The 72,089-nt window shown below is 36.2% G+C and overlaps 1 long non-coding RNA gene and 1 pseudogene across 1 annotated transcript; both read right to left on the minus strand.

Moving 5' to 3' along the window:
* Positions 1–17,958: 17,958 nt before the first annotated feature.
* Positions 17,959–35,948, minus strand: LOC141500973 (uncharacterized). Its single transcript, XR_012472097.1, has 4 exons — positions 35,864–35,948; positions 35,305–35,449; positions 25,779–25,896; positions 17,959–18,042 (listed from the first exon to the last, which is right to left on the minus strand). It is a non-coding gene; the product is annotated as an uncharacterized LOC141500973 (long non-coding RNA).
* A 20,798-nt stretch (positions 35,949–56,746) lies between these two features.
* Positions 56,747–67,132, minus strand: LOC141498472 (WD repeat-containing protein 82 pseudogene; annotated as a pseudogene).
* Between the last annotated feature and the right edge of the window lie 4,957 nt (positions 67,133–72,089).

Consider the following 72,089-nt stretch of genomic DNA (forward strand, 5'->3'; position numbering starts at 1 on the left):
ACTGTGGAGACTAACACATGTTAGCCTAATTTGTTTTGTTCCTTACTAGGAAAAATTCTGAAGGTTAGCACATGTAGTTGAATTCTTTATTAAGGCCAAACCCGTGAAGGTCATCTATATAGCTATATATCTATATCTATATATCTAAATATAGGTATGTATATATTATATATGTACATACCTACATATATATTTCCACATACATATATTATAAATTTATAAGCTATCTTTGCCTTTTTCCTCCTAAGACAATAATTTATTGCCTGGGAACAAAGAAGACCAGAGATGCTCTTCAAATCAGCAAAGATTTATTAAGTACCTACTAAGTGCCAGAGTTCATGGTAAAATAGAAAACAAAAATCTTGCCCTCAAAAAGCATACTCTTGGGGTGGCTAGACTGTGCAGTGGATAGAACACTGGCCCTGGAGTCAGTAGGATCCGAGTTCAAATCTGACCTCAGACACTTAATAATTACCTAGCTGTGTGGCCTTGGGCAAGTCACTTAACACTATTGCCTAGCAAAAACTAAAAAAAAAAAAACTAAAATAAGCATACTCTTTACTTATCATTAGCATCCTATTTTTCTGGAGTTGAAAAAAAAATGAAAACCCTCAAAAAGTACCTGTAGCCATTCTGATTTCCATTAACATTCAATACCATACTTAGCTCCAATCCCCAAAGTACTCCATAGTCCAAAAGCCAACAAACCTTTAGCTATGCTTCTATTCCCCCCTTTTCTGTTGTCACTTATGGACAGCTCAGTCCTTCCCCCCAACTTCACCTGACTTGTCCTGGCAAAACAGAGATGGATTAAGGTTTCTGTTCCCCCATCTCTCAAACCACCAAAGTAGGAACTTCTTACTTGGGCAGGGAAGGTGAATAAACCTTTCAACATTTCACATAAAGCAGCATTTTAAAACTTCCATTTCTTTCCTTCTTTCCTGAATAGCTATCTTATCTAAGCAGGGCAAAACGGAAACTTTCTTTTCAGAATGAAAACGGATCTAAGACAATGGCTGCTCTCAGTAGTGAGTTCTCCCCTATGTATGTTCTCAGAAGGATGCACAATTTTCCATTAGAACAATCATTGCATCTTCATTTGAGAATTCTAACAGGATTGTGTTGGTAACTGTGTTTTGAAGTGAAAAGAACTGGACTTAAGAAAGTCAGTGGTCAGTTGAGGCACTTTGAGGAAAATGCATCTGGGTAAGGAACAGGATTATAAAGATTTTTTTTTTGGAGGAAGTGAGTCTATGAAGGGTTTGTTCAAAGAAATAGGTAAGGTTAGCCTTGACAACAGAAGACTTAGGAAGGTTATCACAGACATTTTGAAGTATTGAAAGAGATATCATGGTGGAAAGACTTACTGTCTTTAACATTTGATGGAGAACCAGGAGCATTGGATAGAAGATACAAAAAGACAGATTTACACTGTTGTTGCTAAGTCATGTCTGACTCTGTGGTCCCATTTGGGGATTTCTTGTCCGTTACTAGAATGACTTGCTACATCCTTCTCTAGTTCATTTTGCATATGAAAAAACTGAGACAAACAGGGTGAAATGACTTGGTCACAGTCAAAGAGCTAGGAAGTTGAGGTTGGATTTAAACTTCATGAGGATCAATTATCTTGATCCCAAGCTCAGTACTCCATTCACTGTACCATCTAGCTTCCTGATGTTGGGGAAAAAAATCTTCCTACCAATTAGAGCTATCCAAAAGTGGAATGAGCTGCCTAGAGAAGGTGATAGGTTCCCTTTTCTTAGAAATTTTCACAAGGGCTAAATGATCACAGGTTGGAGATGATACTTATGGGAATCTTGGTTTTCTCTTTCTCTTTTTTACATTTTCTTCAGGGGTGGCAACTGAGTGTAGGATTGGAATGGACAACAGATGTGAGGCAGAGGAGAGAATTAGGAGACTATTGCAGTAATCCAGATAAGAGGTGATGAGGGCCTGGTCATCAGGGTGGTGACTATGTGAGTAGAGAGAAGGGGATATTTATGAGAGTTACTATGAAAGAATTAAGATTTGTGTCCACATACATGTATGTAGACTCATACATACACGCCAAAAAGTACTACAAAATCAGTTTTAAGACTGGTAATAAGCTTCAATTTAACTGTTTATACTCTGGGCTAATTGTCCAATGTACAAAAGATGAACATTTTACTGGTAGAGCTGAATCATATCAATTTTAATTTTCTTGCTATAAACAAAACTCAAATAAAAGAAATTTCAGCTAAATGGAAGAAGAGTTCACCCATACTCCTGAGAGGCAGACAAATGGAACAGGAAGACTGGATTTTACCATATACACCAAGATGCTAAGAAACACTATTTCACAGAATATTTAATCATTATTTATCCGTCATAATGATAGAGATATACAAACAACAACAATCCACCATGAAAATCCTTTTACCTTCTGTTCAACATTGTTTGCTGAGGAAGTGGTAGAAAACTTTTACAAAGTCCCAGATAAGAACCCTAAATTAAATTAATGTGTTGTTAGATAGGTAGTGAATTCAATGCAAAGGCAGAAAAAGGCTTGGATATGACCACATGTTTATTACATTACAGTTCAGGAAAAAAAGGAATTAGAGAGGCCAAGAACTGATAAATAATGTAGAATCCTCCCATCTCTATAGCTTTAGCACTTCCTCTGAGAAAAGTAATGCTAGACAGTGGGTGAGCACCCAATAACAAGACAAAGAATAAAATAGATTATATTTTAGCAAACAGAAAAAGATGTTATTGATGGGGCAGTTGTCTCTGAGTCAGCTATCCTTATGAAAAGTAGAGCATCAATTCATCACACCTAAGATCAGAATCAGTAAAATTAAATAAATAAATAAACAAGAAAAAGGAATAATAATGCAAAAAAAGATATGACTTTATATTGAATCAATTTAATGCTGAACTTTAAATCAGTAACTGAAAATAAAAATGAGGAAACAGACAGCATAAGTGCGTTTTATCCAGAAATTTAATCAATGTAAATTAATTGTTACAAGAAGACAAAAACACACTTAACTCAGCTAAAATATGAGTTAGTCAAACATGATAAAATAATTTTCTTTTTTTTTCTTTTTTTTAGGTTTTAACTAGGCAAATGGAGTTAAGTGACTTGCCCAAGGCCACACAGCTAGGTAATTATGAAGTGTCTGAGGCTGGATTTGAAATCAGGTACTCCTGACTCCAAGGCCAGTGCTCTATCCACTATGCCACCTAGCTACCCCCGATAAAATAATGTTGAAAGGCAATCCAGAGACAAAATAAATATTTTCTAAGGGATCATGCATGCTTATGAGCAATATTGTCTCATAAAGCATGAAAAAGCTATGAAGGGTAAAACCAGTATAAAGAAAATTTGGCAAGAGTGGCCACTCAGTGAAGTCATCCTTTGGTCATTTGATGAAGAAAATGGAAGAAGGACAAGAAATACAAGAAAAATATAAAACGATTTGCAATTATCATTGTTAATACACCAGATGCCCCTATTTGCTGATGACACAGAGCTGATTGCATCAAGTCTCTGAGGAAGGAAGAGTCTCTCAGAAGGAACTGTAATCACTTAAAGGAAATTGGCATGTCTATACACACAAGAAATAGCAAGTGAATGAAGATTTAAACATGTATTTGTACATTGACCCCACAGAGTATGTTCATCCTTATGTGTTTCTGGGAAAAATAATGTAGATGAACAGTAAGTTCGGCCCAGGACTGAATAGGAAAAGTGAACTGAATTATCCTCAAGTAACTTCAAAGCTCTTGGATTAACTTCTGATGAAAGCTGAGACCCATATTTTCAATATTAATATCATGTTAGTACCTCTATAAATTCAATGAAAGATGGAATCTGCCTCCAATTAGTAAAAATGAGTATGAAATAGAAGGTAATGGAGAAATGCATAGTGGATATGAGCAGGTTACAACACATAACCAATAGAAACTTAGAAGAATAGGAGTAAGAGATGCCTCTAAGAAATTGTATAATAAAAAATAAATTGCTTTAATACAAGGCAAGAAGAAGAAATAGCAATAGATAGCTAGAAGGCTTCACCATCAAGAAATGATAAGAAAGGCTTTTAGTATCTTGAATAGACTCCCTACAGCAACACTTGGAGAGATGATTGTCAAGCATTACACATCATACGCAGGCATGGGTATAGATCTGTTTTGTTGCAGGGAGCTCCAAAGTCAATGATAAGGGATACCTTTGAGTATGTGTTTGTATGTAACATGAGAAGTTCTTCCCCAAATAACCTCCCTCCCCCAATATAATCACAGATAATGAGGCACTAAATTAAGTATCAAGTTTTATACACACACACAGCACACACATTTCCAGGTTGTCAAGCATCTCTATTTGCTAAATTTTGAGTTCCTAATGAAGACTCTATGGGTGACTGTGCTATTTTTGTAGAATTAATTCCTGTTAACAGAATCCGAACTCCCTTTAGTCAGAAAATAGCTGTAGGAGAGTGCTTTGAAGTTGATAAAGATGGGCATGATCTGTGTCTTTGAGGCCTACATTTTGAAGAAATCAGATTCTAATTTATACTTAAGCAATATTCTTCCTCCAGAGACTCAAGGAAACATTCTTGATCCTTCAAACCTTGCTTCTCAAAACAGAATCTTTAATTAAAGAGATAGCTGCCTAGAATGTTCTGTGACTGGCCTAGATAGACTGAAGTCCAACATAGAGGCCCTGTTGCAAAGCATACCTTAGTTTCCCATGGAGAAGGCACTCTTAGCCCATTAGTCAATCTTGCTTTTCAATTCTATTCTAAAGACTGAGAGAAATGAAAATTGTAAAACATGACAAGGAAGAAATACCAATATAACCCAGTATTATGTCCAATGGGACATGACAGACATGGGAATTGTGACTTCACAGGAACTGTCAGAAAAACCGAATTGTGGAAAGAAAAAGGGTTACACATGAATAGGCAGAATATGATTCCTATATGGTATCATTATTTCTATATTTAGAGATATGAATTTTCACATTTTCTGTGAAAATCTTATCCCATGGTTATATCCTGCAAGATTTTGTACATTTGTTTCTCTCCCCTTCATATATTTACTTCCTGGTATTATTTTCTCATAAATTTAGATAGCACAGATGCTACAGACAATTGAAATATCTAAAAATAGAGCTCACAACCATTGTAAATTTGGACGGGAATTCACACATGACTTAAGATTTTAATTTCAGTTATTTATGTAGGTTGCTGACATTCACTTTAATCAATGGTTTTATTTGGACAGGGGATTATACAATGTGATATGCATTTATTTTCCAACTCCCTTTTATTATTCTATAATTTTGTTACTGTTTTTCAGTGTCTTTTAAATAATTGAAGGAATCAGTTTAGTAAATTGGTTAGTTTGAAAAAATTAAGTGATTATTACAATGCAAACATTTCAGTGTGTAATTCATATCTTTTTGATACTAGAAAAATTATACACTCACAGCTATTTAGTATTTGCTTATCTAGATAACCATAATCTGAATAATAGATAAATAAAACTCAGTTTGACTCAGTAAAAGCAATTAGGTTCCTTTTAAAATGTGATTGTATATAAATGTTATATGATCATAATACCATAGTTTATAATGGCCTCAACAATTAAAAACAGACTCTTTTAAAGATTTGGATATTTAAACATTTGGATGTTTAAACATTTCAACAGTACACATCCACTTGAATCAGAATTTTCTCTCTTATATACTTACAGCTTAATTTCCCTTACTCAGGGAACATTGATGCCCATTACACACAAGTCATAGCAACCACATTGTTTGCTCTGTCATTACCATTTTCATTAATAGCATTTGGGGTTACACGCAAGAATACTAAATCTATAAATGGTACATTTTCCCAATTGTTTAAGATTTGAAAAAAACTTTAAAAATGAATTTTTTCCTATTATTCAAGAAATGAGAATATTATAGTAACAAAGATCTTCTTATCTGTGTAACAATGGCACATATGAAAAGAATGGAAGTGCAAATAGGCCATCATAATGGATTCAGAAGTCAAACCAACCATCCCTAGATTTTTCCCATTATAGTGATTTCAGAGAATAGAATTTAAGGGAGAATAAACAAGATTTATCTGTTGTTCTAGAAAAGAGAATTAGACCAGGAGGAAGAATTTTTTTTTTTGCATTTTAATCCTGGTCCTTCCCTCAGGGAGTTTATATTCTAGGAGTAATACATATGGAAGAACAACAACATAGTAGGTGAAAGTAAATTATGAGAAGTAAATGGTGGGCGAAAGATAGAAATATCATTGCTTGCTGAACCACAAGTACACAAAAGGTTTTAAGGAATATGAAGCTTCAGCAATCCATGATCTCTTATGCATAAAGACTGCGTGGTCCAATCTAAATAATTGGAAAAATGTTAATAGCTCATGGTTAGGTCGATCTAATATAATAAAAATGAAAATTCTATCTAAATTAAATTATTCGGTGCCATACTAATCAACTATTTAACCAAGCTAGAAAAAATAGCAATAAGATTCATCTGAAGCAACAAAAGGTCAAGAATAGCAAGGGAACTGATGGAAAAAGTCTAAAGGAAAGAGGCCTAGCTCTACCAGATCTAAAACTATACTAAAAAAGGACAGTCATCAAAACTGTCTGGTACTGGCTAAGAAATAGAGTAATGGATCAGCGGATTAGAAAGAAACAGTAGCAAATGACTATAGTACTCTACTGTAGCTTCTGGGATATGAACTCACTATTTGACAAACATTGCTGGGAAAACTGGAAACAGTTTGGTAAAAATTAGGCATAGACCTACATCTCACACCCTATACCAAAACAAGGTCAAAATGGGTACAGGATTTAGACTTTAAGGGTGAAATCATGAAAACATAAATAGACCAAGAAATACTCTTGTCTGTCAGATTTATGGAAAAAGGACAAATTTTTGACCAAACAAGAAAGAGTACATTATAAACTGCAAAATGAATGATTTTTACTATATTAAATTAATAGGTTTTTGCTCTAATGAAATCAATGCTGCCAAAATCAGAAGGAAAGTTGTTAAACAATCTTTACAACTAGAAGTTCTGATAAAGGTCTTGTTTCTAAAATATATAGAGGATTTCATCAAATTTATAAGGTTACAAGTCATTCCCCAATTGGTAAATGGTCAAAGGGTATGAATTGATGGTTTTCAAATGAAGAAATTAAAGCTATATAAAATCATATGAAAAATGCTCTAAATCATTATTGATTAGAGAAATGCAAATTAAAACAACTCTGAGGTATCACCTCACACATATCAGACTGGCTAAGATGACAAAAAGGGAAAATGATCCATGTTGCAGAGGTTCTGGGAGGATTAGGACATTGATGCATTGCTGGTGGAATTGTGAATAGATCTAACCATTCTGGAGAGCAATATGGAACTATGCCCAAAGAGCAATAAAACTGTTCTTTCCCTTTGACTCAGTATTCTAATTCTATGCCTAAATAGAAGAAATCATAAAAAGTGGGAAAAGTCTTATATGTTCCAAAATATTCATAGCAGCTCTTTTTGTATTGACAAAGAGTTGGAAATTGAGGGGATGCCCATCAACTGGGAAATGGCTAAACAAGTTATTGGTATATGAATACTATGTAATATTATTTTTTTCTATAAGAAATCATAAATGATCAGACTCTAGAGAAGCATGGAATGAGTTAAAGGATCTGATGCTGAGTGAAGGGAGCAGAACCAAGAGAACAAAGTCCATATTAACAACAACATTGTGAGATGATCAGCCTTGATGGAAGCAGATCTCCTCAGAAATTCAGAGATAGGACAACAATATTAGACCAGCTATAGACAGTGCTATCCCCAGCCAAAGGAAGAAAAACAAAACACACACACAAAAAAAAAACAAGAAGACCTTTCAGAAACTGATGACCCCTTTATAAAAATATCTCTTGTGTATCTCATTCCCTTAATCCTAATTCCTCATGCCAAAAATGACTAATCTGTAAGCTAGTTTATCACAAACATATATATATATATATATATATATATATATATATATATATGAGAAATTTTGTAACTTAAAAATGTACATATGCATGTGGAAGAAAAAATGCATGGTCCATGGGGACCAAGACCATGCCATTTAATTACTTAATAAATGTTTGTTGAACTGGATATAGTGTCATATGTGTAATCTTTGCTTCCGTGAAGGTTGTATCCTGAACTGCAATGAGTTTATTTTATCAGGTGCCTACACTCATTCAGTTACCAATATGGTAAACTTCTGGATTGGGAGCCTACAATGTGCCAGATTGGGAGAACTAGTTTGCTGAAACACTTTATTTATAGATTGTTAGTTGAGCTGCACCTCAAAAGGTAAAAAAGATAAGGTAGCAACAATATCATAGGAATACAAGTGCAGAATTATTGATATTTTTCAGTCATCAGTATAAATGTAAATAAAAGCAAAACAGATTTGGCATTATAGCTATTCTGGAGATCTATTTTTTTTATAAATTGTAAAAGGAAAATGGCTTTTTTCTAGTAATTTTTTTCTTAAAGGTCAAGAATACAAACTTATTATACTATTTCAGAAAATGATGTTTTGGTTCTGTACTTCTCAAAAGCATGATTATTTTTTTTTAAATAGCTAGTTCTAATTTGTATTTCTCTAATTAATAGTTATTTAAAGCATTTTTATCACTATAGGTAACTTTGATTTCTTCTGAACAATACCTGTTCCCATCCTTTGACCATTTATCTATTGGGGAATAGTTCTTATTTTTATAAATCTGGCCTGTTTCTATACTTAGTATATTTCCATAAATGAGACCTTTAGCAAAGAAACTTGCTGTAAAATCTTTTAATATCATTGCATTTTCTATGACATCTTTTTTTTATCAAAATGTAGTTTTTCTCATTATCACTTTTAATTAAATTTATTTTTACTTTTTTCTTTGTCTGAGGTCATGACTGCGATCCATGACTTTTTACTTCAGCTAAATATTAGATTCTGCTCAGGGTCTTATTTTAATTCTATGTGTCTTTCTGTTATAAGTGTGTTCCTTATAAACAACAAATTTTTAGATTCTGGTTTCTAATCCATTCTGTTATTTGCCTCTGTTTATGAGTAAGCTCATACCATTCAAAGTCACAATTATAATTAATAACTTTTTATTTGCCTCCATCCTATTATCTTGTTTGTTTTTCTCCCCCTTTTTCTCCTGTCCTTCCTCAAAAGTCTATTATACTTTTAACCAATGACTGCCCTAATCCATACTCCCTTCTATCATGCTCTCTTCCTTTCTCTAATCTCCTTTCCCTTATATTACCCTATTGGGAAAGATAGATTTTTATACACAATTAAGAATATATATATATATATATATAATATATATATATATATATATATATATATATATATATATATATATATATATATATATATACATTCTTCTCTTTGAACCAATTCCTAGGAGACTCAGATTCAGGCTGTTTCTTCCCCCCTTTCCCTTTCATTATGTAAGTTTTTACTTGCATGCCTTTTCTATGTGAGATAAATTTCCCCATTCTAACTCCCCCTTTAACCTACTTCCAGTGCATCCCACTTTCTCATACCTTCATTTTATTTATTTTTGAATTTTACAGTTTTTTAACTAATCTCACTTCCCCCCGCCCCGAGAAGGCAGTGTGATAGTCTTTACATTGCTTCCATTCTATATATTGATCTAAATTGAATATGTTGAGAAATCATATCCTTAAGGAAAAAAATAAAATATAAGAGATAGCAAAATTGCATAATTAGATAATGGGCTTTTTAAATTAAAGGTAATAGTCTTTGGTCTTTGTTCAAACTCCACAGTTCTTTATCTGGATACAGATGGCATTCTCCATCACAGATACCCCAAAGTTGTCCCTGATTGTTGCACTGATGGAATGAGCAAGTTCATTAAGATTGATCATCGACCCCATGTTGCTATTATTCATCCCTTCATTTTTAAAAGTTCCTTCCAATATTACCAACTTACACCTGTGTCCTCTTTCTATGTAAACTCTTTTTAACTGTCCTAATACTGATAAAGTTCTTAGATTACAAGTATCATCTTCCCATATATAAATAAAAATATTTTTTCTTCTTTTTCTTTCATGTTTACCTTTTTATGCTTCTTTTCAATCTGTCAAATTTTCTATTCAGTTCTGATATTTTCATCAAGAAAACTTGAAAATCCTCTATTCTACCTACAAAGGAACCTTGTACCTCTGCAGCCGCAAATGCGGGTGCTCCTCTTGGCCCTGAAACAGTGACCAGTTCTGCTCTCTCTTGGTGGAAAACTTCTTTCTGCCTTGGAAATGAGGTCAGGGAATCTACTCTCTTGTGAGAAACCAGAAGCAATCTTCTCCATTCTGAAATGATGATTAGGGCCCCTGCTCCTCTGTGGTCTACAGTGCTAGTGCCCTTCTTTGCCTTGAAAATAAGACCCAGAACTGCATATGAACAATGCCACAGGATCCTATACCCAATGCAAACAAAAGGGCCCTGAAATCTCTTTCCAACCAGTTGTGTGACCCCAACCTCACTGTCTGTAAGTTGAGAGCTCCCAAGCATTTGCTTCCAAGGTCTGATGTTGGTGTTATGGTAGGGCCTCCATGCACTCCAAGCCCAAACCCCCTGGGGTACCATAGTTTTTCTGTGAACCTCTCAAGTTGTCTTGGGCAAGAAGACTGTTTCACCCCAACATTTGTTGGCTCTACCACTCCAGAATTCAATTTGAGGCTTTATTTTAAAGATTTTGGGGACAGGATTTAGAGAAAGTTCAGGTGAGTTCATGCCTCTACCATCTTAGCTCTGCCCTCAGCCTTCTGTGTGAGAAACATAAAATAATTCATCAACAATACCTTGCAAACCTTAAAGTAGATGATGTGAACCATTATTAATAATAATAAATGTAAACTACACTGAATGATATATATGAAATATTATTGATTCTATTTTTAATTAGGTTTGTGTACCAAGCATTTAATAGAGTTGTGAACTGGTGATGTACCACATATGGTACTATAACTTTCATCACAGAGGCCTCCAACCACCTTCTTAACTGGAGTCACTTCTGTCTGAGCTGCTAAAGAATAAAGCAAGGAGTAAGTATTACTTTCGGGGCTTTTGTGTGATGGCTATTTGAATCAGTAGAATGTGAAATGAAAGTTTAGCTTCATCTACCTAACAATGACTGATTTTAGGGGACTTAAACCTCAGCACATTTATTATGTTTTTTGGCAATTTGGAAAGTAGACCTGGATGCTGTGATAAATAACAATTGCAGCCAGTCAGAATTTCAAGTTTCATTGGCTAACAAATAGCCCAAACCTTGACCTTCTTATAGGGTTGACAACCAGCGTCACCAGTCTGGAGCAGGTGACTAATCATACCATGTATCCAGTTTTCCTGAAAGTTTTGAGTGAGCTGTTTTTCCAGTGACCTTCAAAGGATCATAGGATCATTAATTTAGAAGTTCAATGATTCTCAGAGGTCATCTTTGCCCAAACCTCTTATTTTACAGATGAGGCACCTAAGATTCAGAGAGATCTAACATGGATAAGCTAGCATGTGAATATCGGTCCTCTGACTGGAAATTCAGTGCTGTATTCCCTGCACCACACTCTACTCTATTGCCCTGATCTCCCTTCTTTTCATTTCTACCCATTTCTGACAAACTGAAATTGGAAAATTACCTGAATTTTGCAACTTATAATATTATTGTCACATTTCTCTATGCACCTGGGGAGCACTTTTCAAACACAACCCCTGCAATCTTAATGTATTCATTTTCTACAGAACAGTGGAGGTGGGATTTCTACAAAATGTTCGACAAACAGATGAAGTATGATCATGTTGGCAGCACTTGAAGAATGGAGAGGGTCAACAGACCACCATTTCTTATAGAGATTTCAAGTGGCAAATGACTCCTTTACCCTCAAAACTGTTTGCATCCCACACATCACTTGGCAAATAAGATTTTCTTCCTCTCCTGAGTTTCTTTCTACTCTTTTCTCCTACATAATTAACTTATAGAAAGTATATTTTCCAAAGAATATATGCAGTATTGAAATGTTAAGAAAAAATGTTCAAACATTATACTTCTTAGTTCTCTTTCCTCCTAGAAGACTAAGATTTCCACTGCAAAATGTCTCAAGGAAAGAAGTTAAAATATGTTCTTTCTTATTTAAAGCACATCTTTCTTGGGAACTACTTTCCAGTACAAATTGCTGTTAGAGACTGCAGTCCCAATTTCCTATGTTTTCAAATGAGTAATAGTCCAATCTGCAGATGCAAGAGACAAAAATCAGCAATGGAAAGTCTAATTCAATGAGCTGCAATATGACAAGTCACCAATGGAAGCTTCAGAATTTTCTATGCATTGATTCCTCCACATTTCTTGCTACAATCTTTCCAATTTGTTTGATTGACTGACCCTTTGAATTACAGTACACATTTATTTGAATGAAGTATTCACATGATCAAATCAATATACAGCTGCTCTTGCATTAAGTACCATTTTAGAAAGTGTTATCGGATCCCCATAGAAGTGAAGTGACATGATAGATTTCATTTCTATGTGCATTAGACATAGAAAATAAGAAAGAATTTCAATTGTGTCACACTGTTTTATAAGGATGGCATGAACCCTGTGATATATCAGTCTTGGAGGGTTGCTTTCAGCCTGTCCACAATCACAATTTGGTATCAGTGTTCATCAACATCGCATCTCAGTAATGAGGATTAATTATTAAAAGTTTCTGATATGTAGCATCAATCATCATGGATATAGGCATATTTCATGGAATGGGATTACTGCTTTAATTTTGATAAAATGGCAGAGGAGCCTAGAAAGACAGATATGCACAAGTTGCAGTCACTCTAAATGTTGCAGACATTTAGAGATCTTTAATGTGATTCTCAATGTTGCTACAGAATTGAAATAACTACTGGAGATGATCTGCAATTGACTAAAGAGATTATCCAAAAACTTGGGATAGAAAGAATTGGGTTTCTCAGAATTCCGTTCTGCCAGGTATATTGATAATTACACTGTGACATAAACCACATAAGATCTGTGGTGCCGAGATATTTTTTAAATCAATTTCAAGAAGGGAAAAATAGAGTCAAACAAGCCAATCAGCATCACATAAGTCAAATAAATATTTCATTAACTGTATTTCCTAACTTTCAAAAAATCCAGTTATTTGTACATTATGAAGGCAGAGCCCATGGTATGTACAAGCATATTTTTTAAAAAGCAGTTAATTAGACAATTCATCTAACAGTAGACTACATGATTGAATTTTATATTATTATTTAATAACCAAGTTGCAAAATGGAAGCTCTCAATCATACATTGCATTAAAGAAAACAGTCATCAACCTCCCTCCTTGGAGTCAAATGGATCAATTAACGAAACTTTTTTGTTTTATTTTTTTAAAGTTTCCCAGACAGTCTCTTTTCATCACAGATAAAGACACTAGGATATTAAATTTGTGTGTTTCTAACTAGAGTCCCTGAGGAAACAAAGAATTAATGCAAATTGCCCAAACTATCCACAGCTCTGAAGGTTTTGTTAATGGTAATGGAAAAATTATTCAGAGGTTTAGATGGTATTACAGTTGATGGCTTTTCAAGTTCTGGAATTGCTATTATTGTGAAATATTAAATAATAGCTAAAAATTAGTTTACCAAGAGGTGGACAATGAATGAGAAAAATAGTATCTATTGTTTTCTTAAAAGTTGAGAATTTTTCTTGATTATAATGGAGGGAAAATTGATACCTTCCAGTGTATACCATAAAGGATAAAGTGCTTAGGGTTCTAACCAAATTGCAGCTGCTATCATGTTAATTATTGTAATTACTCTTGCTATTTCCTATAGATTAGAGTTTTGATAAAAGGTTTCCTTCACATGTGGAAATATCTATTTCTAGATCGTATTTTGAAGCTGATAAGAAAAATTTCACATCTGGGAATATTTCCAAACGTACTTTTTATATTTTTTCTGATAGTAGAAATGGACCAAGACAGGATTTGAATTAACTGCTTGATCAGTAAATAAGAAAGTGACTTCCACATCAATGACCCCGATGGACTGATGTTCTTAGTTCCCAAAGATGGGTCTATCCCACTAAGGAATCTAGTGTTGCAAGGACATATTTCTATTTTTGAATCTCCCAGAAAATTGTTTGTCCAAGGGTCCTCAAATAAAGCCATGAGAATAGTGAACAAATCATGTTGAGATCTTTATGTTCTGTCTCTTTTAATTAACATGTTTTTCCATGAAGAATTTGGAGTCCATTTAAACAAAGACCAAAGACTATCACCATCAAATTAGGAAAAAAAAAAGCTTTATATTATTATGTAATTTTACTATCTCATACTTTATTTTTCTTTCTTAAGGATATGATTTCTCTGTCATCACATTCAATTGAGATCAGTGTATAACATGGAACCAATGTAAAGACTAACAGAATGCCTTCTGTAGGGAGTGGGGGGGAGGGAAACAAGAATGGGGAAAAATTGTAAAACAAAATAAATAAAATCTTTCTTTAAAAAATAAAAAAAGAAAATAAAAAAAGAATTTGGGGTCCAGATCAGAAAGGAATTATTAATAGACATAACAAGTCTAGATCTTCAGTTGAGGAAACATACTAGCAAGAGGGAAGGAGGGGTACATGGAATGATTATTGCAAAAAAGTGCAAGTACAACTGGGAGGGCAGGCAAAAGACCTGGAGACTTTTCAGTCCTGCTTTTCCCATCTACTAACTATGTAACTTTGAACAGTCATCAAAATCTCACCTTCCTCATCCAAAAAGAAATGGGATTTTATTCCCTTTCTCATTAAAGTATCATGGAGAAAGATCTTGGTGAACTGCAGAAGGGTCAGGGCAATGGCTTCTGGGATAATCTGAAACCTCTTGAGCCAGCCACTTTCCAACAAGAGACTTGGGATTCTGGTTCAGTATCAAGCAGCGAGATAGACTATTCATTTATTCATTCAGAGAAAACCTTTCCAAAAGGTTCACTACATAAAGACCTCTACCTAAGACTTTTAAGGAATACACCAAGATAAATAAGGCCTGTCCCAGACTCTCAAGGAGCTTATTATCTGCCCCTCCCAAAAAAAAAGCTCTCAAAAAAGATTAATGGATTCAAATTCTCTTGGAGGCTAATTCAATTTCCAAGTTGTCCTGTGTTTCTCAACCCTGAAAAAGTTATCCAGATTATGCTCTTCATTACGAAGCCCTTGCATTAATCTCTGCCTAGTCCTGTTTTCCAGGGAAAATAGAGTATCTAAAGAAAACTATGAATTCAACTGAAGCACTCATGCATCCAAAGGAAAATCTGACTGAATAAGGAAGGCAATATCCTCCTTTGAACTGACTTGCAAGTGGGCTGGGTACTATCTTAGCACTCTTAAGGCTGATCTCTCTTAGCTGTTCCACTTGGGAGAAACACAGGTAAGCCTGAAGAACAATTTTTTTCTTTGCTTTTCAATCTTTAAAAGTGGTTTCTTTTTTCCTGAAACCCTCCCCCTCCAGCTCCCTCCATTATCCATTTACTCTACACTTTTCACAGGGGTGGGCTTCACTCTTTAATCTTATTTTTTTTTTTAGGTTTTGGATTTGAACTCAAGTCCTCCTGACTCCAGGGCCAGTGCTCTATCCACCTAAGCCGCCCCCTTTAATCTTTTTTGATAGGAAACAGCTGAGAAATGTAGGGATCAACTGCGATAATACTGATGGTTGTCTAAATAAAGGAAGACCCTCAGTGGACACTGACAACAGCACTGACTCTTGTGGAGGAAAGGGTCCCTTTGCTTCTATCCCTTCTTTCTCCATACATACCTTTGGGAACCCCACATTCTCCATGCAATGAATTGTGATCTTCTTGTGTACCCTCTGGTCCAGCTACAGACATCAAAGCTCAACTGGAAAAAAAAGAAAACAAGGGGTGGCTAGGTGGTGCCGTGGATAGAGCACTGGCCCTGGAGTCAGTCAAGAGGACCTGAGTTCAAATCTCATCTCAGACACTTAGTAATTACCTAGCTGTGTGGCCTTGGGCAAGCCACTTAACCCCATTTGACTTGCAAAAAAAAAACCTAAAAAAAAGAGGAAAAAAAAAGAAAACAAGATCAACAATTGTATTGCCTCACTCTACATAGTAACTAAAGGTCAAGTATTCATTACCTGGATCCCAACACCTGCAGGTCAACTCTCTCTCTCTAGTCACATCATGGGGACACTCAGATTTGAGCTGCTGATCAGGTGCCCAACAAGATAAACTTTGCTGGTACAGCAGCAATGGCAATGGTGAAGAGTCTGGAACTGATTCCTAGATAGTGAATCAATAAGTGTATTCAATTCTTATGATGTACCAGATACTGTTATGTGCCATGATACAAGTAATAAATCAAAAGGTTCCCATTGCCTAGAAGCTTCCATTCTAATGGAGGGGGACAACATATCAACTACAAACATACATGCCATATACAGTAGGGAAGATGTTAGAAGTGGTGCCACATAGTGGACACACTGCTTTCTGTCACCCTAGGGAGGAAGGTAGGAAGGTCAAGCCTTCAGGGAATAACTTGGGAAGGACTAGAAAGAATGATGTTTAGTCAGACTTTGAGGAGGAGTCATAGAGGACAGGGAAGAGGAGACTTCATCAGCTAAGATGTCTATCAGCCTTAGTAGCTAGACTAAGGAATACAGAGTCACAAAGCCCTGAGTTTGAGTCCCACCTCAAACACTTCACCATGGCCCAGTCATTTAAGGCCTTTTAGCCTCTATTTCCCTGCCTGGAAAGTGGGGATAAAAGAACAAAGTAGTTGTTAGGATCAAATGCCATAATAAGTACAAAGTATTTTGTGAACCTTCAAATGCCATTTAAATGTTACTTACCTATTACAATACACTTTTCAAGGCATTTGCAGAACTTTGAAAGAGAGGGCTGGAAAAAGAATGGTGATGATTTCTGATTACTCTGCTCCATTTAACTGAAATTGGGGAGAGCTGTGGTCCTCCCTAGTCTACCAGAGACAATGATGTGTTCAAAGAAAAGAAATGCTTTTTGAAAACTGCAGTACCAGCATTAAAACAGGGTTTGCCTTTGTCTTCATTGTCACAGTTATAAAGGGTACATTCATTCCAGGCATGAGCCTCATGTGTTATTGTGCAATTATAAATGAGGGACCCAAGAGAAGTCACACAATGGAGATAGGTGCCAACTCCCAATTAATAAACATTATTATCCATCTATTGAGGCTCTATTTGATTAAAAATACCCCAAAACATTGGACAAAAGCAAAAAAAAAATTCGTTAGTGCGGTATAGCCAGGTGCATGATAGACTTGGAATCAAGAATATTTGAGTACAAATCCTATTCCTTCTGCTCTGTAACTGTGTGACCATGGACAAGTCATTTGCTTCACTGAACTGTCTCCTCTATAAAATGTTGTTCAATTAGCAGGCATGTTTTGAGCAGGATTCTTAACTGTTGTGATGTCAAGGATTTTATTTAGTATACAGGTGAAACCCACAAACCCTATTCTCAGAATAATCTTTCTGAATAGGCTAAATAAAATAAATACGAAGGAACTCAGTTAAAAGAAATAGTTACCAATACATCAAAAACAAACAAGTTCACAGTCCAAAAATTAAGAGGTCCTACCCTAGACAAAGACAAAAATTACACATAAAGTTATAATCAAAATATCAACTCACTATGCCTCTCAGTTGAAAATCGGTTGCTGATTGGCAATGGTAGAAATTTCCTTTTAGTAAATTCCCTGTTCCAATGGAATTATGGGTCCAGTCTAAAAAAAGGAGGAAAAACAATACCTTTAGTCAAAGGAGAACAGTACCCATCAGAGTTTTTGTGAGACTTAAATGAGATATACTAACTTTGCTAGAGAAATATCAGCTATCACGGTGATGGTGGCAGTGACAATGGCCTTGGACACATGAACTTCCACTCTCTGGGTCTTGGTTTTCTCCTTCATGAAATGAGAGGAGGAGAAATAGGATATATGAGCTCTCTTGTCTCTATATTACATGATCTTCTCAAAATTACTGGACAGTGGACCATTCAAGGATGTTGGAACTGAGAAGAAGTGGGGTTAAGATGGCCAGACCTTGAGCCAATCTTCCTTCCATGTCTCACCCTCAACATTCCACAGTAGCACCTCTATTATTTTTCCTTCACTTGTTGGATTTTTAAATCAGCCCTCTTCCCACTCCCCTATATGGCAGAAAATTGCTAGGAAAAAAGAAAGTGTTTGCCTTGAGTGAATTTTTGCAGGCAAGTTATAAATCCTTGAAATTAAGACTTTATAATGGAAATGCTGACACAACCTTAACTTGAGCAGTTTGAACAGCTCCACTATAATAAATCAGTCACTTGTCTTGTGTTCTACAAATCAAAAACTTGGAAGGTAAATCACGCTTTTAAAAGCACTTTTTCATAAATCAGCTATGCAGATCAACACTAGAAATAATATTTTGGCAGTAAATTATATTTTGCATAGACATGCAAGCTCACAGAGAGTTCATCGAGTTACTTTAAAAAAACGACTTAAGTTCTATTTCAGGGGTGCTGGCAAATACTTCTCCTAAAGTTGCTCCTCTCCTTGCTAACACCTTCAATCTCCAAGTCTTGAAAAAAAGTCAAACTTCAGAAATCAGGAAGCAGATCATAAATGCTGCAATATTTTGCACAACTCCAAGACTGCCTCATTCTGACCTTTAGTGTAGTTTGGGAGAACATCCTGGCTGAACACAATCATACATGGAATGGTCAGTTCTACCAAAAGAAAGAAACACATGAAGGAAAAATTAAGTTTTTGCAAACTACCCATTAAACTAGAGCAAGAATTTGATGAATAGTATTCGATGAATACTATTCCCATTTCCAGATGTTTCTAGGAAAGTGTTAATCTCTTGATTCTCTATGCTATTCACCTTTTGTCACTCTCATCTTTGTTATTGTTGTTAATATGATTTCCACTAAGTTTTCTCCAAAGGAGAATCATTAAATCCTAAGAAATATCCCTCTAGTAGTGAGATATAATGCTAGAACTGTGGTGTTCTTAGAACACCAAAGAATCCCTCTTACTGAATTAAAATCGTGCTTTTAAAATACAAAATAAACCAAAAAAGCACTATGTCATTTATTAAATCTTATTGTTTTAACTTCTCTATGGATACGTTATTTCTTTCCAATAGAATCTAATCTCCCCAGTTGGGCTTGGCCACAGTAGGTTTCTGAATTGAATTACTTAACTATTATTCCTACCAGCTATTATCAAATAACAGGAAAAGCAGAATATATTTAGAATTGACTAAGACATTGAAGAAGCTTAGGATAGGTAATCTAGTCCATTGGTACCCAACCTGAATTCACAGTAGCTTTGAGTTGACATGTATTTTCCTAATCAATGGCTAATACTACTGCCCATATGGAGCTCTACAGAACTGTTTGATGTTGGGGTGGGGGGTGGTTCTGCTGAACAAGTTGATATTACTTTGATTACCTTTCAACTTTTCCATTTTGATAGGCAAGTACTATGGATAGAAGATAAAGGATTCAGCTCATTGGTTTATGGTGGACCTTTGGAAAAGCATGCTAATAGCTCATCCCTGGGGGAAACTTAAATAATGTAGGATTAATTACCCCACATTTAGAGACCAAGAATCCTTGATTCAGAAATTCAGGGGCTTATCTAAAGTCACACTCTGCTGGTATATAGTAAAACTGGAGCAATCATCTTCACATTGAGTTCAGTATTCTTTCCCTATTGCTCAGAATGAAGCAATTAGCTGCTCTTTAACCATTAATGGGGATATCAGGAATCATAATGACAGAGCTGGGTAATTGCAAATGGTGATAGAAACAAGGGGGGTGAGAAATACAAAAAAAATGCAATAAAAGAAGAAGAGGTGAGAACCAAGGCAATGACAACAAATGAAAATGCATATGCAACAGGGAGAGAGCAAATATACAGAATTAATAGGAGGTGGTATGTTTGGGCAGGTAATCTTGTGAAACATTAACTGAAGGAAAAAATATCACCACACAGACTGAGAGCAGGGCAAAAGTATGTCAATAGATGAGGGAAATGAAATAAATGAAAGCAAATAAAGATGTTCTACCTTAGTCTCTCGTAAGTTTTTTTTTTTAAAGAATCTGTATATAGCATATATGGCTAACATTAAACCTTGACTAATTTCTGAAATGAGAAATATTCATAGAATTGAATTTCATTGACCAGGGAGGAACAATTAAGAAAATAATGAATCCAGTCTCTGTTTGCATTTATGACTGGCTTGATTATAGGTATCAGGTCATGCACATGTGGGAGCAACCTGAGCCACTACTGTACTGTGGAGGATGTGTAGAAATCCAAACATAGTTTTATTTATTTGTGATCACTAGTTGATTTAATTCAAGTACAACAATCAAATGCCTCCTCTTGCCAATAGAAATACAAACAGGATCCTAATGAATGAGGTTTTTCACTGTTATCTCCTATAGATTGCCTTCTAGTGTCTCCATGAAAGGAAATGTTTAAAAAAAGAAAATAGGCATAGTTGATGAAAAAGATGGGATGGCCTGTTAAAAAAGACAAGAGAAAACATATACAACCTGAGTGATAGTCTGATCCCCTTGAGACACCAGAAAATAAATAAAATAAAAATGAAGGCTTCCAATACTCAGGGAAAATCTCCTCAACCTATGGCAAGAAAGGGACAAGCATAACACATGGTGAAAAGGTACAGAGGTGTTGCCATCTGGGTAGTTCCCCATCCAATTGCTATATCACTCAAAGTATCAAAGTAGTTTTCCATCTGTCTGCCTCTACCTTGGATTATATTTATCCTGACAGATAATGTGATCCATAAAATATAATATATATATATAGTTCAGATTATCATGATTTTTTAAATGTCTCAATCAAATGGTGACAACACTAGCTTGGCAACTAGTATTTCCCTGAGTCTTGATTTCTTTTGAGGACTTGGCTAGAATCTTGGTTCTAGTGTCTTCCTTAAAGCTCTTAGGGCTATGCACTGATGATCTAGCCATCCTGGATCAGTGTCTAAGGTTATACCAAAATGGGCAAACAAAAGAACTCAATACTTTGAAATGAAAATGTGAATGGAACCCAAGAATTAAGATTACACTATCACCATATTAGTCTACCAAAGTCATTGCTATCTAACTCTTAGCTGGCGTTCTGTTTTGTTTTGTTATTTATTTAATGTTTTGCCTACTGCTTCTGTCCCTCACAGGATATCAGAAGATTCTGTCTATTAGTTACATCCCAGTTGGCCGTAAGGCAGGAGGGAAAAAATAACAAGAAAAAGACAATTGAGTACTTTAGCAACTGCAAGCAGGTTATGAATGTGTCACCATCTCATACTTATGGGATGCTAATTATCCACAGCTGGGGGGGGGTAGTGGAAAGGAAAGCATCATAAAGAAATCTGCTCTTCAGGAAAGATTATTGGCCCCCTTATCAAGGTGAGATATTAGTTTGATAGGTCTCTGCTGGGGTCTGACAGTAATTTAGCTGGCCTCTTTCCATGGCTTTTAAATTAAGGGAGAAGCACAAATCTTCCCCTGCTTTAGAATTCCTGGAAAATTTTTTACTCCAATGTTACTTCCTTGTGTCATATGAGTAATCATACTCTTCAGTCAGTGCCTCTTTTTACCTAAATGTTTCATTTGTAACACATCTGTGAGAAAAGCTACTCATCTTCCTCAATTTCCCTTTGAGCAATTAGAATATGAGGCACATTTGGGCAATATCACAAGTTAGATTAGAGGGAAACATTAGAACAATGAGAAGTTCCTAACTCCCTTGGAAAGTTGTTTGGCCAACACAGCTTACAAAATTAAAGAAGCCTCAAGGAATCCTGGACTGTTACAATTTTGGAAAGGTTGGGTCTCAAAAGGGAAATGATGACCAAGGCATGAAAAGAGATTCACCTACGCTATCTCTGAGGTCTCGTATTTGGTGAGGACCAAATTATAAAAGAACCAGGGAAGGAATGGTTAGCAGCTAGGAGAGACAAGAGGGAGCAGTGGTATCAAAACTAAGGAAGGAGATGAGAGGTTGGGCAACAGCCTTCTGGGAGGCCCAAGGACTGAGAAGGAAACAGGAAGCAGAAAAACAATTACTGGCCTGGGGAAAAGCATTGGCTAGGGGCAGTGTGAATTCTTGTGTTTGTGTGTGTGTGTGTGTGTGTGTGTGTGTGTGTCTTCAGTTAATTTGTTTACTTCCTTTCTGCTCCTGAGAAGAAAGACCATCTCTTCTTCCTTCTAAGACTTTTCTTTCAAATGTCTTCAGACATGTCATTTAGGTTTTATGGAAAGCTGCATTTCCTAGAGAACTTTCTAGAGTCTCCTGGTTAAATCCACAGGAAACCACTGGAATACCAGATCCCTTCCATTATCTCTTCAAAGGCTTCCTTTCCATTTGGAAGCCTTGGGAGTCCAGGAGAGTGATCCCATTTAGGAGCAAGTGTTTCAAGTGGGAGGCAGGGATGCTGGGGAGGTGAGGTAGGAAATGGAACCTTCTGGAAGTTTGTGCTATCTCATTCTGTAACTATCAGAGATGGCAGGAGGAGAAAAAAGGCAGAGACACTTGTGCTGGCATGCATTCTGTCTTTCACATGTGAAAGAACACGGCTTCAAGAGTGAGACACGCTATTTGACTATGAATGACTCAGCTCTTCTCAACAACAAAATCATCCAAGACAAGGGAAAAAGATTCAGGAGGGAAGATGCTAGCCATAGTCAGATCAAGAACTGATGGACCCTGAAAGCAAAGCAAAGTATTTTCTTTTCAATGACTTTATTCTCCTTACTCATGTGTTTTTTTTTCTTTTGGACTGTTTCTTCTTCCCAACTGAGTTTAATATGGAAATATATTTTACATGAACACACATGACTAAATTACATCAAACTGCCTACCTCAAAATAGGGGTCAGGAGGGAGGGAGAAAAAGTTGGAATTCAAAATCTTATAAAAGTAAATGCTAAAAATTGTCTTGATATATAATTGGGAGGAAAGGTCGCTGTTGTTTTTGTCTTTCATTCCTGAAGAAGACCATGAAATCAGGGAGATAATGCCATGACATGCAAGGAAGTTGGATTTAAGGGAGAAGGCCAACCTCACTTTCTTCCTCTGGAGGACTCTGGGTCCAGGGGTCAGAAGGACAAACAATAAGCTCTGTGAGGGATAAGAGCAGGCCAACTTCTGGTACACTGAGCTCCATAGCTTCCTTCCTTCCTTCCTTCCTTCCTTCCTTCCTTCCTTCCTTCCTTCCTTCCTTCCTTCCTTCCTTCCTTCCTTCCATCTATCCATGCTTCTTTTCTTTATCATTTGCCTTGATCACTGAGATACCCTGAGGGTCTTAGCCTTCCAACAATGTTTTTCTTCTTTTTTTTGGAAGTGGTCATTCTTGGCCTCTTTGACTTATCTCTCTGTTGCTTAACCTTAGTGACTGAATGGGTGTTGCCTCAGTCAAATCGTGACCTGGGAAAGCCCTAGGCTTTTGAAGGTCATGGTCTCCCATTGCATCCAAGACCATTCCAGTTGTCCTGGTTCACATAAAAGGGAAAAACAAAATATTATCCAAATGGGTTAAAAGAAGAGTGAGACATACTCTGGGTCAATGTCTAAAAGTACCTGGATGTTGAGACTTCAGTAAACTACTGCAATTCCCTGATGGAAAGTCAACTTTCCTCTCCATTCATACATAAAGCACTTAGAACAACCCTCACTTCCTCGAAAAGAATACTGACAGGACAAAGCCAGCATTAACCAGCTATCATATAATGGGAAATGGAATTCATGAGATTTCTTCTGAAAATGTTGCCAAGTAACAAATGTTCGAGTGTTTTTGTATCATACAGATGACGCTGGGGTCAGAAAAGTTATACCAGCTGTCTAAAAGGGTCTACCTAAAGGGAAAAGCTATGTCTAGTGCCTATAATTAAACAAAATGTTGTTTATTTGTTTGTTCTTACTATAGTAACCCCCAAAGTCCCTAATTCAAATTCCTCAGTTTTTCCTTTCTCAATGCTAGGAATATAATAAAAAGAAAGGAGACAGAGGATGCTATGAATTGTCCAGGTATTGGCTTGCCTACAACCAGTATTGTTTTTGTGTGTTTGATAACCTATTTCTTTGCAATAAGCAACACTACTTTTGGAGCTAAACTATATTTCTTTCCAAATTCTTCCTCCAAATGAAATGGAAAACATAAATGGAAGGAAGACAGTTTCCAAATGATCCTTGGAGAAACAAATGGAGAGATAGGTTTCCTCATGGTCTCAGATGCAACAAGTAACCTCATTTCACAGAACACTTAGGCCATCTCACCTTTCAATGCTCACAGTGAGTCTAAGTGAAAAGGCTACCATGAAGATGAACAGCTGAGGATAGCTTAAGAGGCCCCAGCTGCTGGCCTCTCAAGCTCTCTCTTGGGCCCCTTTCTCTCTCTTTCCCAGTGATCTCATCAGTTCCCATCAGTTCAATTACCATGCCTACTGAGATGACTCTGAAGTCTTATATCCAATCCAGCCCTGTTGCCTAGATTCCAGTGTCATATCACAAAGTGCCGCCTGACCATCAGATGCATGTGCCCATGTCTTCTCACACTCAACACATCCAAAAGGGGGTTTGTGGGATGGAGGAAATCCATTTTGCACTTCCAGGAATATTTATAACTGAAACCAAACAGCCATATGGATGTTCCTATCCTTTATGGAAATCTGTATGGGAAACAATTTCCACCAAAGAATGTGGTAAATTCATATATGACTACACAATAGATGTGTAATTTCATCAGCTGGGAGATGTCTGGTTTGGAAACTTCCATGACTCCCAAAAATAATCTGGGGCATTTCCTGAGGTACAGGAGGGCTAGGGAAGTTGTCTGGGGGTGACGAAATTGGTCAATGTCAGAGGCAGAATTGACTGTTAATCTCGAACTACTATCGTCAAGATCTAAAACCACATTTATAACCTTTGGAAATCAGTCATTACAATGATCTGTCAAGCTGATAGTCTTATAACCAGCTCTGAATGTCATATATACCCTTCCTTTTCCCCCCTCTCCCCAAAGAAGTTTCAGGGGTTACTTATTTTAACTTCAAGTCTAGGGTAGCACACAAACTCCTCTCTTTGTTTTATAACACCCTTCACAATCTGGCTCCAATGTATTTTTCCACTCCGATTTCCCATTATACTCCATAACACACTCTATGTTTCAGATAAACTGAAAATGATCCTCATATAGAATATCTTATCTTCTGATTTCATGCCTTTGTATGAACCATCTTCCATAGCTGGAATATACACCTTTCTTACTTTTATCTCTTGGAATTTCTGGCTCCATTAAGAGCTCACATCATGTCCTTCAGGAGACTACTAAATGAACTGGTTATTAGCACTACCCTCCATCACTTCCCACTTCCCCCCAAATTATTTACTGGTTACTTGATATATATTTGGAATTTATTTATTTGTGTTCCTGCTTTTTCTCCTCAAAAAACGTAAGTTCTTTGAGGACAGGGATTTTTCATTTTTGTTTTTGTCTACCTAGTGCATAGAATAGTCCATCTTTCATACAGAGAAGGCAATTAATAAATGATGTTAAATGTAATTGGCTATTAGCTGGTTCTAAATCTTATCTAGAAATTCTCCTTTTTTAAAACTTACCATTTTCCTGGAAGAAAACAGACCCCACTGAAGACCATTGATCATTTCCACTGAATTATGGGAATTCTGAATGTCTAGTTCTCCAGGATTGTGTGATCATGAAGACTTGGCAGCACGCCTTGGAGGAACAAAGACAAAAGAATACAATAGAACCAATGTGCTTTTCTAACTATCCAACACAGAAGCTGATTTCCCATTGTATGGGGCAGTAATTAGGAGGGCAGCTAACCCATATAGTCTGATAGTAGCAATCAACAATAACAGGAAGGGGAAAATTAATATAGTGGCAGAACCAACCATTAGCCACTAAGCAAGAAGTGATATGATCATAACTAGAGGGGAGATTGTGAACTCCAAACCTTCTAGATGAATCATTTGCAGAAATGAACTCCCATTCTCAAATCCCTTGATGATCTACAATCAAAACTCTGGTACGGAAAAAAGGAACAAATCAATTTCTAGTTCAAAAATGAATTGCACTGAGAAAGGTATGTAATAGCATAAACATGGGATTTATGATGATTGAGTGGATGAATGAATGTATGAATGAATGTAAAAATGAATTAATTAATAAAAGAAATAAATATCATTTACAATGAACTTACTAAATGCCAGGCACTATACTAAGTGTTAGAGCTATTTTTTAAAAGCCCTCATAGTGTTTCCAGTCTAAAAGAACAGTGACACATAGACACATAGAAGGAAATGGTAGCTAGGGAAGGAAATTGTCTTCTAGGGAAGTAGAAAGGAAGGGTATATGGCAAGAAGGCATGAGTGAATGGAAAGATGGCTGAATGAGATATAAAAATGAAGCATAGTCTGAAGTCTAGGGTCAGTTAATAGACAGGATACCCATAACTTTCTTTTCATAGCATCCAATGAAGCTGTGACATTGACAGTGTTGTAGCAGGATTTAATTTTCAAATATGGGTTAGACAAGATGGACACTGAGGTCTCCAATTCAAATTCTGGCACCATTGATCTAAATCTGAAAGGGGTTATAGAGACCATCTAACTCCACGTGTTCATTTTGCAGATGACAAAGTTGTGGCCCTGTGTATTGAAATGGCTTAGCATATAAGATCACACAGACTGTTAGAAGACAGAGCTAGGTGTTTGAACCCATGTGCCTTTATACACATCCAATATGCTTTCTACCACATAATACTGTCTCCTCATCTTTTGTTCTAATTTTTAATGGAAGGGCTTGAAGAAAATGAAAGGTCATTTCTTACATTAACTTTAAATTTTCTGACAATCAGTGCTCTCCCTCTAGGACTTTATAAGCTGAGATACAGGATACTGAGATAACATCACATATACAAAGAAGCAATACCCCTCCTCCAGAGCATTAACCTGACACATGAATAAAGTATAAGTAATATTATCCTCAGGACAATGGGAATTGAATTTTGCTATTAAACACAGAAGTAGGCCTGGGTTTAGGAAAAGGGATACCCATGTTTTATAACACTGGAGAAAACCATGCTGTTGATAATTACATCCTTAGAAACAGCTGCTTTCTACAACAGATCAAATTTCTTAAATTTTGAAGAGAGTCAATAAGAATGTTGTTTTTTGTTGTAAATGAGTCCATAGAAAAATCTGAGCTCCATCAGGAAGGGAAGGACCAGGGGAGAGGCCCCTCTATTTCTGCCTGTTACTACATTTTTCTAATTTTTTGATGTTGTATTATTTTTTCTATTAACAGATAAAGATAATTTTTAATATTCAGTTTTTGAAAGATTTTGAGTTCCATTTAACTCCACATGTTCATTTTACCCTTCTTCCCTTCTCTACCTTTTCCCTAAGACAGCAAGCAAGTTGATATAGGTTATACAAGACAACTACTATAGTATACTAATTGAGTGATGAAGATGTTACTGAATCACTGGGCTGGATAGGGGCTTAAGTGACCTAAAAAGAAGAAAAATAATATTCATACTGATCATACTAATGTCAAATACTATAACTGACATCAAGAGTTTGTACGTGCCTTTCTCAATCTTATGTCATTAGCAGGTACCTTAACAGTATGGATATTTCGAGACGGGGTCAGGATAGTGGGTTACAGGAAATAACCAAGCTGGATTCTCTCAATATTCCCTTTGAAACAAGTTTAAAATAATACCAAAATCAACTTTTTGAGTGTCAGAGACACAAAAGTTGAGAGTGAAACATTTTTCCTGCCTAAGAACACTTAGGAAGTTGGGTGACACTGGGGTGAATGCTAGAGCACATGAATACCAAGGCAGCAACAGTCGTTAAAGCAGCAATAGCTATTTCAGGAACTTTCAGCTTCCAGATGGTAAAGGGGTTGGACAATTTCTCAGAAAGAAATTACAGGGGACCATTTGCTGACACTGGATGCAGCTGGCACTCAATGGCAAAATGAATGAACAATAACAAAAAAAAAAACATTGACCATAAAAAAACTAGAATAGTGGTAGAGAAGTCCGAGGTACAAACTCAGAAGTCAACAATGAAAAAAGAGATACAAGCAAAGCTTCTAAGAAAAATGCTAATTGGACACAGATCAGTTATTCCTGGAAAAGCTTAAAAATGCTAGATAAAAAAATTGAGAAAGGAAATGAGTGTGGTAGAAAAAGGTTATGAAAAGAGAATTAATAGTTTGGTAAAAGAGACAGAAAAATATTGAAGAAAATGGTATATGGGCTAATGTAAAAGAGGCATAAATTCACTGAAGCAAAGAACTCCTTAAGGAGTAGAATAAACCAAATGTTGAAAACAATGTGGGAAAACTGGTACAATAATACTGTCCTGGTGAAGTTGAGAACAAATCCAACCTTTCTGGAGAGCAATTTGGAACTACGCTCAAAAGACAATAAAACTACACATATGGGGGCAGAGCCAAGATGACTGCAGGAGAAGAAACCCTCAGGCACTCTCTCCAAAATATTTTAAAAATCTTAAAATTATGACTAACTAAATTTTTGAGAGACAAAACCCACAGAAAGATCCAGTGAGGCAATTCTCCAGCCCAAGGTAACCTGGAAAATAGTGGAAAAACTCTGTTACATGGATTGGAGGGGTGGCTGTGTCAGAGTGAAGGAAGTTCAGCCTCCTGGGAACAGTCCCAGGGAGCCTGGAAGCAGTGGCTCCTGGCAGCAGAAGCAGTTTCCTGACTGGCACCCCAGGGAGCACCAAGCACAACTTGGAAGATCAGCAGGGAGGCCACTGCCAGAGTGAGCACAAAGCCCAGGCCCTCAGAACAGTTGAGGCACTCAGCACAGTCACGGCACTCTGCATGGTCACAGCAGCCCAGATCCAGGAAACAGAAGTAGGCCCATGGAGTTGCCCAACAGGAGATTCCAGGCAGCTGCACCCTGAGTGCTCAATCCCCGGAAGGTAAGGGAGTGGAGGGAAAATGCTGAGGTCTTTCCTCTATCCCTGGAACAGGACTCTGGGGCTATGACCACATTCAGACCTTGGTTGAGGTCTAGGCCTCCCCATAGAGCAGGGACCCCCAGCCCCCAGCCCTGTGGCTGAAGGGTGAGCTTGTGGTCATTCATAAACCAGGAGAGCAGTCAGAGCCTCACACACTGAAGTCTATGTTGCGGTGTCTCAATAATACTCAAAAGCTCAGGAAGGACCCCAAAACCAGGCACAGGCTGAGGAAATGACTAAGCAGAAAAAAAGGAACCTGACCATAGACAATTACTTTGGTCCCATGGAAGACCAAAATACTCAATCTGAAGACGAGAAAGTCCAAGCTTCTGCATCTGAAGACTCCAAGAAATATAGAAGTTGGACTCAGGTTATGACAGAGATCAAAAAAAGATTTTGAAAATCAAGGAAGGGAGATAGAAGAAAAATTGGGAAAAGAAATGATTGAGATGAAGGAAAAACATGAAAACTAAGTCAGCAGCTTAGTCAAGGAGATCCAAAAAATACTGAAGAAAATAACATGTTAAAAACCAGGTTAGGTCAAATGGAAAAAAAAAAAACAGTTCAAAAAGTTATTCAGGAGATGAATGCTTTAGAAAAAAATACAAAAAAAGTAAAAAGCAGAATTGGTCAGATGGTAAAGGAGATAAGAAAGGTCTCTGAGGAAAACAATTCCATCACATGGAGAATGGAACTAAAGGAAGCTGGTAATTTTATAAGAAATCAAGATACAATGGTTCAATACCAAACGAATGAAAAATTAGAAGAAAATGTGAAACAAAGTCATTGAAAAAACAACTGATCTGGAAAACAGATTCAGGAAAGATAATTTAAAAATTATTGGGATACCTGAAAATCATGATCAGGAAAAGAACCTTGACCCCATTTTTAAAGAATTCCTACAGTAAAATTGCCCTTGTATCCTAAAAGCAAAGGGTAAAATAGAAATTGAGAGAATCCATGATCTCCCCTGGAAAGAGATTAAAAAAAATTAAAAAAAAAACAACCCCCAGGAATATTATAGCCAAGTTCCAGAATTCCCTAGTCAAAGAGAAAATATTCCAAGCAGCCAGAAGGACACAATTAAATATCGTGGAGCTGCAATCAGGATTACTCAGGACTTAGCAGTAACTAAATTAAGGGCTCATAGGGCTTGGAATATAATATTCCGGAAGACAAAAGAGCTTGGAATGCAACTGAGAATCAACTACCCAGAAAAACTGAACATCCTCTTCCAGGGGAAAAGATGGACTTTTAATGAAACAGGGGACTTTCAAATGTTCCTACTGAAACAACCAGAGCTGAACAGAAAGTTTGACATTCAAGTACAGGACTCAGGTGAAGCACAGAGAGCAGAGGAGAAGGGTAAATTATGATGGACTTAATGATGATGAACTGTGCTTATTCCTGCATGGAAAGATGATACTGATAATACTAATATGAATCTTCTCATTTAATAGAGCAGGTAGAAAGAGCTTTTATAGATGAAGCACAGAAGAGAGCTGAATTTGAAGATATAATATATTGTAAAAATGGAGTCAATGGCTGGAAGCAAAATGTACTGGCAGTAAGAGAAAGGAGAGGTAGAATAGGCTAGGATATTTCATATAAAAGATTTTTCATGTAGCTTTTACAATGATATGGAAGAGGGGAAGGCGAGGGGGAATGAGGGAACCTTCATTCTCATCAGAAATGACTCAGGAAGGAAACAGCATGCATACTCAATAGGGTATAGACATCTGGAGGAAAAAGTAGAGAAGTGGCACAAGTCAGACGGGGGGATGTGGGTGATAGAGAAGAGGATAGATCATAGGGGAGGGTAGTAAGATATAACACATTTTCTTTTTTACTTTTTGCATGGTGCTGGGATTGGGTGACCTGTCCGGGGCCATGGGGCTGGGTGGTTGTTGGGTCTATGGGTTGGAATGTGGGCTTGGGGCCTCTTGGTCCCAGGGCCAATACTCTGTCTGCTGTGACACTTAGCTACCTGCAGTACATTTTAGAAGAGGGACAGAGTGAAAAGAGAGAAAAAATATAATAGATGGTCCTGGGGAGGAATGGATGGAGGGAGTTACAATCAGCAACAACAACTGTGGAAAAATATGGAAGTAACTTCTAAGATGGTCTTATGATAAAGAATGTGATCCACCCATGAAAGAGCTGATTGTATCAGATCACAGACTGAAACATATATTTTTTCTCTTTCTTTTACGTTATTTCTCACGAGGTTTCATATTTTTTATGGGGGAGTGGGTATTATATTTACTCTTAAACAGGAATATTTTAGTAATCTGTAAATAAAAATAAATAAAATCTTAAAAAATTACACATACCCTTTGATCCAGCAATACCACTACTAGGTCTGTATCCCAAAGAAATTGTGTAAAGATATTTATAGCAGCTTTTTGGGGGGTTCACAGTGAATTGGAAATTGAATGGGATGTCCATCAATTGAGGAATGATTGAACAAAATATTGTATTAGAATGACTCCTCTACGAAATCCTGAGCAAAAGGGCAATAAAAGGTATATACCCTTTGATCCAATATACCACTACTGGTCTGTATGCTGAAGAGATCATGAAAAAGGTTAAAATTCCCATATGTACAGAAATATTCATAGCAGTTCTTTTTGTAGTGGCAAAGAATGGGAAACTGAAGGGATGCTCATCAATTGGGAATGACTGAGCAAACTGTGATGTGTGTGTGTGTGTGTGTGTGTGTGTGTGTGTGTGTGTGTTTGTGTGTGATGGAACAGTATTGTTCCTTAAGAAATCATGAGGGACAAGATTTCATAAAAGCTTGGAAAGACTTGCATGAATTGATATTGAGTGAAATGAAAAGAACCTGAAGAAAATTATACACATTAACAACAAAGTGGAGTAATGATGGACCATGATGGACTTGTTACTTTCAGTAGTACAATAATCAAAGACAATTTAAAAAGACATGTGATAGAAAGTACTATCCATATCCAGAGAAGGAACTATGGGGTTTAAATGAAGTTTAAATTTAATGAATTTTAACTGAAATTGAAATTTTTAAAAGTTGTCAAATGTATTGACATTTTTTTCTCTAATGTTTTCTTTCTTTCATTTGGATGTGATTCTTACATGTTCAATATGGATCGATGTTTAGTATGGTTTAAATGTAGAGTCTATATCAGATTGCTTTCTGTCAGGGGGAGGGGGAGGGAAGCAAAAGAGCTAGAAAAAGTGTAAAACAAAAAATCTTGCCAAAAAAGATATTATTAAAATCTACCATTGCATGTAGTTGAAAAACACAAATAAATAGAATATTTGTAAAAAGAAATAATGAGCACAGCTGTATTTTAGGGAAGCAACAAAAGACTTGCATGAACTGATATTGAGTGAAGTGAGCAAAACCAAGAGAACACTGTTCACATGAACATTTTGAGATAATCAACTATGATGGATAAAGCTCCTCTCAGCAGTTCAGTGATTAAAGACAATTCTGAGAGACCTGTTAGGGAAAACACCATCCACAACCAGGAAAAAAAAAAAAACAACTTTGGAGTCTGAATACATAGAAAAGCATATTATGTTCACTTTAAAAATTTCTTTTCTTTCTTACTCATGGCTTTATCCCCTTTAGTTTTAATTCCTCTTTTACAATATGAATAAAATGGAAGTATGCTAAACAAAATTGTACATATACAACTTTTGCCAGATTATTTGCCTCCATGGGAGGAGGGAAGGAAGGGTGGCAGAAAAATGTGAAACACATAAACTTGCAAATGGATGAATGCTGAAAACTACCTTAGCATTATATGGAAAAATAAAATAATATTTTTTAAAAAAGACAATAGGGTAGAGGAAAATACACAGATAGTAATCATGAATTCAAATGTAAATGGAATTAAATCAACCACAAAACAGAAACTAATAACAGCATGGATTAGAAACCATAATCCAACAATATGTTTTTTACAAGAAACATATGTAAAACAGAAAGACATACACAGAGTAAAAATAAAGGAATGAAGCAGAATCTAATATGTTTCAGCTATAGTAAAAAATAAGATAGAGGTTAACAATTATAATCTCAGGCAAAGCAAAAATAAAACTATTTAAAACTGATAATCAGTAAAAATACATTTTGATAAAAGGTAGCATAGACAAATAGGGAACACTAGTTGGCTATGGGCAAATGGGCAGTCTTTGTCAGGTCTGGAGTTAGGAATATCTCAGTTCAAATCTTATCTCAGGACACTTACAAGATGTGTGACCCCAGGTAAATCATTTAGCCCAGTTTGCCTCAGTTTCCTCTTCTGTAAAATGAGTCAAAAAGGAACTAGCAAACCACTCTAGTATCTCTGAAAAACCCCAAATGGGGTCAGAGAGAGTCAGGCACAACTGAACAACCACCAGACAATAAAATAATATCAAATATTTTTACAGCAAAATTCTCTGATGTATTTATTTCCTAAGTATAGAATTGAGTCAAATTTGTAAAATTAAGGGCCATTTGTCTAGGGATAAATGGTCAATAATTATGAACAGGTACTTTTCAGAAAATGAAATCAAAAATATGTACAGGCATAAGAAAAAATGCTCTAAATCATTGTTTATTAGAAAAAACAAAAAATAAAACTATTTTAAGGTACCACCTCACACCTATCAGAAAGAAAAATCTTAGAGGGAATGAGCAAAAATAGGTCTACTAATGAACTGTTTTTGGAGTAGTGAAATGGTCCAGCAATTCTAGAGAACAATTTGGAATGAAGGGTTCTAAAACTGTCCATTTTTTTGAGTAACAATATTAATCCTATGTCTGTATCCCAAAGAGATGAAAGAAAAAAGAAAAGGATCTATATGTACAAAATTACTTCTAGAAGCTCCTGTGATATGACAAAACATTAAAAATTTAGCTGATTCTTATCAATTCAGGAATGGGTAAAATATGATATATAATTATGATGGAATACTATTGTATTACAAGAAATGCTGAGGGGCATGATTTCAGAAAAAAAAACAAGGCAAAACCTATATGAACTGATACAAAGTGAAATGGGAAGAACTGGGAGATCGTTGTGATGTGAAAGACTTGGATACTCTGATCAATACAATGATCCAAGAGAAAAAGGATTTAGAATGAAAAACTTCTATCCACCAAGAGAGAGAAAGAACTGATGAACTCTGAGTGACAAGTGCAGAATGCTTTTCTCACTTTTTTCTTTCTTTTTTCCAAAATGTGCTCATATGGAAATATTTTGCATGATTTCACATGTATAACTGATAGCATATTGTTTACCTTTTCTATAGATGGCATGGGGGGCAGTGAGATAGAAGTAAAGAATTTGGAACTCAAAATTTAAAAAGAAAAGAATGTTAAATTGAAACTCCAGTCCCTAGAATAGTACTTGTCTCACAGGGGCAGTTAGATGGTATAGTGCATAGAGCACTGGCCTAAGAGTCAGGAGGACAGGAGTTCCAATTCAGCCTCAGCTATCTGTCACTTACTAGTTGCATGACCTAGGGCAAGTCACTTAACCCTGATTACCTTGCATCCAGGGCCATCTCTAATCGTCCTGATTCATATCTGGTCACTGATCCCAGATGACTGGAGGAGAATGTGAGGCTGGTGCATTAACACAGCTCCCCCTCACTCTGATCCAATCCATGTGTTTATCAGGGCATCACCTCTCTAATGTCATGGTTTTCTTCGAGAATGAAGGACAAACATCACCTGGTTCACAGTTGTTTGACTGGTCTCTCATTTTTTCCTCACAATAGCCATGAATTAGGGAGTATGAATGCTCTTGTCTTCTGAGACACTTATAAATAAGAGGAGAGTCAAATACTTGGGCAGCTTAGCAGGCACAGTGTGGCAAGATGTCCATCAGAAAAAGTGTCCTCTTAGGCATTCATTTACCCTTTCTAACAAGATGTTTGCTCTACTCTAGAACATCCTACAGGCCTCCCCCAAAGCTGTACATTGCAAGTCCACCAGGAATTCTTAAAACCATTCATTATCTGGTAATCAACCAGGTTGGTTCTATGATGATGATGATGATGAGAGAGAGAGAGAGAGAGAGAGAGAGAGAGAGAGAGAGAGAGATCATGTTTCTCACTGCCTGATGTAGACTCACAGTCTTACCAACATGCCAGGGTATATGTACCATTCATGGGTACAGTACAGTGTGGGGCAGCCCCAGAGATGTCTCCTTGACACGGTGAGGCAACAGAAGCAAATGGCAGTGGAATGGTTCCAGGATGGCAGATAATTGTTGGAGAGACTATTCCTGCATTCAAGAAAAAGCACAGAGATGATGGGCAGAGAAGATACACCTACAATCTTTCCAGTCAGAACAGATTCTACTATAAGTGTGCTCATGACTGAGATTCTTTAGCTAATTTTTCAGGTAACACCAATGGCTATCCATGTGGGCTTCTACTGAAGCCTGAATTCATATGTATTTTCATCCTTGCTATCAATTTTTCCAAATCTGGAGCTTTCTTTTTAACACTACCAAAAAATTTCACTGACCATCACATTAGTATCTGTAATTTTGATGAGCTGATCTTTTTGACTAGAAGGAAAACAGAACAAAAGCCCTAAATCTTTATAAGAGAAATACTGACAGTCCCCAGCCCTACTCATCTACATTTCAGTACTCTCCTTATTTAAGACAAGAGATCTTTAACTACTCACTCACCATTTCTGCCTAGATCTGAACAGATGACAGGAAAAACTCCTGCAGAGTTAGAATAGGGCCTTATGGCGATTCACTTTAAGACAACCGTCTTCTGGAATGCATTGCATCAGAAAGTGGGGACCACCTGGAGAGAACAGAAATTTATCGAAGTCAAAAACAGTGGAGCATTGACATTGGAAATAATTGTTTTCTTCACTCACACTTTTTTTTTAAAAGTTTATATCTTTGCACTCACACTTTTATAAGTACTCAAGGTGAAGAAAAGGCACCTAACTTAGGAACCAAACGCCATACACTTTTCAGTCAGTGAATATATTTGCTGCTGCAAATACTTTTTAATAATTTATGTTCAGTCTGATCATTTAAGAATTTCTGTCTAACTCCTTCCAAAAACATAATAGAAGGCAATATAACTATGTCTAGACCATCTACTCTCAATAATTGAACTTTGGATGGCTTGCTCCGCAACTTAGTTTGCATTCATGAACATTCAGGGCCTTAATTACAAGAAAAAAAGGAATGGAGGGAGAGAAGGAAAGGAGAAAGAAGGAAGCATATAATAAATCTTCACAAATACTGTTTTGTTTTATAATTAAGTAAACTAAGAGAGAAGTTAGAATGGTACATATACCCTGGCATGTTGGTAAGGCTGTGAGTCTACATCAGGCAGTGAGAAACAAGATCTCTCTCTCTCTCTCTCTCTCTCTCTCTCTCTCTCTCTCTCTCTCTCTCTCTCTCTCTCCCCCCCCCCCCCGGCTAATAAAACAAGAGGTCTTCAGCATACATATTGATTTTCTTCAAATAACCTAACTTCATCTCCCCTGGTCTCATCTCCATATCATTTCAAGCTCTCACAAACATGCTGATATTCTTGATCTTGTCATCACTCACAATTTTACTAGCTCTATGTTCTAGCATTCTGAAATTCCCTTATCTGATCATAGCCTATTGGTTTTTCACTTGTCCCTCCTTTCCCTTACAAAACCCTACTTTATATCCACACTATTATCTCCAACCCCTTGACCTCTCAATTCTTCCCAGGACATCTTCCCTGCACCAGCCATTCTCTTTTCTTCTCCCCATTTTGATGCCATGGTTAACCAATTCAACTCTACATTGACCTCTTCTCTTGAATCCTTAGCCTTTTCATCATATTCTCTATTTTTATCCAATTCATATGCTTATATCACTCCTGATAATTTTCATTTCTCCCACTTGTCTGTATTCTTTGTGGTCACTAAGTAGAAAAACGATGAAGGCAAGCATAGATCCATCAACAAAAAAGACCTACTTCAAAAGGTCCAGGAACTACTTGGAATTCTTGGAAAAAAGACAATGTTGCACATCACTGCTTCAAGAGCAAAAGGGATGAGGGGAAGTGTTGGTACCCCAGGAAGGAGAAGAGGAACTGTTTCTAAAGAAATAAAGAATTTTATGCCATCTATTCTAGCATTATTTTTTTGCAAGGCAAATGGGGCTAAGTGGCTTGCCCAAGGCCACACAGCTAGGTAATTATTCAGTGTCTGAGACCGAATTTGAACTCAGGTACTCCTGATTCCGGGGCCAGTGTTCTATCCACTGCACCACCTAGCTGCCCCCTCTAGCATTATTTTAAAAAAGAGTCATCCCCACTTATTCAATGGGAAAAGAGATAGGAGTTTACTTCATTGGATCACTTTTGAACAATTCTCACCATCAATTTAAAGGCAATCTCTATCACTGATATACCATGGGCAATGGTGTTAACCATTTGAATATGATTGACTCAGAATACCCTAAGCTATTTTGAGTGCCCAGGCTCTCCAGGACTATTGAATTCTCCCCCTCTTCCTCTCCATTCTATTCCAAGGCAACAAGAATTGATTGTTCTTTGAATTCATATCCAACATTAAAGCTTCTTTCTTGGTGCCCCACTGTAGAAGATCTCACAGATGGAAAGAGGGGGAGGAAACTTGGGATTAGATCATGATATTTACAGAGCTCAGGTTTGTATACATTTTTATGACATGTAAGCAGCTGTGTTTGTTGTTTTTTTATCATTTCATAATATTTTGAAAAGCTATTCGAATTTCTGCCAAGCGATACATCTAGAAGATTCACAGAGTTGAGGAAACTGAAAATAATCAGAAAAAAATCTTTGTATTCAAAGGGACTCTATAGCTCTGAGAAAGAAAACAGGCTGTGTTTGGTAGTTATTTGGAAAGAATTATGTTTGAATTAGTGAAGGATTCTAATTGTCAGTGATATTATGATGAAATGTTTCTGTAGTACAGGTATTTCTATGGACTCTCTAAAGGATTCCTGAACAATTTCAATAGTAATTGAAAAGATTATAAAACTCTTCCCGAAATTCAAGCAGAAGTGTTTAAATGTGGAGAATGATTCTTCTTTAATAGCCTCATTACAGTTTCTAAAAATTGGAAACCAACAGTAGAATTGCTATGCTAAAAGGGAGCTTTCTGATGCATTCATGTCTAGTTGTTTGAAGTTCCTTAAGGTTATCTTTGATACCCTCACAGTAGTATTCTGGTTACAAATTCTTACATCATGACTATACCCCAAGCTTTCATTACATTTCTCCTCAGGGTGGCATGTTTCACTGCTTCAGGAATCTAAGAATGATTTGGTTTATGTGGGTATTCCATCTAACCGGTAAAGATTGCAAACTTTTCCAGGTTTTTATAGATGATTCTATGAGTTGGTATGACTAAAAAATGAAAATAAAATCATAATCTAGTGGCTAATTCTCTGAAAGTTAGTCTCTAGGCTGAACCTTCCAGTTCAGTGGAAATCTTTGAAGTTTATGGTCCATTCAAGAATCTATGATCACAGCCATGTCCTCATGCCATGATGAACATTACCATTCCTTTTAATTTCTCCCCTTTTCCTTATTCCTCACTCTGAAAGTACCATCTGTTCTCCTGCCTTTTAGGGAATATTCTTATTTTCCTATCTTCTTAGCTTTATTGTTCTTATCACTCATCATAAGGCCTGAGATTCATGGTTGATTGATAGTTTTTATTCTGCCCAGGAAACAATGCACTTGGGTAAACTAGTCATTCTTTTCTCTTACCATACTATTTTCTCTTACCATACTATCTCTTCCCCCAAAGTTCTACTCTGATGCTTCATAGGACATGAAAGTCATTACAGGGTCTCCAGACTTTGACACTGGATCACCACCACAGCTGGTGAATTCAACCTAGCTGAAAAGGTTTTTAGATATGGTCCCAGAAACCAAATGTGCATACTAACTAGCAACCAATATTAAAAAAAAAGTCATAGGTAATGGTTATCTATTAGCTGAAGAAGTTGCTTATGTTTTTGAGCATGGCAACAAATGAAATGGATGATTTCGTATGTGTTTGTGTGTGTGTGTGTGTGTGTGTGTGTGCATAAATGTGATTTCATTTGTGGGTGGAAATTGTGATGTGGAAACTCTCTTCACTGGTGGAGAACCAGATTTCCTCTCTCTTAAGGTCTTAGAGAACTTCCTAGAGCTCTGAGAAACTGAATTACCATCTAATAGTCACACAGACAGCATGTGTCAAAGGTCAGACTTGAATCATGGTTTTGTTTCCTCCAAGTCTGGTCCTCTATCCATTATAACACACCACTTCTCATTAAATCAATAAAAGATATGAGAGCACTCAGTTCTGCATGGCCCCATTCTGCTTTCACAAAGATAATTTTAGAGTGATGGAAAAGGAATTAAAGCATGCTAAACATCATCAGTTCTTAAATTATCTGTAAAACATGAATTTAACTATTACTACTCTGAATGTCTGAATTTTGTCCCAAATTAATGAGATTATGGTTTTTTGGTGGAAAGGATCTACTCCCCACATAACATGTTCATTGCAAAAGTCAGTAGAAGCTGTAAGAATATTACAGCTAAGTTAAAAATAAGTGGCAGGTTCTCCTCAGTAAATATATAAAGGAATTACAATATACATAATAGACATGAATAGGTACATATGCATTTCTATGCATTGGGTAGCTACATAGTTCAGCAGATGAATCACTTGGCCTGGAGTTAGAAGGAGTTTAAATCTGACATCAGACACTCACTAGCTATGTGATTCTAAGCAAAATTCCTGTTTTCGTCATATGTAAAATGAGTTGGAGAAGGAAATGGCAAACCACTCCAGTATCTTTGTCAAAAAAACTCCAAAAGAGGAAATGGAGAGTTGGAAATGACTGAAAACAACTAAATAATAACAAGCTATACAAGACCAAATTTATATTTAATAAATATATGTGTGATATAAGTATAAGCAATGCATATATAAATGCCTACATACATACACATACCAACTCTCTAAAAGGTCATTTGGTCCTGGACTATCCCTAAAGAAAAATGAATAGGGAAAGGGATGAACTAAAAGAATATTTCTGAGAAAGATAGGTGGAAGAAGACAATAGATAAATGTTTTCAATCTAAAATAATTGAACTATAGTAAACATTACCATTATCAGAGTTAAAAAAAGAAAAGGAAAGTGAAGTGGGACAGACAAAGGAAGAAAGAGGTATATATATAGGGAGGCACAGATAGGGATCAAAGGCCAATAGAATAAATGCAGAATCAAAGAATTCAGGCTAGGAGGGAAGAGGGAATCCTAAGCGATATAAGCAAAACCAGCCACAAGGACTTGGTACTAGTTACATTAAAATAACAACAATAAGAATATAGTAGAATTCTAGGGAAGGGAAAATTATAAGTATAATAACTTATCTATTATACTAACAAATGATATATAACTATAAATTATATATAACAAATAAGAAATTATAATTATAATGATGAATTATTATAGGTAATACTAGTTAATATTTATGTTGAGCTTTAAGGAGAATATATACATGTATTATCTTATTTGATCTTTATAACATTCCTATGAATGTACAAATTATCATCCTTGTTTAATCAATAAGGAAACTGAAGCTAAGAGATACAAAGTAATTTACCTGGGCTTATTTGACCAAGGGTCTGAAGCAGGATGTAAACTGAAGTCTTTCTGATTCCAATTCCAACATTCCACTACAAATATAATGAAACAGAGGACATGGCCCAATAGATGAGAAAACAGCACTCAAAAATTTGCTGCATATTAGAAGGTCATTAATAATATGGATAAATGTAGAGAACTAAAAATAAAGGATTCAAATAAATTGATTTATGTTTCAGAATACAGTTACCATCATGATTTGAAAAAAGCAACAGTAAAACCAGATGTTTTCAAAAGAGAAAAAATAATAAAAATAGCACTGTGATTAAAGGTATCATACACAATAAAGCAGTATCATTAAATTTTAATTCACAAAATGGCATAGAATCTAAAAAATCTAACCAAAATGTAAAAATATCCAGGTAATAAGACAATAATGGGGACATTTACATTCTTCCTTCAGAATTAGATAAACCTAATGAAGAAATAAATAAAATGGAAAAATATATGAACAGGCTGACTTCTGAAATGGATTGTTACAAGACTATATTGTTTGGAATCATGAAATAATTTTACAAAAAAATAAGTGTTACAGCATAAAGAAGTCACAGAGGCAATTAGAAATATTAGGCACATACTTTTAAGACCAAAATCAAATAAAGAAAAACATGAACTGAAGATACAGACAAACCCAAAACAAATAGAAAAGAAAATGTGAAAATCAAAGGAGAAATAAAGGACAAACTAACAAACTGCTAAAACAAAGTCGTTTTATTTTTGACAAAAGTAATAAGCCATTACCAACTTTGCTTTAACAAGAAAGAAGAAAATTAAATTGTCAAATATCAAAGAGACCATGCACAATGAATAGAGAATAAGGAAAAAGAATCAGAAACTACTAAATCTACCTACATGAAACAACATAGAATTTAAAGGAAATTAATAAATAGCTACAAAAGTACAAACTACACAAATTAGCAAAATAGGAAAAAGGGACTCTAAGTATTTCATTCTCAGAAATATAGAAAAATCCTAAACTACTAAACATGAAAACAAAGAGTCGAGAAACATTTTCAAAACAATATTATCAGGGCAGCTAGGTGGTACAGTGGATAGAGCACTGGCCCTGGAGTCAGGAGGAACTGAGTTCAAATCCAGCCTCAGACACTTAATAATTGCCTAGCTGTGTGACCTTAGGCAAGTCACTTAACCCCATTGCCTAAAATAAATAATTTTTAAAAAAAATAATATTATCAACCATTAAAGAAGAATTAGCACCTAAGCTATAAAAAATATTCTTCATAATTGAAAAATAATTTAACTGAACTCATTTTATGAAATGTAACCCTAATCCCCATATCTGGAGAAGATAAAGCAGAGAAAATGTTTATAAATCAATTTTACATATGAATAATGATACAAATGTTTTTAAACATAATTTTAGAGAGGAGGTTATAGTGATGTATCCAAAATTTATTCATTTTGATCAAGTTAAATTTGCACCATGAATGCAAGGATGGCTCAATTTTGGATGAAGAGTAAGCATAATTATTTATATCAGTAAGAGAAGGAACCAATCCCATATGACTACTTCAATAAATGACTCAAAATATTTGACAAACTATGTTAAAGACTCTATGCACACATAAGGTCCTTTCTTATTCTACTATTGCAATGGAGCTGTGACATCATCAGTGTACTTATTCCCTCTAATTATATGGATTGTAACCCATCTACTTTGGTCCGTGCTCTTGTTAACATCCTTCCTAAAATCCCCAACTGAGGGTTCATCTGATGTGCAGGAGGCCTTTGTCTATTGTTAGCCATATAAATAACCTCAGGAAAGGTTAGTATTAAGCCTCAAACCCACCTTCATCTGAATTAGAAAAAGTTAAATTATTTTTATTACATATTAAGATATATTTGATTATACACAGACACACGCACACACACCATTGTATGGAGGGAATTTGAGTTTTGATGAGTTGAATAGAAAGGAAGGAGGGAGTTATTTTAAGGCATAGGGTACTACCCATGCAATGAGGTGGAAAGGAGAAATTGGAGTATAGGTGACAAGTTTCCTCTGCTTCAAAAATTCACCAAGGATTGTGGACAGCTGATGTGATAAACTTCAAGGTCATGACTTCAGTACATGCAAGAAAATAGAGCAGAACCCAGTCCAATTTAGAATCTTTGATAGCATTTCTTTCCAAAACAGAAAGTGCAACTTATCAAAAAGTTGATTAAAGAAGATGCAGTTCGGGGTGGCTAGGTGGCACAGTGGATAAAGCACTGGCCCTGAAGTCAGGAGTACCTGGGTTCAAATCCGGTCTCAGACACTTAATAATTACCTAGATGTGTGGCCTTGGGCAAGCCACTTAACCCCAATTGTCTTGGGAAAAAACCTAATAAAAAAAGAAGATGCAGTTCTTGTATAATGATATTAAATATCTTACTTCCTCATTATTTATGACTATGAGTATACTAATCTATATCCCTATATTAAAGTGTTTTCCCTTTTTAATTAGAAAGCAAACAAAGCAAGACCATGTTATTTTAATGTAACTAGAATTGGAGGTAATATTATATCTGAAAATTGAGAATGGCTAAAATCACTATTAATAGTCATTATAAAAACAGATTGTATAAAAATTAAATTCCAATTTTGTCTTTTACATGGCATTTGATAAGACTGCTGTTCTTAGATGTCTAAGCCATAAATCTCCTCTTTGGAAACACTTTTGTTGAGTTTCACAGTTCAAAGGAAGTAGAGTTTCTTTTCTTTCTCTGACAAATGACTTGAAGGAGAAAACTGTTTATTGAATTAGTGAAAGTGAATTGCAGTTAGTTATTAATACCTTGGAAGGCAGGAATATAATTCAAAGTGGCCTTGACCAATTAGAGAAAAGGCCATTTCAAAGTACCCTGAACTTCAATTAATGAAAAGAAGATTATTGTGTGTAGTGAATGTAGGGATGGCAAAGAAATTTTTGCCAAGAGTATAAAATTACTGGAGACAAACAAAAAGGGGCATAATCTGAGTAATATAATTTTTTTGACTTCTCAAAAACTTTTTCAGCCCAAAGTTTGAAGGGGCAGGATAGTCACTCCTAGTACACAGTAACCATTTTTGTTTCCTCACATTTTTAACCTTACAGTTTTGTTTTGTTTGGTTTTCTGGGGTTTTCATATACTTTCTGTAAGGATTAGGAAGTAGCACCCTCCTTTTTTATCTACTTAGCATTTATTTGCAATTTTCACCTGCTATTTATTCTGTATGTACTTAGATATGACTTTATTGTGTTCCCCATTAGACTGTGAACTCGTTGTGAGAAAATATAAAAGAAATCACAAAAGACATATTCAAGGAGATGAGTCATTCATAAAGCAAGAGTTACAGATGAGAGATGGAAATCTTGAGTTTCACTAATACCCACAAAACAGTGAAAGAACAGAAGAGGGTCTCTAATACCTAAACTAGAGGCTTTGTGGAGGATTTAGGGAAACATATGAAAAGGAATACCATAGCAAAGGAAGATATGGATTGATGGTGATCCAAAATGGAAGATGGATTACCTGCATTGATAGCAGCAGAGTTAGAAACTCATCAAGGTCTCCAGGTAAGAATACCCTCCCACAGCCTTGGATGGAGCAACTATTTTATTTAGGCTAACAAAAGAAGTAGATGTTGGCTAACAAAAGAAGTAGATGTTACCCAGTTTGGACCCTGCGGTCTTATTGAGAAAATATTGGTTTATTTGCTTGCACACTTCATTTCCCTGTGAACCAATAATTCAGAAGTATGAATGTAGAAAAAGTCAGTTCAGGCAACAGGAAATGGCTACATGTGCCATTTCAGTCTCATTAATATTGATCTTAGAGTCACTGGCAAACTTTGCCTCAAGAGCAGTGATGTTAGATATTCCCATAAAGCCTGTTTTGTGTTACTCAAACTTCTATTTTTACCAGTAAGATATTCAGAAGAAAACACAAAGAGGAGAACAACTCAGGTGAGATATGGGCCCCATTCAATTACATGTTACTTTTCTCTGGTGAAGTTCTCAGGATGATTATTTACAGATCAGATTTGAAGCTATCTTGTTGAGGACCTCTCATTAAGAACACACTTGCTTTCCAGGGCATGGAATGCTCGTCTGGATATAGACTCAAATTTCATATCATTCTATCTCCTTAAGCTCTCCTATGTAATCGGATTCCTCCTTAAATCCTTCATCAGCAGTGTAGGGTTTTTTTGTGCTTGGCGGCAAACAGCTGCCAAACTCCAACCCCAAGGTAGACAATGTGATTCCTGTAAAACATCAAGCCTTTCTCATCTCAGAAGCAAACATGGTTTGGATGACCTCTGGGGTCTGTCTTGAATCATTTGAAATTCCTCAATTTCTACGACTCCGCCAATAACATACAATCCTTCATTCAACTTGTCGAGCTGAAATGTGATCAAATGCAGGCTGTGTGGATGTCACGCCAAGTGAACAGTTGGGGCCGCAAAAAGGCAGTCGATTCCGTTCGCTGCAGGAGGTTCCAATTGGCTGTCACTGACTCAGGTTGCCTTCAGTACCTCCTCCAGCTCCCTGGAGAGACTAACCAAAGGAGGTAGAAAATGTTTGGGGCCCAAGTTTGGCAACACTTATATCCTGTAGATACAACCACAGATAGGGATGCATCTAAACTAAAAAAAAAAAAAAAAAAAAAAAAAAGAGCTTCCACAAACTCAACATTTCCCAGATATCTTAATTTAGAACATTATTTAGTGGAGCAAAACTCTCATAAATTAATCTGTTAATATGAGTTCCAAGGAGCTAGGTCTGAATTTCAGTTGTGTCACTTAATCCTTATGTGACCTTGGGTACATCATATGACCTCTCTGGGTCTTAGTTTCGTGTATGCAAAATGACAAGGAAGTGGGGAAATTGTACTACTTGATCTCTAAGATCCCTTGCAGCTTCCAGTCTCTAAAATGATAATTCATGATAATTAATTTGGGATTTGATCATCTTTTCACTACTGACACAGAAGCAGACTGGGCAGATGAGAGGTAGTATGGGGAAAGGTTAGTCTTGGAGTTAAGATGACCTAGATTCAAAGTCTGACTATACCTGTGAAAGTCACTTAACTTCTTGGTGCGTCAGATAACTCTCTAAGACTGGAAGTTAAAGAAGACTTGTTGATCTTTACTGGGAAAAGGTGCTTCCTCACTACGAATTTCCTACATCAAATGATAGACAGATGCAGACCAAAAAGTGAAAATATCCTGAGCTCTGGATTCTGGTTACATGGATCCTCACTCTGGTTTTGACTCTATATGGTTCTAGTAGCACCTCATCTGCATAAAAAAATAACTTGAAGAAGATACAGAAACTCCTTCCATGTTAGTCTAAAAAGGGCTTGCTGGGTGAACCAGCACTAGGAGGTGTGAGTCCAGGTGCTGTAGAGGTGACAAGAGTGGAAACAAGTTCATAAACTCTTGGTCACAACTATACTTTTAGCTATTTGTTTGAGCATTGAAAGATGATACAATAAGAGATCTATCTGAGACTCAGTTTTCCAAAACTTAGTTACCTATCAATTCCACCAAGGGAAAAATAGCTAAAAACTAAAATAAAGGAAGATATTTTAAGCAATTTAATTCAATTCAACAGAGCGTTTATTAAGCTTCCACTAAATATAATTTCCTATGTTAGGTACCAGGACAATTAGGTGGCACTGTAGTGGATAGAGTAATGAGCCTTAAGTCAGAATGATACATTATCCTGAATTCAAATCTGGTCTCAGACTCTTTGCAGCTGTGTCATCCCACAGAAGTTTGTATGACTCAGTTCTTGATCTGTAAAATGAGCTACAGAGGGAAATGGCAAACCACATCAGTATCTTTGCAAAGGAAACTCCAAAGGGGTCAGGAGGAGTCAGGCAAGACTGAGGGGATTCAACATTAGGTACCTGGGATACAAAGGCAACAACAAAATAGTTCTGGTCTTTGTGAAGCTCAGATTTTCCAGAGTTGGGGTGGAAATAAGACATCTATTCCCAAACTTAGAATAAAGAGTAATTTGAGGAGACAGCGACTAGGCCAGAGGAAATTAGGCAAGGCTTCTGCTTTGCTTTCCAACCCCTTTAAGTGAAGGGGAATACCTTTAGATGAAGGAAACAAAAATTGGGAGAGCTACAGAAAAATTAAGAGGGCCAGCAGCAGGATGTACAGAAGGGAAATCTGCAAGAACCTGAAAAGTTGAAGGAACAAGAAAAGAATAAAAATGCCACCTGAAGGAGTATAGCCAGATCTAACAGAGTCAGAGGACTAAACCAAGGGCTCCTAACCTGAAGGGTCACAGCTGTGCTCCCAGAGATATCATTTGTCACTGGGTTCTCAGAATCATATTGCTGTAGGCATATCAGCCTAGATAGAACACAGATTCAATCTTTGCTATAGGAAAAATACAGAAACAAAGAGGATAGCATTAGGACTTCAACTGGATTCAAGGCCTTGGGAGGAGGTGGGGGAACTCCTTCCTCTTTATATCATCATCACATCAAGTTTGTTTGTTGGCCCAGAAGAATTCATTGAGTTCCTAAAGCTGCTCCATAACATTGGGGTCTTATCAAAATTAAGAGTCTCTTCTCCAACTGATTTTCCATTGCCATTGGAACTAAGTAAAGTTGATCTAAATTCAGTAATCTGGAAGCATGACAAGAACAGTAAGATGTAAAAGTACCACCCCTTCTCCTCTCATTTTTCATTGACAGTGAAGAAGGACAAACAGATGGATGAAATGACTCTAGGCTGAGTAGTGTGTATCACAGAAGAGGAGTGATGAGAATCCTACCAGAAAGTGGGAAAGAAAGAATGGAAAGACAGAATGAGCTGGAAAGAAGGTCAACAGGAAGAGATATGAGTAGAAGAGTAAAAGAAATTATGTAGATCTTTCCTCATCAAATATGCTTATTTTCTAGTACCTAATGTTCCTTTTGAATGACTCTAATAGAGCTAAGATTAAAACAAAAGTCCTATACTCCTTGAGAGCTGCACATATGTACAAACTGTCATAGCAGATCTGTGGCCATCTTTCTGCACTCCTGGGAAAGCCATATGCATAAATACTTTTGGCTGCCTGGCTACACCACTAGCAAGTTGAGCAATATTTGGAGAAAGTTATAACACCAGAGGGAGTTGTTTGAAATGAAGTCAATTCAATTATATGCCAAGCTTAGGTAATTCTGATAGGGGGGGAAATGATATCATTAGGTAATAATGACCAAAAAAGGTGGGCAGTTATTGTCAGCCTAAGCTCTTTTAAATCACAGGTGAAGTAGAGAGTCTTACAAACACTAGTTTCCTTTCAGTAGAAACAGGAAATATTTAACAGTACAGCCATTCTCCCAATTTTCTTTTCCTTTAGTCATTTATTAATCTTAGCCAGTTAAATTAGACGTACCAGCATAATTCCAAGGATGCCCTCGACAGCAACAACATGGGCTCCTCCTCTGTTTCTGAGACAACTCTGATCCACTTATTGCTTGTTTAAATAGCTCCAATCTAGGTAACATATCAAAGCACACAACATTTAATCAAATTAAAACGATGTCAGTAGAATCCTTTGGGGTTTAGCAAAATCAATTTTGTCATTTGAACACAGTGCACTTATTTCAATATACAACATTGCAAAATATAATTTTCTGCTATTTGCCTGAAGGAAATTCATTTCAGAATGAAAAAGAAATTTTACACAATATATGTGTGTATACTGTTTGAGTTTCATAACTTTTATTAAAGGGTGGTATGCAATGATATCAGGGGACTTAAGAGAATGAATAATGATTCCAACCGATTTAGCCCCATTCCAGGGTATATTACAACCTCCAAATATAAATTATGCAAGGAAATCATTGTACCATAGGAAGAGGTCTAACCAGTCATTTAGAATGTGGCAACAAAGGCAAAGCTAGGATAGAGATGATGAAACCTTTAGGAGAAGCAGCATTGAACAAATCTCAGACTAGATCCTCATTTTAACTTCCAATTCACATCAACCTCTCACTACTTTCAGTCTCTGGTTTCCAGTCTTCATTATTTAGCATTACAGATCCCAGGATCACTGATTTTAAGCCAGAAAGAACTGTCTAGTCCAACCATTCCATTTTCCAGTTGAGAAAATAGAGGCCCAGGGGAGTAATGTGTCCAAGGCCACAGTGGCCTTGAGATGTTACAAAGTGAGCTAGGGTTTCAGACCAGGTCCACTAACCCCTCTTCCTCTACACTGCTGCTTTGTTATGGTGCTCATGGGAACCAGTTGCTAGTGAGAAGTGGCATACAGCTGTAAGGAATTCAGAACAGAGGGATGTCACAAAGATATAGGAATTGGTCATTTGAAAAGGAATGTAAGTTCAAAGCCATCATTATATCAGGGATAGAGAAATGGAGCATGTTCCATATTCTCCTTTTGTTATTATTTTCCCCTGATTGGACAGTGAATTTGATATTTGCTTTGAGAAGGTGGTGGTCTGATAGTACATAAGGAGCTGATGGAACCATGATTCCCATATTAGTACTAGTCACTTCTGGTCTATTAAAGTAATTGTTCGTTTTTACTCAGGTTTCTCAATGTCAAACTACTTTTCAATATATTTTGAGTCATCCTCTCCCATACTAATCTTTAAAGGGAAGTCATTGAAAGGTCAGGTAATTTGGGGAAGGGGGAGAGGGAAGTAGATCTGAGATTTTAATTAAATACATAATTTCCAAAGATGAAAATTCTTTCACTGATGTACATTGGCACCATTGCCCGGGCCACTAAGAGGAGATAGGATTCTCTAAAGGTCCCACAGGTAGCCTCTGGTAGAGAAACAGCATGAACTCAGGCTGGCTGGACCTTGAGGTCAACTCGACCCAGTCTGCCAAAGAGACCTCTGAATATGTGATGTCCTTTGGAGGGTCTTATCTACTCTTCCCATATATTTTCTCAACCTTTACATTCCTTCCAATAGCTATTGGTGCATACGTTTGCAATTATCTTCATGGTGGTCTTTTCACAAATATTTATCATAAGCTCTGCAAAACGAGATGCCCAAACATCCCATTAAATCATGTTTCTTGTTGCCTTTGTATACCCAATAAAACCAATTCTGCCACTTCTTTAAATTGCCTCTCCATGGAGAAACTGGGGGTTCATCTTTCCTTTGAAAGGAAAGCTATTATTATTATTTCATTTTGGCATCTCAGATACCTAGCTCAGTATTTGGCATAAAAAGGGATAGAAGAAATAATGGCTGAATTGAAATCTGGAGTATTTTCTTGAACATTATACAATATATGATGAACAACTTTTGTGCATAAAGATTATTACAGGGGATCTAGGTGGTGCAGTGGATAGAGCGATGTCCCTGGAGACAGGAGGACCAGGTTCAAATCTGGCCTCAGACACTTAATAACTACCTAGCTGTGTGACCTTGGGCAAGCCACTTAACCCCACTGCCTTGCAAAAATAAAATAAAAAGTAAAACAAAACAAAACAAAAAAGATTTTTGCAGAAAACCCCTATCCTCCAATGGTTTAGAGCAGATTTATCCAACCTGCCACCCTTGGGGGACTGGATTTGTGATTGCAATAGTTCCCAGGAAAGGAAAGTCCCTTTTACAATGCATCTTCTTTTCAACTTGCAGTCTTAAAAAGTGGATTGTAGGACTGAGAAGTTAAAGCTTATATGGGCTGAGAACACTTGAACCCAAGGCCTTCAAGTGACAGTCAGTTCTTTATTCACCATACTGCACTGTTTCTCATTATAATTAGAATAACCTTTGTGATAGTACAAATATTGCTATTCTCATTTTATAGAAGAGGAAACTGAGTCTCTAAGAAGTTAAGTGACTTGCTGAAGCTATCAAACATCTAATGTCTGAGAATTCTGTTCCTCTGACTCCAACTCCAAACACATTAAAAAAAATTGCTATCAAGGATTAAGTTCTATGGAAATCATAAATCTTTTATCCCGGGAGGAATTCTAATGAATTGTAATGTTCTTATCTACCAATTATTATGCATATGATGACTACTAATACTCTACTATTACAACCATTACAATTACTAATACGATTATGATGACAATTACTGCTACGATTGCTAGTACTAGTATACAATGCATACAATACACACACATACAAATATAATTATACATATGCACACACCTATAGATAGGATCATATGAGACCAATATACTATATTATTTTCCAGTATGACTGGGGAAGGATTCCCTGTAAGCACAGAAGGTATTTGACCTTTCAGGTCCCTTCAAGTTCTATTATTTTTAGATTTAATAACACATGAACTGTACAAAATATACCATTTGTTGCATCTGTGGGCCTTGCACTGGCTTTGCCTCACCCTGGAATGCTTGCCAACAAGAGGATGGCTAGTCAAGGACTCTGTTCATTAATGTAGTAAACACTTTGATGGAACTTAGCATCACCCCAGTAGCAAAGTATAAAACCCAAGCAAGTTCTGCAAACTATGCCAATTCATAACACTCTTGCATGGAGAATTGCTTTTGAATGAGAGTGGTATATGCTACATGTTTTGCATTGCACTATTTTATATTCAAGATGTTGAATAATGCCTTCTTTCATACGTATTTAGCAATGACAGTAAATTACCAGAGAAGTGCAGTTTGCATAATTGAACTAAATCATGAAGGTTCAGGTTATAAAATTTTCTCATCTAAAAACATTTACTTCCATAAGATCAAGCTCTTGAAATATTCTAATTTCTCATTAACATCCCGAGCTGGGTGGAGTGGAAGCTGATAGCTTACATCAGGCTTATGATTATCCTATTCTTGCTCCTTTGCTTTTGCTCCAGTAGCCCCGAACAGCTGGAATATATGACCCTTCCACATGCTCTCCATTGTCCACTGTAGGACACCTTAGGCTTTTTTATATTGTTGGTTTTTATTTTCTAAAAGAATCACAGGGACATCTTGGGAGATATTTTGACAATGAATTGGATTTGAGTGAGGCAGAATTGCACCGTCATTATCTCCACTCTCTCTTCCAGAATCATTGGAAGTACAGTGGCATGACAAAAGTCAAGGTGACTGGCAATGGTCCAAGAGGCAGTGGATAAGCTCAGTGCCTTTGAGGTCTGACCAAGCTCTAAGCGCTACATAGTGTCTTTTTCAGCTTTTGGAACAAACTGTTCTACACCTATAACAGTGGGGAAAGTTCACACATTTGGGGTAGTCATCCCCCTAACTTACTGTTGCATTTGAGGCCTATTTTTACCTTCAACCTAGTTTAGTCCATCTCCTGAGATGGTTTTACTAGAGTGTGACTGCTGCACATGCTGTAGCTTCTTAGAGCTACAGATGAGACTTGGAGATTCCAAAAATGGATGAACAGCCATGAAAAAGATTTAGCAGATCTTTCCACCAAAGGATCATCTCAGGAATTTATCTTCAACATAAGCTTCGCTGATTCTCATTGTCCAAAAATGATCTTTCCTTTATCATATCTCTAATAGTTCCTGTTTATTCCTCTTCTAGGAACTTATCACAGTCAAAATGGTTTTATAAATATTTTGATAGTAATAATTTATCCTCTAATAGATTATCCTTCTACATTAGGTCTCCTCTGATGTCTTACTTTGATACTATTATATGATGGCAAGTTTTCAAAGACTATGAGAGTAGAATATATCTACCAGTGGGAAAGGCTTCAAGGAAGGGTGAATGGAGAAAGGATCATCAGCAACAAGGGGGGTGATAAGGTGATGAATGCACTGTCCATACTATTTAAGTTTCTATTACAGAATCAAAACTCAAGGCCAGTGCTAAGCTAGGGCATAAAGAATGCCTAAAAATAAATATAGAAATATATACACAGTAAATTCAAACCTTATAGACCATAAAACAAGACAAAGTGTAGTCAATAGGAGAAACCTAAACAATCCCCCTCCAGATTTAATTGGAAACTTATGGTTATTATTTCAACTACTTAAAGGATCAAAGAAAAAAAGAGAGAAATAAGGAAAAAAATATTTTAAATATAATTAAAACAATGAGGCAAATTAACAAAATCTATGGGATGCAGCTAATGTAGAGAAAATAATCTCTCCAGACACATTAACAAATGAAAAACATAAGATTTAAGGATTATATAACTTGATAAAGTGAGAAAAATCAACAAATTAATCACTCTAAAGGACCAGAAGTGAAAATTTTGATAAAATTTAACAAATGTAAAGGCAAAAATACCACTGAGCTGATAAACAAGACAGAGTTGTTTTTAAAGATCATTAAAATTGATGGATAGTTAGAAAATTTAATTTCAGATACAGAATGAAAATAAGTTTAGATTACTAAGGTCAAAAGTGAGGCTAAAGAATTCTTAACAAATGGAGAAAAATTAAGAAAAAAATCAGAAACTAGAAAATCTAATTATAAACCAACAAGATCAAAATGTTAAATAAAATGATGGCTTAATTACAGTGAAACAAGCTGGAGAGAAGGATAGACTTAGATTAAGGCAGACCTGACATATATAAGTTAGTTGTATTACCATTGTTAAAACTTTTAAAATCTGTCTGTATCCCTGAGTAGGCCACCTAAACTATAAACCAAACATCAGTTAATGGAAAGAGTTTGTATACTGGGAGCTGGTTACACTGATGACATCATAGGTTTCTTCCTCCTCCTATTTTATTGTTTTAAATTCTTTTAAAATACAAAATAACTAAATGATCAAATATAGAAAAGACATGCCAAATAATTTGTGCAAACCACAGATGATCTCTCAAAGAAGAATATCTAATTTGTTTGGATTTTCGACTGAATACTAGGAAATATTTAAAGCACAGATAAATTCTTTGATACATAAAATGTTCACAAAAATAAAGAAAAAAGCCAACTTACTAAACTTTGGTGAGACAAAAATATAGCTGTGGTACCTAAAAAAGGTGATAAGAGAGAGAAAGAAAACTATAGACCAGTATCACTGAAGGATTAAGCAATTTTTAAAATGAAGTAAAATAGCATTAGTTATAATATTATATTCAGTTTCCCTTCCCCACTATCCCCCCCACCTTTGACTATGATGAGATTAGATGAATCCCAGGAATTTAAGAATGGCTAAATATTTTTAAAAACTACTATCATTATTAGTAATATTAATAATAAAATAGTAAACATCATATGAATATATCATTTATCACAGAAATAATACAACAGCATTCTGCCTCTGGTGAAAACAAAGGGACCCCTGTAATCTTTTGACCAATTGTCTGACCCCTTACCATCAGTTAGCTGAAAAGTCAGGAAGCCACCACTGCTGCCATTGCTTCAGTCACCTCACATGACTACAGTTGGTTTTCTGGGTCATGGTTTCAACTGGCTGGACTTGTCTCCACTCTTGGTCAGTTGTAACAGATCTTTCCTGCTGATCCTCTAAGTTGTCTTGAGCTGGAAAATGGTTTCACTCTGTCCTGTTGTGGGTTCGGACACTCTGAAATTTGTTTTAAGGTATTATTTGGAGGGGAATCAAATCCCTGCTTTTCTCTGCCATATTGGCTCCACCACCCCCTACCCCCATACTTTAAAAAATACAATGAGGCTATTTGCTAAGAGCTCCCTCAACTTATTTTCTCATCTCTCTTCACTCAGTTATCTACCTCCATTAACTTTTCTTTTTAGACTATCATGAAGAGGTACCCTTTTTCTTGTCAATGCAAATCCCTTTCTTAGGCATCTTTTATTCCATTTCATTTTCTCCAGCCAGCTGTCTCTATCATTCCTATTCTATCATTATCAATCTCTGGCTACATCCCTCTTTCTACAAATGTCTTTACCTCCCCCATCCTTGAAACCAAATAAAACACCAAGTCCTTCCTTGACCTTACCCTCCCTGCCAAATATTGTCCTATCACTCCTTCTCAGTTAAATTCCTTGAGAAAAACATTACATTTATCATTTCCAATTTATCTCCTCGAACTGAATACTAAAAGTTCTGCAATTTGACTTCAAATCTAAGTCAACTATAACTGTTCTCTTTTATGTTATTTAATGGCCTAGTCTAATGATTAGTTTCTCAATTCTTCACTTCAAGTCACTCAAAACTGACCTTTGACACTGTAGATCACTCTTCCCCACAATTTTCTCTTTTTCTTGATTCGCTTGTCTGACTTCTCAGGCTTCTTTGCCAGATCTTCCACCAGGTCATACCCACTGCCTGTGGGCATCTCCCAAAGATCTCTCCCAAGCCCTGTGCCCTTCTCCTTCTCTGTCTTCAGTGACATCATCAGTTTCTTAAGGTTCAGTTATCATTTCAATTCACATATTTATATACCTAACCCTAACTTCTTTTGAGTTTCAGTCTCAGTAATTGGACTTAACAAATTGGGTGCCCTACAGGCATTTCAAACTCAAAATGATTTAAAAGACTAATTATAATTTCTTTTCTTTCAAGCCCCCCCCCTTCTAATACTCTCATTCTTATCAAAGGTATGACCACTCACCCGGTAAGGCAAACTTAAAATCTCAGTGTCCTTTGTCTCTCCTCTTTCCCTTATGCCATGTATACAATTTGCTGCCAGATCATGTCATGTCAGTCTTCTATTCAGTCTATCCTTCTACCTATTCATTTATTTGCCACTCTTATGTAGGTCTTAATCAACTGAAGTTTCCCCTACTCCAATCCATCCATTACTCAGTTGTCAAAGATTTTCTTAAAGTACAATTCTGACATTCCATGCCATCCCTTTATTCAATGAACTTCAAAAGCATTTAAAGCTCGTCTTACTAGTCTAAGAGATTACTAGTCTCTTCTTACTTTTTCAGTCTTCTTAAATTGTACACCTTTATGTACTTTATGATCCAGTCACACCTTTCTTCTTGAAATTCTTTGAATAAGATACTCCACCTCCCACCTTTTGCCCTTCTTTGTGCTTTCATTAGATGGCCCCCATGCCAGGAATGTTCTGTCCCTGCACCTCAACTTCTTGGTTTCTGACATTTCTCAAGCCTGTGATCACATCTCAGGTTCTGTGGATCTTTCTCCATCACCCCCCACTGACAATTTTTATTTTATTTTCTTGAAATTTACATTGTATACATCTTAGGTTTTTGGACATCATCTCCACCATAAGAATGCGAGGTTGTTGAGGGCCATGGAGCATGAGATTATTACTCTTTGTACTGTCAGTCTTCAGCACAATAACTGTAACTTTCAATGTGTTTTAGTTGTCCTTAGTGACAGAACAACAAGGCAAATGCTAAACCCTTGAGTTCCTCCAACTCTCTGGAAGGCTTGCAATTGAGAACATCCAGTTCATCTAAAGTGGTGTGAATAACTATGTCTGCCCAACACAACTCAATCTAAACATCCAAAAGATGATGGAACTTATTCTATTAGGGGATTTAAGGGGGGGAGGTGTGGACGAAAAATAATGAACAAGGGCATCCCACAGGAGGTTTTTTGTTTTGTTCTGTCTTGTTTTTTATGCTAGGCAGCATAAATGGCATCTGGGAGTCAAAGAGTTCATGATAAGAAATGAAGGCAAACCAGCAGCTGGTTATTCCTGATAGCCCTAGGCAGGAATTCTGAGAGGCCCACATCCCCTTTCAGAACTTGTAAAAGGAAGGGAAGAGTGCACTATTGGAACCATCAAAATGAAAGGACACATTCATTCTTCTTGTTAACAGGAAATTACAAAATAATTTTATTTATGTTACAAAAGAATTATATGATAGGGATATTGGTTGCAATTATGCTATGAAATAGTTTTGTTCAACTGTTCTCAAACAATTTTTTTCATTTCTTTAAATGATTAAATTAATAAACATTAAACAAATATTTCCTTATACGAAGCAAAAAATTTAAACAACATATTAAACATATTAAAGTAAAACATATTAAACAACAAATACCTGTTATTTACAGCTTACTTTTTACTTCTAAAATATTATATTTTAACTTCAGGATCTGGTCTAATTGCATGTGCCTCTGTTGTTCTTGTCATTTTAAAAAATGCTCAAGGACCTTCATTCTTTATTGTCATTTTTAGTTTCATAATCTCTAGTCCCCCTCCGGGAACAGGTTTTACATGAGAATGTTGAGGCATTTTGTTGTTAAGTGGCTTTTTGTGTCTTTTGAAAGAGAAAAATTTCACAGAGAGACAAAAAAAGTATGAACAGGATCACTGCACAAAACAATTAACATTGAATGTACAGGAAAAAATGAAATAAGAGATAAGAACCAAGGAGACTGGATTGGTCCAACAGCCTGTATATGAGAGTAAGGGAGATATGACAAAATATGATAATGACTTGTATTACTACAGGACTTTATTTACTTTACAGGGGAGGTATCACAACTGAACTCTAACTTCTTTGTGTCTGTTATATGATATGAAGAAATAAAAATATAATCAAGCTTCGGCATAATAAAATGTCTAATAGGATAACAAAGAACTTTAAAAGATGAGCATAACCACAGATATGAGAACATAGCAAATATACAAAGTAGAGAGTCTAAACTCTCTAGTGTCACATTAGCGGTGTTAAGAGATTTGGAAAAGGCCCCAGGCATGCTGGGTAAATTTCCAGTAGTAGCTATTTGTCAGGGCATAGACAAATCACATATGATTTTAAGAACAGAAGGATTGCTAATGATCATCAAGAGGAGAGAGAGTCACTTTTAGTGAAAAATAGAAATAGCAGAGTAAGGACCCTAAATACTATCCAGATGACAATTGTTGGAGTAAGAACCATGAGTTAATGCCTATATATCACTTAGACAACTCCTGTATGTGCTCAAAGATCTAGGCCTAGATATGAACAGGAGGAAAGGAGTACAATGTACAATGTATGTAGGAAACTGGAAGGTACTCTTTCACAACATAGTCCGTTTTCAACTCCAACATTGTGAAGTTGAACAGTTGTGCATTGTGGAGATCCATGAACTTCGAAGGTTTCAGTTGATAGATGACTGGAACAGGACCATCGATGATTTGCCTACAAGAACTGATGGAAAAGGCATCATTAAAGATGTGTGTTCAGAAAAGATGGTGGGAATGAGTGGAAGGGTTGACACAATGGCACCTAAAAATATTAAATTACTATCAAGAAGTCCTCAAGGGCCATACATATATTTTGTGAAGAATATGAAGAATAACTTTGATGTCTTTTATAGTGGTGAAGGGAATGAATAATCTCACTGATGATATTCCATTTTCACTGCAGTATGAAAATCAACTGTTGATAAATTCTGGGAGAGTAGGAATTGTGCCCCTCTCACATTTGTATCTTTCTTAATTTCCCAGATTGAGTTGGTACACACATTAGATACTTTCTAAATGGTAGACTGTTTGATTTTTTTTATAGCATTGCCAAGCATGTATTACTAAGAAATGACTGGCAACTTCTTACGGCTTTTCCCACAATGTTTGTAGATATGTTGGACTTTAACTTTCTCCAACTGGGCATTAATAATATCTATATACATGCAACAAATGAACACAAAACAATTTTAGTGATATTATTTCTGACTTCTGTAGCTTATAACAACTTTTTCTTGGCTGATGACTTTTTTACACAGACATTTGATAAATTAGTGATAGGAGCTTGGAGGTTATACTCTGCTATTTTGGGACTCTGTGACTCACATCATGAATCATCCTCTAGTACTCCCTAATGAGAGATCAATAATGTTTGCAGAGAGAGACCCTACAGTATTCTATAAATAATGAGAGGTCAGGGTAAAGTGCAGTAGACAAGAGTCTAATCATATTTCTATCTGAGGAGATTTTCTTTTTTTACCCTAAATCATACTTTGAATCTGATAAATGCCCTGAGACAGAAACAACTAACAAATACTATCATTTATCATTCAGGTGTACATGGAAATTAGATGTAGTTACTTACCATTGTTAAAGATCTTACTACTGTAATTTTATTTCTTTTTCCTCATATGTCCTTTCCCAGGAGATCTGCATCTGAAACCCAAATAAAGAATATTTATATTTTCATTAAATCAATATATTGATTTTTGCATTACAAAATGGAGCATTATTTTTTTAAAAAAATTCTTACAGAGAGGGTGTCTTTCTACATGGCAAATGAATGCCAACATTCATGGGTGTCATTTTGTCACTGTTGTTTCTGTGATCCTCGATGATAGGCAACTCATGGAAGCAGAAGTCATTTGAAATGGAAGGCAGGAACTCTCCATTTTGGTTCTTGCTCTGCCACCAACTGGCTCTCAGAACACTGAGCAAGGCACTTATCCTCTCTTGGAGATACCTTCTCATCTTAAAAAAAAAGTTGGTTTGCATTAGAGCAGAAGTTCTGAAACCTGAAACTCTTTAGTGTCATAGAGCTTTTTGGTTGTCAAGGGAAGCTGACAGACCTCTTCTCAGAATAAGGCTTTTAAATAATTAAAGAAAATACTAAATACAGTTAGTGCTAGTAAAAATAGAGGAGTAACATTTTCTTATTCAAGTCCACAGAACCCCGGGAATCTGCCCAAGGACCCTGAAGGTCCCAGGCTAAAAACTAAATGAGCATTACCATTATCTTCAGTTCTAACATTCACCACTCAAGGTAAAGTCTTGTTTATGTGTTCACTTCCCTTATTACAGGAGAAGACCAAACCTTCACTTATTGATAAAAAATAACTGAAACTAAAATCCTTAGAAGAAATGCCTGGTAAGATACAGCCTTTAGTCACAGGTGCTTAAATATAATTCCAAAGGCACATGCCATATGAGAGGGGAAGAGTATATAGAAGAAGACATTTTGGGATCAAATGATAGAAACTCAATGTCTTTTGGATGCAGTCCATGCTTGGCTAGTGTAGGAAATTTTTCAGGAAATGTGCTGACTTTCTGTCACAGTTCTGTTGCTAAATGAACACTAAATGGACAAGAATTTCTGTTCTTTGTGTAAAGGTTCTATTTGGAAATGGGAAACTGAGTGCAAATACAGGAACTATCATTATTTTATTATCCCATTTATCAGTTCTCTAAATGCAGCATTGAATTACCAGTGCTCAATTTTGAGGTTACACATGATACAAAACTAGTGCTGTGGAAAAAAAACCCCTAAAAATAAAACCCACCAAAAATCTACCTGAGTTTAATATTGCTCAGTTATGCTATTTATGAGAAATCACAAAGAAGCCTGGGAACAGCTGGTTTTTGCAGTCAAAAGGAGCCCTTTCCCAAATTTCCCATCCGTGACTGTTTACAAAGCTATTCCACTAGGTTGTGACTGAAACTTATAGCAACTGAGTTTTCTTGGCTAAAGCTAGTTCTCCATTTTTATCCATTTAAGTAGGAAGAAAAGGATTCGGAGTTTGATGGAATAGACATTTTGATAGTTTAATATCCTTTGGTTCTTTTGCTATTTTTTCCACAATTAAGTTTATGAAGTAAGATATTATATTTAGAAGTAAAATGGAAAAGCTCTCTAATCAGGCAGCCAGAAAACTGGACAGAAGCCATTTAGTCCAAATCCATCATTTTACAGATGAAAGAAGGGAACTGACTTAGCATAAGATTGTGCAGGTAGAAAACAAGATGAGTGAAAGTGGGTCTTCCTACAGTGATTCACTGGCGAATGCCCTTTAGCTTGGAAAATTTTCATGAATGATTTCTCAAACCACTTAAAAATCACAAACTCAGAGCCAGAAGGGACCTGGTTGAAATACTTCATTTAACAAGGGAGGCCCCAAAGAGGTCAAATGAATTCCTTAAGATATTGGACTTATTAAAACTTCAGAGCTGAAATTTGAACCCAGCTCAAAATTCAACTCGGGTTCACATCCCTGTTTCATAGCACCATTCTCCATCCCTCAGTGGCTATGACAAAAGAATACAAGTCATGTCAGTCTGAAAAAAGATTTTGCTGGTAGTTCTATCAAAAAGAAAGGCTGTAGGGGGCAGCAAGGTGGCATAGTGAATAGAGCACTGACCCTGGACTCTGGGGGACCTGAGTTCAAATCTGCCCAAAGACATTTAATAATTACTTAGCTGTGTGACCTTGGACAAGTCACTTAAGCCCATTGCCTGGCAAAAAAAAAAAACTGAAAAAAAGAAAGAAAAACCATATGATATAGTAAATGCTTTATTCCCAAGGTATGAAAAGGTGGGCCCACAGGTTTACCACATTCCTAAGTGGGCCAAATCAGATTAAAAAGTTACTGAGGAACACTTAACTTAACTAACTTAACTAACACTTAAGAAAAATATAAGGAAAAAAAGGATAACGATGACATTTTAAATTTAGATCTATATGCAGCCTATAGAGAATTTTATGTACCAATCAGTGGCCCCATTTGCATGTGAGTTTGACAGCACTGCTTTTTTACCTTTAACTTGAGTTAGTTTTGTGTTTCCCTCCATTTCTGTTTAGTCCCTATTCTACTTATAAGTACTTTGTCCCTATGGTAAATATTGTATTACTTTGTTGCAACCATATTGTCTCAGGTCCTTCCCTCCTTGCTTTCCCTTTCATTTGTCAAATCTTCCCCTAGGTTTTTAAGTTACACCCAAATTAAAATTCAATAATTTATCTATTACTTCCCCATTTTTTCTTATAATTAGCTCAAAATTTCTCCCCTTCTCCTACCTTCCAACTTGCACTATTTTCATTTTCTACACTGTTTTCTAAGTTTTTCTCAGCTTTGTTCCCTTCAATAATCATCTTCATTTTCTATGTGTTCTGAAATTGAAATATCTCCTTTAATCTCTTTGGGATCCTGATACGGTTAGTTTCTGAAGTCCCTGGTTTGAACTCATTTTTCTAACCTATTCCTATGTTGATACCTTTCAGAGAGCTTAACACATCATTTTTTGGTTATACTTCTTTGAGTTATCAGATCATGAGAAAAATGAAATGGAAGGAAGAACCGATACTGTCCAATAGTAAAAATTACCCCATATACCAAATTGTCTGATTCAGTTATTTTTCCTGGCCTCTCCACTGGTTTGCATTATCTTTTCTGTGTTTATGTTCCTCCATACACTTCTAAGTGCCAGATGCCTCTAGGAGGTGCATATTCAGTTTCCTGGGTCAGCATATTATTCAAGGAGGTATAACTGTACCAAAATTAAACACATCATGAGGTCCCAAACTTCCATCATAGGCATGTATATTTTCCCCATGGGAGTACCTTCCAGTGGGACCCCTTGCAGGTTGAGACTCTTCTTTCATTTCCCCATTTCAATTCCACTCCCATTCTCTTACAATTCTTTTTTCTAGCTGAGAGACTGACAGTAGCAATAATAATCTTTATATTTATCCATGGAATTGATAAAGGTATATGACTCATTTTTCTCTATCCTCTCTGCTTTCCTTCCATTACCATTTTGCCCAATAAAATATAAAAACAAACATAATAGAATAATTATCATAATACCAATAATACAATGTTATAATATATAATGTATATTAAGATAATAACTTACCTGTAGTGGAGCTTAATCTGCTGGGCTTCAGTTCTACTCCTCCATTGTCATTTCTATTTATTTACAACTCTGCTTATAGTTTTATGTCCTTGTATGCTTTCTCAATCTCTTGATAATCATTCTTTGTTTTTGTTCTTTTAAGCTACAGGGCTATTTTTCTCCTTTTAAGCTATAAACTCTAAAGATAGGTCAATTCATTTCAGCAATCATTCTATACTAAGTTTTGCCTTATTTTGGAAGGGGGGCAGGAACAAATCAAATGTCTTTCTTTTGTTGAATATCTTTTTGTTGAGTGCCACTAGCTGGCTTGTAAGGCATAATTATTTTTGATTGTTGTTCGAGATTCCTTTCAGAGAAAAAAAGTACATCATCATCTTCTGTGGCTTCTAGTGGGAAAGAATAAAATTTCTTTGTCCAGGTTAGATGTGACATTTGTTTTTAGTATTTGAACTACTCATTTTGAATACTGACCTTGAAAACATGGATTTTTTTTTTCTTTTGAAGTGAACTGTAAATCCTTTTTGATTTATGTTTTATTTTTGCTGTTAAAAAGCTCCAGGTATCTTTCTTACATTATTTCCTACATTAAGGTGATTAGAGTCTGAGAGTCTTTAAATTGTCTTTGTTCAAGATCAAGAGTTTTAGTTTGTATGGATTGTATTATTTCAATTTTTTTGCACAGTGCTTTTTTCTGTCAGTTTTTTTCCCCTTAGGTATTTCTGTAAGTCAAATCTGTTCATGTCTCACATCTCTGGAGAAGTATTCCATGAATAATGACATTTTTTTATGTCTGGCAAAGTTTTATATTGAGTACCATAAATTCTGCTATATAATTATCTCAAAATCTTCTTTTATGGATGTCTCATCTGTTTTGGACCATTCTGAATCTCTTGGTGTTGGTCATGCTCTCTTTGGATTCTGTAAATATCTGGTAGTTTTTCATCAGGTACTGTTTCTTTTGATGGTTTAATATTCATTTCTTATAATGTTAGGGTGTTCTCTTTTGAATTATTTATTTGGGCTCTAGCTTTTTAATGAACTTTTAACTTCCTCACATCATTAGTAGTTGTGTCTTTTTAAAAAATGTCCTCATCAGTCATTTTCTTGCTCTTCTCTTTTAACGGTATACTGCATAGGCTAGATAACAAAACTATGCCAACCTCATCCCAAGGTGAGGGATTTGATATTCAATATTTTGTATCTAAACCCGTTGGTTTTCTTTGAAAGAGAGAGGTTGGATGATGGGATTTTTTGGGTTTCTTCTAGGTCTTTTAAAGACATGGTCTTTTCAAAGTACACCAGTGTTGTACAGTACTATTCTTCAAAATTGATTTGCTAATTTAGTGTCTGCTTTTGAGTCTGTGGTTGAGATTTTATTGGTTCCTCAGTGAAAAATAAAAAAAGGAAGCTATGATGAGATACACAATTATGCTCATAAGTCTGAAATACTTCATACCCAAGGGGGAATATGATGCTAGAAAAACTTATTTTGAAGACAGGCAGGAAAAACACAAAAGGATATTTAATGATGAAATTGAGAATTATAAAAAAAAGACTAAATGTAAAAATGTTTTAAGTCATTAAAATCATGCCAATATTTATTCTGTTAATGTCTTTGGTGTCTGCTATTCAATGCACAGACGGTGTTCATGAGTGGAAGGGTTATTCATCCATAGTAGGCAGCCAGAATGACAAGCTAGAATATGCACTGGCAAAGGTCATGAATTTAGGATTGAACTGTAAGCAGGTTATTGGACCTGTATGTTTTCCAGACAACACAGCCACTTTATTTCCAGTTTCTACATTCCAGATATGGATCTTACCATCTTCAGAGCCAACCATAACAAACTGAGAATCTGGAGTGAAGGAAGCCTCTAATGAGAGAAAATGGGTGTTGTCAAATCCTGAAAATGCTTGTGTCATTGCTCCTGAAAAGGCATCAATCAAGCGGATAATTTTGCCATTGGTAGACAATAGGATGAGTTTTCCATCCTGGCTGAATTTTAAGTTTGTCCATTCACAATTAATTTCAGGTTGCATTTTGAAGGTTGAAAATGGCCCCTTATCAAAGGAGCGAAGATCATAAAGCTTAATCATTTCAGAATTAATTCCGACTGCAAAAATTAAGGCTTGTGGATCAAAAGAACAAACTGGATTTCCATGGAGTTGCATTAAGCCCTGACAATTAGGAGATCGGAGATCCCAAAGGCGGAGTGTTTTATCTATAGATCCAGAGAGAAAGGAATCATTCACTGGTGACATGGCCAAGGCCACTACACTCTGACTGTGCCCAGAAAAGTATCTAATGTATTTGTTCTCATTCAAGGCCAGATATCTGATTGCATCATCTATTTTGTTAGAACTATATATTACAGTAGTTGATGAGCGTGTGTATCTGATTAGATCGACGCCATATTTCTTACTAAACAATTTTCTCTTTGGCTTGCCCTCCTGACAGTCGTACACAGTGATGGTATCATCAAGGCTGCTTAAGATAATATTTTCACCATTGTGACTGAAGTCAAAACTATTCACTTTGTCTGTATTTTCATGGAACACCTTGGCTACTCGGAAGCTCTGCAAAACCAAATCGTTCAGTTTCATGGCTTTGCAGGGTTGGCTGACTGGACCTGGCAAAGAGAAGGCCTTGAAATTAGACAGGAAAAGTGTCTAGAGCACTTGGTAGATAATGAGTAGAAATAGACTAAGAGGAGTAAGAGGGTGGACAATTTGGTTAGTAAACATGAGGTCTAAGGTTGTAATGGATCCATTTCTTATTGGCTTCCCAATCATTGTTAATTTTTTGATTATGTGGACTTAAGAAAATAATTAAGAAAATGTTAATAAAACAGATTGAACTTAAAAATGCGTTCTGTAAATGTTAGTAATGAAGAGTCATATACAAAATTTTGTGAAGCTAGCTGTAAAACATTTATCAGTACAAGGCTACATGAAGGTCAATGAAATAAAAGAGGATCTGTAAAGGTACTGCTGGCCAGAGGGAGAAAGGCAATAATTGAGTCACACGATGAGGGGCAGTAGAAAGTCATTAGGTGGAGGGTAATGGGGCAGTTTTAAGGCTGGATGAGTTGAGAAGAATAGAAAGTCACAAAATAGAATGGCATGAGGGATTTCAGACTTAGCACAACATGAGCTGGGAGCATCAGGAAGTCATAAGGGGGAGAAGCAGATGTAGCCTTTGAGGCAAGAAAGTATGAGTTGGGATGAAACTGACCAAGCAGAAGTGAGGTGATGTGAAGTGAGAGCAGAATAAGGAGGAGAAAGAGAAAAAGGAGCGAAGGTTCAAAGGGGAAGAAAGGAAAAATAAGAATGGGATAGGGAGAGGAACAAAGTGTTGGGTTAGGTGATGGGGGCGTGAGATTAAGGTATTAGGAAGGATACAGAACACAAAATGAGGAGAGAGGAGAAAGAGGAATAAATCTTTGTTAATAGCATATTGCAAGGGGTGGCTAGGTGGCACAGGGGTGGCTAGGTGGTGCAGTGGATAGAACAGCAGCCCTGGAGTCAGGAGAACCTGAGTTCAAATCGGGATTCAGACATTTAATAATTACTGTGTTTTCTCAATGGGAGAAAGGAAAATGGTCTACGGTGGAGAAAAGAAAATGGCATTAAGTGACTTGCCCAGTGGCACACACCGACATAATTAGTTTACGTGTCTGAGGTCGGATTTGAACTCAGATCCTCCTTACTCCGGGGGCTGGTGCTTTATGCACTGCATCGATGACGGCCATTTTGTTTTCTCCCAGCTGGGTAGTGCAATGGGTAGAGCACCTGTCCTGGAGTCAGGAGGACCTGAGTTCAAATTTGGCTTTAGACATTTCATAATTACGGTGTTTTCTCAACGGGAGAAAAGAAAATGGCCGATGGCGGGAGAAAAGAAAATGGCCGTCATCGGGAGAAAAGAAAATGGCCGTCACTGGCGGGAGAAAAGAAAATGGCTATAGCGGGGCCAGCTGGGTGGTGCAATGGGTAGAGCACCTGCCCCGGAGTCAGGAGGACCTGAGTTGAAATTCGGCCTCAGACACTTAATAATTACTGTGTTTTCTCAATGGGAGAAAACAAAATGGCCATCATCGATGCAGTGCATAAAGTACCGGCCCCGGAGTAAGGAGGATCTGAGTTCAAATCCGACCTCAGACACGTAAACTAATTATGTCGGTGTGTGCCACTGGGCAAGTCACTTAGTGCCATTGGTTTGTAAAAACAAATGTAAAATCAAACCTAAAAAAACAAAGCTTATTTCAGGTCAGACAATGAACTAAAGTACTTTTATATTACTATTATTTAGCCCTGTGGTGTAGAAACAGAAACTTAGGCAGGCAGGGGTAAGTGACTCGTCTAGTGTCCAGAAGTTAGTGAGCCTGTGGGGATAGGTTTGAATTTAGAAAGTTTTGGCTTTACATTTTGTTCTTGAGTCACTAGCTGCCCCATCACATTTGAGGACGAGGAGTGAGGAAAGGGGCTAGAAAAGACAGAGGAATGGAGAACAAAGAACTGAAGAACAAGGAGAAAAAGCAGAAGGAAAAGGAAATAGGGAAATATAGTTTTGGGTACTACAAGGCGGACAAGAGCAAGGTGAGGTAAAAGTGTGAGGAAGTGGACAGGAACCCGTGAGGGCAAACTAGCTCCTGGAAAAACCAGAGTAGACAATGAGGGGCATGCTGACTTACCCCACCCGACAAGGCTGCTAAGAAGAAAAAGACAGGACGGCAGGTCTTCGAGATGGTCTTCTCTTCTCGCTAGCGCATAAGTTTCTTCACTGATTCCTCAGAAAAAACAAGACGAGCACAGGTGTAGCGTACTGCAGAGAGGCTGGAACGCCTAGTGGTGGCTTCTGGGAAAGGGAGAAACTTAAATACGGCTTTAGGGGGAGGAGTCTCCTCCAAATAATTTATGATATTGCAATGGATACAGGGGGTGGAGCCTTCTCACAGGTAACCAATCAAGGGCAGGGTCTCCTCTCAAAGATACGGAAAGTTGCGGGGAAAGTGCAGGAATATATGTGAGGAAGGATGTCAGAGAAAAGGGGCGGGGAAAGTATATCTGTGAGGGAGGACAGTGAGGGAAAGGACATTAAGGAGTCACCTAGGAATGTTCTCAAAATAAAAGATAAACCATAGTGAATGACAAAAAAAATTGCTTGTAATTCTAATTTATAACTTTTACCCCTTCACAGAAAATGGATTGCTACATTTGTCCTCATAACTGCCAAACCACTGTTTTTTGAAACATTTAATTTTTTCAAAATTAAAGTTAGAATCATCTTTAATAAGCATATGAAGCCAGTATATGCAACAAACACTACTTATACTATTAGATACATGAACCTGAAAGTTCATAAAATAGAAGAATTGGTTGTAAAGGAGCTTACATAAAATACTATTTAAAAAATAGAAACCAAATTAAGCCAAGGCAGCTGATTTAAAATAAGTTTTTATAACAAGTTTGCAAAACAAAACAGTAGAGGAGATAGGATGGTGCAATGCTAAGAGCAATGAATTTTGTATAGAAAGAGGTAAATCTGAATTTGTTTCTGATGGACTTACACAATACCACATAAAGCATTTAGCCTCCTTGGAAGCACTCACATTTAACCCTATAAAAAGAAGTGACTGACTTAGAATACCTATATTTATCCCAAAGAACTTTCCTCTGTCTTTTCCAGTTGTAAGATTCTATGGTTGCTGTGAGTATATAGGAACATCTAAATTCTAATAAATTTGAAATAAATCAGATACATTTAAGATGATGGTATGAATGGAAGAATTCCTGGGCAAGGGGAATTTTGAAAAGCTATTTCAAAAAGGCATAGGAGGAAGCAGCTAGGTGACGCAGTAGATAGAGCAGCAGCCCTGAAGTCAGGAAGACCTGAGTTCAAAACCAGCCTCAGACACTTAATAATTACCTAGCTGTGTGGTCTTGGGCAAGTCACTTAACTCCATTTCCTTGCAAAAAAAAAAAAACTAAAAAAGAAGGCAGAGTAGAAAACACTCTTGTTCTGTTTGGCTTGAAGTCAAGAAGACTAGAGTTCAAATATGACCTCACATACTACCTATAGCTCTGTAATTCTAGGCAAGTCACTTAAATCTATTTGCCTCAGTTTTCTCATCTGTAAAATGAGTGAGAAAAGAAAATGATAAACTACTCCAGGACTTAAGCCAAGAAAGCTCCAAATGTAACCACAAAATATCAAACATGACTTAAGCAGCCAAATAGCAACAAAACAAAAGAAAGTTACAAAAATCACAATCAACTAAACAGCTTTAGAAACTACAAGCTTCTTAAAGAGCATATCAGATTCAAAAATCACAATCAACTAAACAGCTTTAGAAACTACAAGCTTCTTAAAGAGTATATCAGATTCAATACATGGAAGCTACCATATATTTTAAAGGAAAATGAGACAGCACATAACAGGTAATTACAATTTTATGTATAATATTTTTTCTTTAATTTACATATGGAAATGCCTTTTATTCAGTGTCAAATTTGTAATAGAAATAAATATTTAAAAGAATTTAAATAAATTAATTTAATTAAAAATCTCTTCAGACAACTACATCTTTAAAATGAGAAAATATATACCCTACAGTGACTGTTCTCAGTTAAACCTACACAAAGTAATATACTAATAAGAGTTGTTCAACTTTATATTTATTGAGTAAAAGAAACCAAAAGCATAAACAAAACACTTACTAAGGATTAGCATCTAAAGAGATAAATTCTCCCTCAATTCTTTAGTAGATTCAGGCCATTTTTTTTTTTTTGACTCAGAGATGAGGTATGAATGCTTTTGACCAAACTCAAATTTAAATGTTAAAACTTGATCATACTGTATGAATGTTAAAATTATTTATATTCAAATTTGAGACACCCATGTCTGCAAACTCAGAATTATCTTTAACTCTTCTATCTACCCAGGCTTTTCAACATCAAATCACTTAGTCATTTTTGTGACTTTTTCTCTAAAACTTCTGCTCCATCTATCCCATTCCCAAAATCTCCCCATTGTCACCCTACATAACACTTACCTGGACTATCTCAGCAGCCTCCTCATTAAAATAATCACCAATTCTTGGCAAAATTCTAGGAAGTATAAAGAAAGGAATAGTTAATAAATGACAAGAAAAAAATGGTTACAAAGAGAAAGAAATTCACAGTGACCCAGCACTGCATAATCAAAACCAGGCAATAAGAGATAATTTTTTTTCCTTTTTAAAAAAGGGCTTCTCAATTTTTAAGAATTCATTTGAGAAACTTTCTCATATTTTTCCAGAAAAGCTGGAGAGATATAGGCTACTCTGCAACATAATTAGTTAGATACACACTCCAAGGACTAATCATAAATGGTCTAATGTGAGTTTAGAAGGAGTTCTGTAGTCAAGTGACCCAGGGATCTGTGTCTGCCCTTATCTTCTCTAATATTGTAATTAAATACTTTGATAAAACAAAATTGCACGCCTATAAAATTTATAGATAACAATCTCAGCAGGATAGCTAACATGTTTCATTCAAGAGTCAATATTCAAAACCAAGAAGATTAAGCTAAAAGAATTAACACTAATTTCAAAGGGGATACAAGTAAAGCCATGCACAAAGGTACAAACAATTCCACAAGTATAAGATGGAAAGAGGTCTGATATTAACTCAGTTTTATGACTGTTGTTGTTGTTCAATTGTTTCAGTTACATCTGACTCTGTTGCACCATTTGGGTTTTCTTGGAAGAGATACTGGAGTAGTCTGCCATTTTTTTGCTCCAGTTCATTTTACAGATGAGGAAATTGAGGGAAACAGGGTGTAGAGACTGTCCCAGAATAACACAGCTAGGAATTGTCTAAGGCCAGATTTAAACTCAGACAGATGACTCTGTTTGACTCCAAGTCCTCCATTCCATCTGCTGCCACTTAGCTGCCCCTAAACTGAACATATGTTCAATTGTATCCAACTCTCTATGACCCTATGGACCATATACAGCTCACCAGTACTGTTCATGGGCAAAGGTAATAGAGTGGTCTGTAATTTCCTCCCCTAGTAGATAAGGCAAAAAGATGTTGAGTAATTTATCCAGGGTCACACAATTGGTAAATAGCTGAAGTCAAATGTGAACTTAGATCTTTCTGAATTCAGACCTGGCTCTTTATCTATTGAGCTACCTAGCCCCTGCTTTTCTAAACAATTCTTTTCTTGAGTTTTATTTATTTAAGGCAATGAGGTTAAGTGACTTACCCAAGGCCACACAGCTAGGCAATTATTAAGTGTCCAAGCCAGATTTGAATTCAGGTCCTCCTGAATTCAAAGCTGGTGTTCTATCCACTGCACCACCTAGCTGCTCACTCCTAATTTTCTAAATGCTCACCAGTTCTCCTTTATTAGAAGCCAAGGTCACTAAATTAAAAATTTCCAATCCCATACCCTTTCTTGCCTTTAAAAATGAGGACTTTGCCTTTCAGTTGAGTGGAACCATTTTCCATATCAGTTGTTTTTTCAATGAGATATTTCACATTTTCTTCTAATTGTTCATTATTTTGGTTTTGAAGTATCGATTCCTGATTTCTGGTAAATTCATCAATCTCCTTGAATTCTATTCTTTGTCTGAAGGATTTGTTCTCCTCAGAGAGATTTCTTATCTCTTTCCCCATCTGGCCAATTTTGCTTTTTAAAGCATTCTTCTCCTAAATAACTTTTCGAACTGTTTTATCCATTAGACCTAAGCTGGTTTTTAGTATGCTATTTTCTTCAGCATTTTTTTGGATTTCCTTGACTAAGCTGATGACTTCATTTTCATGTTTTTCCTGTATCTCTCGCCTTTCTCTTCCCAGTTTTTCTTCCAACTCCCTCACTTGATTTTCAAAGTCTTTTTTGAGCTCTGTCATAGCCTGAGCCCAATTTCTACTTTTCTTAGAGTCTTTTGATGCAGGAGCTTGTGCTTCCTCATCTTCAGACTGAGTATTTTCCATTCTCCAAGAGCCTACATAATACACAGACAAGACAGTAGTTTGAGAATCATACCTATCATTTCTTTCAGTAGTCTGACATTTTTGACTTAAACTTACTGAGGGCAGCCAAGACTGCTTATTATCCTTTTATTTCTTCTGCCTTTCATATCCCTGTTAAATATTCTTGTTTTGTCCTTTCCAGTCAGAAGCTCATTTTTGTAGCTAGAGAAAAGAGAAGCAATATAAATGAGGAGTAGGTATTCTTTTTCTCCATCAATTGTTAATGTCCACTGCAATGAATGGATTTCAACTCTTTTTTAGTTATTATTTTTGATCCCCACATTTAAAAACAATGTTTTGTTGCCCTTAAGATTTATAAGTTTTTGTATCTGCTTGAACTGATGCTGTGTGAGATGAGCAGAACCAGAAGAACCTTGTACACCCTAACAACAACAAGGGGGTGATGATCAACCTTCATGGACTTGTTTATTCCATCAGTGCAACAATCAGGCACAATTAGAAAACATTGTGCAGTGTGAACAAAGACCAAAGACTACTACTTTTAATTTTAAAAAAGGGTATCTTATTATATAATTTTTCTATTTCATATAATTTATTTTTCTTCCCTAAGGATATGATTTCTCTGTTATCACATTCAACTGAGATCAATGTATACCATGCAAACAATGTAAAGACTAACAGACTGCCTTCTTTGGGGTTGGGGGAGAAGGAAGCAAAACTAGGGCAAAAATTGTAAAATTCAAAATAAATAAATTTTAAAAAAATAGATTTATCAATTGTCCCACTTTATTCTTTGAGGCAGATAAGAAAATGCTACTCAATTATAATCTA

The sequence above is a fragment of the Macrotis lagotis genome, chromosome X (genome assembly GCF_037893015.1).
Source record: "Macrotis lagotis isolate mMagLag1 chromosome X, bilby.v1.9.chrom.fasta, whole genome shotgun sequence".
Classification (NCBI taxonomy): Eukaryota; Metazoa; Chordata; class Mammalia; order Peramelemorphia; family Peramelidae; genus Macrotis; species Macrotis lagotis.